The 72,089-nt window shown below is 36.6% G+C and overlaps 2 protein-coding genes across 5 annotated transcripts; both read right to left on the reverse strand.

Moving 5' to 3' along the window:
• Positions 1-23,047: 23,047 nt before the first annotated feature.
• On the reverse strand, positions 23,048-38,606 carry LOC126709988 (uncharacterized). Of its 2 annotated transcripts, XM_050410369.1 has the most exons (3): positions 38,177-38,606; positions 26,868-27,017; positions 23,048-23,346 (listed from the first exon to the last, which is right to left on the reverse strand). In XM_050410369.1, exons 1-3 carry the CDS (start codon positions 38,366-38,368, stop codon positions 23,290-23,292), a joined length of 399 nt encoding a protein of 132 aa, XP_050266326.1. In that variant the 5' UTR covers positions 38,369-38,606; the 3' UTR covers positions 23,048-23,289. The 2 variants fall into 2 exon arrangements, with proteins under 2 accessions (XP_050266326.1, XP_050266325.1); XM_050410368.1 differs by lacking the exon at positions 23,048-23,346 and having other exon boundaries at positions 26,535-27,017; positions 38,177-38,600.
• Positions 38,607-55,361: 16,755 nt separating this feature from the next.
• On the reverse strand, positions 55,362-67,919 carry LOC126709475 (uncharacterized). Of its 3 annotated transcripts, XM_050409727.1 has the most exons (8): positions 67,752-67,916; positions 65,887-66,008; positions 63,931-64,019; positions 63,533-63,646; positions 63,132-63,410; positions 62,890-63,003; positions 55,822-55,894; positions 55,362-55,700 (listed from the first exon to the last, which is right to left on the reverse strand). In XM_050409727.1, exons 3-8 carry the CDS (start codon positions 63,991-63,993, stop codon positions 55,663-55,665), a joined length of 681 nt encoding a protein of 226 aa, XP_050265684.1. In that variant the 5' UTR covers positions 63,994-64,019; positions 65,887-66,008; positions 67,752-67,916; the 3' UTR covers positions 55,362-55,662. The 3 variants fall into 3 exon arrangements, with proteins under 3 accessions (XP_050265684.1, XP_050265683.1, XP_050265685.1); XM_050409726.1 differs by lacking the exon at positions 65,887-66,008 and having other exon boundaries at positions 67,752-67,919; XM_050409728.1 differs by lacking the exon at positions 65,887-66,008 and having other exon boundaries at positions 63,931-64,031; positions 67,752-67,910.
• Positions 67,920-72,089: the final 4,170 nt, after the last annotated feature.

Here is a 72,089-nt window from a genome sequence, read left to right on the forward strand (position 1 = left end):
TTTGCATTGCATAACATTCATGCATTTCATTCTAGGTGTTTTTTTTTTTAATAAAAAAAAAAGGGGGAAGAAAAAGGAAGCAAATTTTGTTTTGTACTATTCTTCTTGGTTTTTGAGAACAAGATTGGTCAATTTATTTTCACACAACATGTCATTTGTACCTTGTTTAGCTTTGATGAGCTTACTTATTGCACTTTACTAGTTGAAGCTTTGTAGTGCATGTTGTGCGGGAAAGATGTTTATGGTTTTTGATTACTCTGTCTTAATCTTGAAGTCACATGTTTTTTAATGTTGGACTTGAACTTTTAGAGAAAGGCATAAATAACCATCTCACCACTGTTCACTAGCCAATCATGAACACCTTAATATATATCGTAAGATTTTATGCTTGAGAAAGTGTAGCACATGCACAAAAAGAACATAAGGTGTAGCCTCGGTTTAATTGCTTAATACTTAAAATTGGTGTGTACTATTAGGCTTGATGCCAAATCACATAATTAAAATTGGTGTGTATATTATGAGGCATAAACTCAAGAAACTTACATGATTGCAAGCTTATGATCTAGGAGATGTGGGAGTTATATGATGTAACTCTTTAGGTGATAATCTCTTTCGAATTCTAAGTGATGAATTTTGTAGACTTTGTGATTGATTTCTATTTATATATCACCTCACATGTATCTCAAGTTTTTGCTAGTTGCACACACTACACAAGTTACTCTTTGCTAAACTTGGTACATTATATTGTGTGTGATCTTGTTGTGGCCATCCAAGATTACATGTTCCTGGATTTTTATGCAAAATGTGCTTAATATTTGAGTTTTTGAGGACAATTGGTTGAAAAACTTGTTTTTGGAAGATTTGGGTTGAATTCAAGTGTTTTTGAAAAACTTTTAATCTCATACTCATGCATTTCATTCATGAAATATTGAGCTTTGAGGAGTTTCTGCATTAAATTGCTCTGTTTTTCAAAATTTTGATTTTTTTTCATGCATCATTTGTGTTTAGGATTCACATGCATTGCATTGTTTTTGTATCTATCTTGCAGTTTTGCAAGTCATATCTCTCATTGTTTTCACACATAACATGCATACACTTTGTTGAATTGGGTACTCAACTTGATTTAAAAATTGATTGATTAATTTTTGAGTTATGTACTTTCTAGTATATGCTATTTTTATGTGTGAATTGTAGTAAATTATTCTCTTAAGAGTTATGATGGATAATCAATGTGCAAATATTTTCTCTACTCATGCAACTGTTTATGGGTCACATAGTGCCATGTTTGCATTTTATTGAAATAGAGAATATTTTTTCTTCATGTGTATCCTCAACTTAGTTTTTTTTTTTTAAAACTTGGTTTGTGTCTTTTTATTTATCCCCAAAACTGTTTTTCCCAAAACTTGTTTTGTTTTTCCTATTTTTATTGGGGGAGAAATTTTTTCACCTTTGTGGTTCTTAGAGGGAGTTGTTGCTCTTCATAGGGGGAGTTGTCTCTATTTTCTCTTACTCTGTTGCGTATGTTTTCTGTCTACCTTCTGATTAGGTAGACTTTGTCAATACATGACAAAAAGGGGGAGATGAAATGTGAGAATCTGTGGGAATCCTGTTTGTTTTGTTTAGGCGGAGTTGAAATTGTTTTTTGAAAGGGGGAGAATATAAAAACTTTTTGATGTATCTAACTTAGGGAGAGAGTTATTTTACTTTTGTTTTTTTTATATTCTGTTTCATATTATTGTTCAGGAAAGACAGATGCATTCTGATCAAGACCTTTTACCTCTTCTTGCAACTTCTAGGTTAGGAGTCTTAGATTGGGATTTGTGATGTAATTGAGCTTTATATTGTATTGGGTTGTTCTTGTATTTGAGCATTTCACTTTGTATGAAAGTTTTGTCTCGAATTGCTAAAGGGGGAATTTGTTAGGTTCTAAATGTTTAGAACAATTGGCAAATCGTGAACGCAAACTTGTCTAGATATAGATCTTAAAGTCTATAGGTATTATTAGACAATGCTCAAGGTGATTCAAGTCAAGATTCAAGAACACACAAGCTGCAGGAAGAAGACTTCATAATCTGTCTAGTTCGATCGATCGAAAGACAGGCTCGATTGATCGAAAGTCGTATCTGCAGAATTTTTAATTAAACCCAAACAGCAGTTTAAGCCCATTAAGGATTAGGGTTTCTAATCTACTTCTCCCAGTATATAAAGGAAACCCTAAGCACGTTTTTATGTGGCTTTTCAAAGAGAAAAGAGTGTGCCTCTTTTGTATTTAGGGTTTTGTTCCTAAAAAGCTCTCTTATGTCTTCTACCGATGCTATTCCTTGAAGAATCTCAAGATCCGGTATTGTAGAAGTTGCTGCCTTCTCTTGTCATCAAAGGTGTTGATGATCTAAATCTTCAAGGGTGGTCTTGGAGTCACAAACAGGAGAGTTTGTGTTGCTAAACCTTTGAGTGGGATCTCAAAGTCACAAACGGGGGTGTTTGTGTTTTGCAAAAGCCAAAGAAAGAAGGAGTTCATGGATTAGGAGTTCGTGGATTCGGAGCTTGCACGTGGTCGTATCAGTAAGTTCTACTGGTGGGTAGCAATAAGAAGTCGAGCGTGGGGGCTTGTAAGTCTTATTGTATGAACTTCGATTCTTTCTAGTGGATTTGCTTTTTACCTTGAGGATAGTTAGGTTAAATCCTCCCCAGGTTTTTTACCGGTTTGGTTTTCCTAGGTTATCATATCGTTGTGTTTTTATTTTCCGCTGCAATACATTGATATGATATATTTGTGTTAACCTAGATTTGTTAATTTGACTAGGTAATCACTTGGCTAATTACCTAGGTTAATCTGATTGTGGTTTTAAGGGGTCTAAAAACTATCACCACGGACTACTTCTTTCCTTGGCCTTTGCAACAACACAAGCTCACCTGCTTGTGACTTTGAGACTCCACTCAAAAGTTTTGGATCTCCTTAAATGTTGATCTTGTATGCAGCAACTTCTACAATACCGGATCTTAAGATTCTTTAAGGAATAACACCGGTAGAAGACATAAGAGAGCTTTTGGGTACAAAACCCTAGATTTACAAAAGAGGCACAAGATGCACTCTATTCTCTCTAAAAAACTTTGAAAACCCCACCTAGGTTTAGCTCATAATGTCCTTTAAATACTGGAAAAAACGGCTCCCGATTTGGGCTTCAAACGGATAAGTTATGACATTTTTACGTTTGCTGATTTTGCTGATATGCGATTTTCGATCTATCGAAAATCACTAGTACCAATCAAACGAAACAACTTGTAACTCATTTTTTCATCCCAAACTTGAGTTTTTTGTCTTGGGCTTCAATGTAGACCATTCAAAACTAATGAGACTTAGTTTTTGTCATGTTTTGTCATGGTTTGCCAACATTACAAACTCAAAACCTAACAATCTGCCCCTTTGGCAATCCATGACAAAACACACATACAACACAATACCCATATACAATAAAATGCTCAAATACATCACAAATCCCAATCTAAGACTCCTAACCTAGAAGTTGCAAGAAGATGTAGAAGGTCTTGATCAGAATGTACTTGTCTGTCCTAAAAACACTCAAAAGAACACATCAATGCATGTGTGGAAAGAAAGACATATAAACAATAATATGAAGCAGAATATAAAAACAAAAATAAATTCTAACTCTCCCCCTAAGTTAGATACATCAAAAGGTTTTTATATTCTCCCCATTTGAAAAACAATTTTATCTCCCCCTAAACAAAACAAATAGGATTCCCACATATTCTCACATTTCATCAAAATCTCCCCCTTTTTGTCACGTATTGACAAAGACAACTCAAAAGAGTAAACATACGCAATAAAGGATAAGAGAAAATAGAGAATCAAGGGAACACAAAACAACTCAACTCTATAGAAAATAGAGACATCTCCCCCTATGAAGCGCAACAACTCCCCCTATGAACAACAAAGGTAAAAAAACTTTTCTCCTCCTATAAAAATAGGGGAAAAAAACAAAACAAGTTTTGGGGAAAATATAGGAGGTGTGGAAAAATAAAAAGACATAAACCAAACTCAAAAACTAAGTTGAGGATACACATGAAAAAAAAAATTCTCTTTTTCAATAAATGCAAACTTGACACTATGTGACCCATAAACAGTTGCATGAGTAGAGAAAATATTTGCACATTGATTATCCATCGTATCTCTTAAGAAAAATATTTTCTGTAGTTCACAAATAAAAATAGCAAATACTAAATAGTACAAAACTCAAAAATTAATCAATCAATTTTTAAATCAAGTTGAGTACCCAATGTAGCAAAGTGTATGCATGTTATGTGTGAAAACAATGACAGATATGACTGCAAAAACTACAAGATGGATACGAAAAACAATGCAATGCATGTGAATCCTAAACACAAAAGATGCATGAAAAAATAGATTGGTCAAATACTTAAAAACTGAAAATTTTCAGTTTCGATTGATCGAGCATCGATCGAATACCAATCGAGCCAAGCAGATTCAAACCAAAATTTTTATCACAATTTCGATCGGTCAAGCAATAGGTTTGATAAATCAAAAATCTGGAAAAATCAATTTTTTGAAAAACAGAGCATTTTAATGCAGAAACTCCTCAAAGCATAATGTTTTATGAATAAAATGCATGAGTATGAGATGAAAAGTTTTTCAAAAACCCTTGAATTTAACCCAGATCTTCCAAAAACAAGATTTTCAATCAATTCTCCTAAAATTCTCAAGTTTTAAACACATTTTGCATCAAAATCAAGGAACATATAATCTTGGATGGCCACAACAAGATCACACACATTAACATGTACAAAGTTTAGCAAAGAGTAACTTGTGTAGTGTGTGCAACTAGCAAAAGTTTGAGATACATGTGAGGTGATATGTGAATAGCAATTAATTACAATTTCTACAAAATTCATCACATAGAATTTGAAAGAGACTATCACCTAAAGAGTTACATCATATAACTCCCACATCTCCTAGAAAACAAGCTTGCAATCATGTAAGTTTCTTGATTTGCCTCATAATATACACACCAATTTTATTTGATTGTGAAGTTATTAAAGCCCAATAATGTACATACCAATTTTAGCATTTAAACCAAGGCTACACCTTATGTTCTTTTTGTGCATGTGCTACACTTTCTCGAGCACAAAATCTTATGATATGCATTAAGGTGTTCATGATTGGCTAGTAAACAATGGTGAGATGGTTATTTATGCCTTTCTCAATAAGTTCAAGTCCAACAATCAAAGGCATGTGACTTTAAGATCAAGATCAAGTGATCAAAAACTATAAATATCTTCCCACACAACATGCACTATAAAGCTCAAACTAGTAAAATGCAATAAAATAAACTCATCCAAGCTAAACAAGGTACATAAACATGTTATGTATAGATAATATGGCCAATCCTTGATTATAAATCCAAGATGTGAAATACAAAATGTTGGTTTTTAGACCCCTTAAAACCACAAACAAATTAACCTACATAATTAGCCAAGTGATTACTTAGTCAAATTAACAGATCTAGGATAACACAAATATATCATATCAATGTATAGCAACGGAAAAATAAATAACACAACGATATGATAACCCAGGAAAACCAAATCGGTAAAAAACCTGGGAGGATTTAACCTAGCTATCCTCAAGGTAAAAAGCAAATCCATTAGAAAGAATCGAAGTTCATACAATAAGACTTACAAGCCCCCACGCTTGACTTCTTATTGCTACCCATTAGTAGAACTTACTGACACAACCACGTGCAAGCTCCGAATCCACGAACTCCTAATCCATGAACTCCTTCTTTCTTTGGCTTTTGCAAAACATAAACACCCCTGTTTGTGACTTTGAGATCCCACTCAAAGGTTTAGCAACACAAACTCTCCTGTTTATGACTCCAAGACCACCCTTGAAGGTTTAGATCATCAGCACCTTTGATGACTAGAGAAGGCAGCAACTTCTACAATACCGGATCTTGAGATTCTTCAAGGAATAGCACCGGTAGAAGACATAAGAGAGCTTTTTAGGAACAAAATCCTAAATACAAAAGAGGCACCCTCTTTTCTCTCTGAAAAGCCACACAAAAACGTGCTTAGGGTTTCCTTTATATACTGGGAGAAGTAGAATAGAAACCCTAATCCTTAATGGGCTTGAACTGCTGTTTGGGCTTAATTAAAATTCTACAGATACGACTTTCGATCGATCGAGCTTGTCTTTCGATCGATCGAATCAAACAGATTATGAAATCTTCTTCCTGCAACTTGTATGTTATTGAATCTTAACTTGAATCACCTTGAGCATTGTCTAATAAAACCTATAGACTCTAAGATCTATATCTAGACAAGTTTTATGTTCACGATTTGCCAATTGTTCTAAACATTTAGAATCTAACACAAAACACAAAAATCTTTTTGGTAAAAAAAATTATGACCAAAAACAAAAAGCACACATTATGCTAAATGAAAAATACATGACAGTACTTAACTAAGCTATAGAGGGTACACAAATAAGAAATATCAATTTCTTAATTAACCCTTCAGTACATGTACAAATTAGTACATACTCACATGAAATCAAAAATAGCTTAGCACTTATATAACACATACTATTTAAGTTTCTCCACAATGTCAAGCATGTTCTAAATCAAGAGAGAGATATCATGATTCGTGTAATCCTAAAAAAAAAAATAAAACTAGACACAAAATAAAATATTTTTGTCTTTTTGAAATTTTCAATGTTTTTGGATTTTTTTTTTTAAAAAAAAAAAAAAACCTAAAAAACAAAACAACCAAAAACAAAAAACAAAACATGTCCACAAACAATTGAAAGAATTAAATCAAGGACAAGTCAGCAACACTCACATTGGAGAATCTTTTCTCACCCATATAGCACGAGTCTTCGGCTTTGTAGGTGAAAATCCATGAGAAGCAGAGTGTATTTGAGAGATTACACCAATCTTCTGAAAAAGACTAAAATCCTGCAAATTCCTTTCACAAGCCAACAAGCTCAAATTTTTCAAAAAAATATGAAACAATTTATATGGACTTATGGCAAGAGAATATCATCACAAATCCTAGACTGAAACAAAGAATGCTTAAATTTCAGTTTATGACAATTAGGAAGAATGTGACCGGAGACATCACAAAAGTGACAAACAGGAACAAATTTAGGAACATCAGTATTCCTAACAGCAAATCTAGTCTCAGATTTTGGGATTTGCCTCAACAAAGAACAATTTGGTCTAATATGACCACAACACCACAAAGGTGACAAGTAGGCACAAAAACAGATTTATTATGCTCTCTAATAGTAGGTTTAGACATAGGTTTAGAAACTTCAACGTCTATATCAGAACTTTTACCTTTGTCTAACCTAGAAAAATAAGCCTTTTTCTTTATTATTCCTCTTGAAAGGAGGAATATAAACTTTCTCAGTTTTAGGATTACGAGAAACAGAAACACTTCTGTTATCAACAGCAGGCTTGGTACTAGTCAAATTTTCAATTTTAGCTTTAGATTCAACTAACTATTGTTCCAAGCTTTTCATCTTCTCATCTTGAGAGGAAATTTGATTTCTCAAAAATTCATTCTTTTTATTAGATTCATCTAATCTAACAATCAATTCCTCTTTTTCAAGATTAGCCAATTTTAACTCTTCCTTGAATTTCTTAGCAACTTTTATAGATTTCAATAATTCCTTACGGAGAGTTTCACAGGCATCAATAAGATCAACAGAAACATGAGCAGAAACATGATCAGAAAGACACTTCAAATTATCCATGACAACAGGGGTCAAGGATCAGCTCTTAGATCAAAAGATCTAACACAAAAGAGCTACCCGCTCTGATGCCACTTGTTTGTTTTTAGACCCCTTAAAACATAACCAAATTAATCTAGTTAATTAATCAAGTGATTACTTAGTCAAATTAATCAGATCTAGGTTAACACAAATATATCATATCATTGTAAAGTGCGGAAAATAAAGAACACAACGATATGATAACCTAGGAAAACCAAACCAGTAAAAAACCTGGGGAGGATTTAACCTAGCTATCCTCAAGGTAAAAGGCAAATCCACTATGAAAGAATTGAAGTTTGTATAATAGAACTTAGACCACTAACATTCTATTGCTACCCACCAATAGAAAACTTACTACCACAACCCATGATAGCTCCGAGTCCATGGACTACTTCTTTCCTTGGCCTTTGCAACAACACAAGCTCACCTGCTTGTGACTTTGAGACTCTACTCAAAGGTTTTGAATCTCCTTAAATGTCGATCTTGTATGCAGCAACTTCTACAACACCGGATCTTGAGATTCTTCAAGGAATAACACCGGTAGAAAACATAAGAGAGCTTTTGGGTACAAAACTCTAGATTTACAAAAGAGACACAAGATGCACTCTAATCTCTCTAAAAAACTCTAAAAACCCCACCTAGGGTTAGCTCATAATTTCCTTTAAATACTAGAAAAAACGACTCGCAATTTGGGCTTCAAACGGATAAGTTATGGCCTTTTTACGTTTGCTGATTTTGCTGATTTTGCTAATTTGCAATTCTCGATCGATTGAAAATCACAAGTAGCAATCGAGTACCAATCGAACAAAACAGCTTGTAACTCATTTTTTTTCATCCCGAACTTGAGTTTTTTGTCTTGGGCTTCAATGTAGACCATTCTAAACTAATGAGACTTAGTTTTGTCATGGTTTGTCATAGTTTGCCAACATTACAAACTCAAAACCTAACAAATTTGTTTAGGGTTGCAACTTTCCTTGTCAAGCTCTGTACCTCCTTCATTGTTTTTGGTGATTTGACCTCGATTATTGCTTTTACTTTGTCTGGATTTGCCTCTATTCCCCGTTGGGACACCATGAATCCCAAGAATTTTCCGGAAGCAACAGCAAAATCACACTTTGCAGGGTTTAATTTCATATTGTACTTACGTAGTGTGTTGAGGGTTTCTTTGAGATCGTCCAAGTGGTTAGCTTCATCTTTGTTTTTCCCCAACATATCATCCACGTATTCCTCCACGTTCCTTCCAATCTGGTGAGAGAACATACGGTTCACCTATCTTTGGTAGGTGGCTCCTGCGTTCTTCAGTCCAAAGGGCATAACCTTGTAGCAGTATAACCCTTGGCTAGTGACGAATGAGGTCTTCCCTTGATTGTATTCATCCATAAGAATCTGTTTGTAACCAAAGAATGCATCCATGAAACTTAATAGCTTGTGTCCAGCAATTAAGTCTACCAGCTGGTTAATCCTTAGCAAAGGGAAGCTGTCTTTTGGGCAGGCCTTACTCAGGTCTGTGAAATCAACGCACATTCTCCACTTACCATTGCTCTTTTTTTACCATGACCACGTTTGCTAGCCAATCTGGATAGAAGACTTCCCTGATGAAATTAGCATCCAATAGCTTCTCTACCTCTACAGTTATAGCTTTGTTACGTTCTGGTGCAAATATTCTTTATTTCTGCAGTACAGGTTTGCATTCTAGGTTGATGTTGAGACGATGTTGTATAACCTTCCTATCAATCTCGAGCATATCCTCGTATTTCCAAGCAAAGACATCTTGGTTTGCTCTTAAGAAGGAGATCATTTTCTCTTTCTCTAAGGCTGGGAGTACTGTTTCGATCTTCAATACCTTCGACGAAACTCCTAGGACGATCTCAACTTCTTGTGGCATTTTTGACGGTTCGAATGGGTTCTGGTTCATTGATCACCCATGTGTGGTTCTCTCCTGATGCTAGGGCAGCTTGATAGCACTCTCTCACTAGGACTTGCTCTCCTCTGATTTCTCCTACTCCATGGGCTGTTGGAAACTTCACCTTCAAGTGATATGTTTACATCACTGCTTTTAGTTTGTTGAGTGCAGGTCTTCCCAAGATGATGTTGTATGTTGAAGGGCAATCAACTATGAGGAAATCAATTTCCTTGGTGACTTATGCCGGGTAAGTTCTGCTGATAGGCCAAAAACATATTAACCCATTGTGATGAATTAATTGATTAATTAGCTAAGTATATTAATTAATCAAATTAACATGTAAACGCATGGTAGCACAAACAAATCACCAATAAACTAAGTATGTAGCGGAAAATAAATTGACACGATGATTTGTTTACAAATGGGGAAAACCAACACGACAAAGACCCCACCGAGTGATTTTAAAGTCACCATTTCCGAAATTCCACTATTATCACAACAAGTGGTTACAAATAAAGGAATCTCAGTACCTTATACCAACCTATAGTTGAACCCTTACCCCAATACTCAATTGGACTTGTTCCGTAGTGACAATTTCTCCTTTCAATGCATGACTCTCAGTATGTGACTAACCAATTGCGCGAATCCTAGTATGCAACTTCAATCACCAACTAGAGAAGGTTGTTGGCTGCAAAGTTCTTCAGTTCATCCCAACGATGAAGATCAAGAAGATGCTTGGTCGCAAAACCCTACGATGCATAAACACAACAACTTCTTCGTAAGAATGATGAACTAGGGCAAAACTAAGTCTCCGATCACAATTTGCTTGAACAAAGTTTGCTCAACACTTGTGCAACTTGTGAACACTTTGACTGCCCTTAAAATAATCCTTTTATATGTTTAGGGTTGTGAGAAAAGAAAGCCCAAACACATAATCAGGGATTAGAGTCAAAACAAAATTAAAACTCTGTTTTTCGTAAACCTCGACAGATGCCTATCTTTCGAGATGCTGTCGAGTAGCTGTCGAGCCATGGGGTTGGAACAACTTCTTAAGCTTGATAGATGGCTAGCTATCGAGTTTTAATGACAAGCACTTCTTCAACTTGTTTCTTGGAATGACTTGCATGTCTTCAACACTTGATCTTGAAACACAGTTTCTTGAAGTATTAATCACATCCTAAATCTACCCAAATACAAGTAAAGTGCGTTTTGTCAAAGGATTAGCCAATTACATAAAATAGTGACATATGTTCCCAACAAGTGAATCACATATGTCTTAACAATCCCCCCCTTTGGTAATTCGTGACAAAACCACAACAAACAAATGAGATATGAGAGAAGTCATAAATAAATCAACTCATACTCACTTGTTGAATACAATAAAATCTATCCTAACACAAACTCTTGAAAAACTTTGCAAGAAGAGGGATTAGAGTCAAAACAGAACTAAAACTCTGTTTTTCGTAAACCTCGACAGATGCCTATCTTTTGAGATGCTGTCGAGTAGTTGTCGAGCCACGGGGTTGGAACAACTTCTTAAGCTTGATAGATGGCTAGCTATCGAGCTTTAATGACAAGCACTTCTTCAACTTGTTTCTTGGAATGACTTGCACGTCTTCAACACTTGATCTTGAAACACAGTTTCTTGAAGTATTAATCACATCCTAGATCTACCCAAATACAAGTAAAGTGCGTATTGTCAAAGGATTAGCCAATTACATAAAAATAGTGACATATGTTCCCAACAAGTGAATCAAATATGTCCTAACAATCCCCCCCTTTGGTAATTCGTGATAAAACCACAACAAACAAATGAGATATGAGAGAAGTCATAAATAAATCAACTCATACTCACTTGTTGAATACAATAAAATCTATCCTAACACAAACTCTTGAAAAACTTTGCAAGAAGAGAGTTTATGGTAAGTAGACTTTGACAACCTGTATTTCTGAAACACTTTAAACAAAACTCATCAAGACATCTTTGTGTGAAACAGAAACAATAGATTGCATACAAGTATAAGAAACATGTACATAAAGAGAGAAAAGAAACAACACATGTAAGAGTAGGTGAAAGAAACATACATCAACATATATAAAAAAGATAAGTACAATGTATGTCAATAATGGTCACAAGACCCATGTACAAGAATAAATGTATCTAAAGTAGAGAAAAGAAAAAGATACAAATAATCCTCACTACATCCCTCAAATATCAACACTCCCACTAACAAAAATGTCCTATACTAACTCTCCCCCTAAGAATGACTACTCTCATATCCAAAACTACTCCCCTTTTTTGTCACGAGTGACAAAAAGTAAAAGTGTCAAGTAGACATCTCATTGGTAGAGCTAGCATCTCCATCATCACCATCATTAGAAGCATCATCGTCATCACCATCATCATCATCCTCATCCTCAGAATTAGAAGCCACTAGAAGAGGTGGAGGAGAAGCCTCAAGAGCAAAGCCAGCCATAACCGCTTGCCATTGAGCAACATGGCCAACACGAATGTTCACCTAATACAACTCAGTGGAAAGTGTATCAAGGCGAGCATCCATGCGCTATAGCTGCGCCATGATGTCCTCGAGTGACACATCGCTCGTAGAAGAGGAGGGAGTGGATGTGGATGGAGCAGATCGAGATGCAGCCGAACAGGAGGGAGAAGCTGCTGAATCCAACTGTCGTGACCTAAACTGCGCCTTGCTACGTTTAACGGTAGTTGCGTCTATGGCACACATGACAGAGAAGTGATCAGAAGAGGGAAAAGGAACAGAAAAATGGCATAAAATCCGCGTGATAGCTGAAGGGAAAATGAGCTTATCACGGGTAGCCATATCCCTATGCACATCTATAATAGAAAGAATAAAATGTGAAGGAAAATCTATAGTGAGGTGCTCTAACAAAGAAAGCAAAAATCGAGCACGAGCCTCTGTAATAGAGTTATAGTGAGAGAGTGGGTGCAAAACAAAAGTCATCACCATGTTCATGAATCTAGGACCTTTAGCAAAGGCCTTACATGGTGTTAATTGACAATCACCCCAATTAGAAGGGCGCTCGCAAAAAGCAGAAATCATCTCATCTTTGGACACAGTCCTCAATCGCTTACATTCGAGGTAGTCAGGATGTTCTACCCTCGAAACACGGAGCACATCAGATACCAACTCCGGTGTGACAATAATGCGCGTACCTCAAACGTGAGTATGAAAGAGAGGTACTGAAGAATCGAGTCCATGCATGTTGGAGTAAAACTTCTAAATCAGCATGGATGGACATGTGATCGGGACATCACACAGTGACTCCCAACCCCGACTGTGAATGACATTGGGTAGGTCAGTGTCGGCGAAGTTTGCCAAAATGACTCGGCGTTTCGAATGAACACCTTGTCTAGAAAAGTTCTCCAAGAAGTCCTTTCGAGCATCCTCATCACAGAATCAAATAGAAGAGGCAGTAGGATCAGACGAAGACGATGCCCTAGAATGAAGAGGGTTTCGAGACGGAGCTGACTTACGTTTAGGTGTCATAGACATGACTAATGTAAACAAAAAAGAGAGGGAGAGAGAGAGAGACAATCAGAAAAGTCCCAACACATTTCAAATAGCAAGTATATTGAAAATAGAGAACATATGCATGGGGAATGCATGAACATGTGACATGCAAAAGAAATTGCATCATGGGCTCAACCTAATCCAATCACCAGCACACAATCAATTTGCACACATCTAAATGCATGATAATGTTGTTATAATGCTTATATGATGCAATGCATGAGATTTTAAACTCATTTAAGCAAAAATCCATCCCAAAATTTAAACAATAACTCATCAATTTTGAAAAACCCCAAAATTTTTTAAAAACCCCAAAACCTAGGTTTCAAAACATGAAAAGCATGTAAAAGAGAGATTAGAAACATACCAAGTGAAGAAAAAAACTTGAGAAAGCTTGAAGAACACTTGGAATAGAGGTTTGAAGTGAGAAAAAGTGTTTAGGGAGGAGAGAAGACAAAGCTATCGAGAGAGAGATTGAGAGAAATGAAGGCTAGATCGCACAGAACCTACATATAGAGGTTCAGTAAATCTCGACAAATAGAGGCATCGAGAGGTGTCGAGATAAGTGTCGAGACAAGTGTTGAGAAAACAAAATGTCGACAAATGTAGCTGTCAAGAGGTGTCGAGGAAGAATTCATCAAACACGATTAAAGAATCTCGATCAATCCACCAACTGTCGAGAAGCTATCGAGGATCCAAGAACTTTCTCGATCGATCAACCAGCTGTTGAGAATGTGTCAAAATTGCAATAAGAAACAGCTTAGGAGCTCGACAGATAACCAGGTGTTGAGAAGGTGTCGAGGAAGTGTCAAGATTGCTTAAAAACAGTTTTTCAAGAAGGCAAAAACACAGATATGAATGCAATCAAGCATGTAACTCAACCAAGGATCCAAATAGCATTTTAAGTTCTTAAAATCATCTCTCAAAAACAATTTTAAGCACATAGATCCCAAAAACACACACACACACACTAAACAAGTCTAACCAATTTTATATTTCAAAAACAAGTCAAGACAGTTTAGTGAGCATACATTAACACATGTAAAACCTTGTGATGGCCAAATCACATTATACCTACACATGTATGAAGAGTAGCAAAGAATATTGCTTGTTGTGTGTGAAAAACATCGCAAGATTGCATAAGTGTATTCATGTTATGACGATTCGAGAAATAAGAAAATCACTTTAACTCACACACAATCATAACTGTTTGATGGGGACTATCACCTTCGAGGTACACCCTATAACTCTCACATCTCCTAGAATACACGCTTGCAATCATATTTAAAGCATTTTGATCTTTTTGTTTTTTATTTTTCTTTGCATATTTTTCTTTTTAAGCAAATCAAGCATGGGCATGTAAGAGAGAGAAAAGAAATACCCAATGATGTTAAGCATTTTACATTCCAATTTTGCTATGCCGAAGCACACAAATGTCATTGACATTGCACTTTTGCTACGCCAAAGCATACAGATGTCATTCAATGATTGGCGGGCAACAATGGTAAGATGGTTATTTATGCATTTCTCTTAGGATTTTCTAGTCCTTCTAGTCAAAAAGAGTGATACGAGTGTCAAATACAAAAGATCACTTAACCTTACTCATCACAAACACAAGCTACAAAGCTCACTTGCTTAGTTTTGCATAGAGATGCTCATCTAAGCTACAAAAGATACAAAGTTTAGAAAACTTTGTTTCAATGGCCATCCAAGGTACACAAGTACCAATGTACACAAAACACATATTGTTTTTGTATTTTTCAATTTTTTTTTATTTTTAAATGAAAAAAAAAAGATAAAACAAAACTGAAAATAAGCAAACAAAAACATATTATGCAAAGCAAAGCATAAAAACTAGACTAACTTAAAATGAAAGCAAAAACACACAAGTTATGCAAACACAAACAAGAAGGGAGAGAGAGAAAAAGTGATAGAATCACTTGGAGCCCTTTTCCGTCCACACCTTGGAGGAACCTTTCCTTTGATTAAACCTTTAAACCAACATTAATGGGGAAGAATTAAAACCATTCAAGTTCGAAAGGAACATGAGGGCTTTGAGAAGATCTCCAAGGGCAGTAAAAGAGGATTGAAGCTAATTCTGGCTTTCAAATGCTATCATGCCATTGCTCTGTTGAGTGGCTAACCACTTATAGCAATTTGGTTGAGTATGACCGGTAACTCCATAATGATGACATAGATGTTGCTTCTTTTGTTTAGGCTTTTGAGAGTTATCCTTCTTAGCCCTAGGGTTTTTAGCTTCCTTCTTATCTTGCTTAGAGGGTGCTCCTAAGATAGATTTACCTTTGTCTATGTTCTCACTAGCTATATCAGTTTTAACATCATTGTTCTCAATAACATTATTACTAGGAGGAACAAAAACAGTAGTACTAATAGAAGCAATATTAGAAGAAGAGAAACCATACCCTAAACCTGTTCGATCAAAAGCAAATTTCTGAAGACTGAACATCTCATCAAACTTTGTACTTGAAGTCCTCTCCAATTGAGCTCTGACTTGAAACAGCTCTACTTCAAGGTTCATGGTCTTTTCAGCCAAAAAATTATTTTCAAACCTCAATACTCTAATAGTCTGATTAGCTTTATCAAACTTTGTGGAAAGCTCTTCACGATCAAGTTCCACATCACTGAGCTTCTTGGTGGCCAGCTTATAAAGTTTCTTATATTTCTCAGAAAGCTTGTATAGTTTCTCATAGGCTGTATGGATATCATCTTGATCATCCATCTTCTCAAACTTGGACTCCACCAATTCCTCTTCTTCATCCACATCTTCAAAAATTCCCTCAGTAGGATTGACAGTGGCAGTGAAGGCATTTAGGATTCCGTCATCCTCATTGTCGAAATCATCCTCAAGCTCGGTGTCGCTCAAAGTAGCAGTAAGTGCCTTGCTCTTCTCGATGCTCTTGATATATGTAGAACACTCCTGTTTCATGTGACCGAAGCCTTGACACCCAAAGCACTTAGGTCATGCAGGAACAGTGTACTGACCGCCATCCCTAGCATCCTTCTTCCCTTTATCTTGGCTCTTGAACTGAGAAGAACCAGATTGTCTATGGTCCTTGTCGAAGCCCTTCCCATTGGCATTCTTCATGAACTTTTTGAATTTCCTAGTGATGTAGGACTTCATCTTAGAATTTCATCGTCTAAAGACTCATCCGTGTCACTGCTCTTGGCCTTCAGTGCCATGCTCTTGCCTTTACCCGATTTGTCAATTTTAGTTAACCCTAGCTCATAGGTCTAAATTGCCAACCAACTCTGTCAAATGAATCTTGTCAATATCCTTTGATTCCTCGAATGTTGTGATCTTTGCATGAAATCTCTCGGGTAGAGATCTGAGCACTTTCCTCACAATCTTGGGTTCAGAAATGGTTTCCCCAAGATTGAAAGCTGAGTTCACTATGTCCTTAAGCTTGGCATAGAACTCATCGAACAACTCATCCTCCTCCATCTTGATTTCTTCAAAGCTTGTAATGAGCCTTTGAAGCTTTGAAGCTTTGACAGCCTTGGTTCCCTCATAGGTTGTCTAGATAATGGTCCATGCCTCCTTAGCAGTTTCAGTAGAGGATATCTTCTTGAACTCCTCATTAGTGACTGCACTGAATAAAGCATTCAATGCCCTGCTGTTGAAGTTTGCCGCCTTGATCTTGGCATCATCCCAATTAGTCAATGCTTCCTTTGGCTTAGTCGAGCCAATCTCTACAGCTTGCCATACCTTCTCATCTAGAGACTGCAAGAAAGCTCTCATGCGTACTTTCTAGTATGCATAGTTAGTGCCATCAAATAAAGGAGGTATAATTAATGACTATCCTCTATCCATGACAAACAGGGCTCAATAAATCAACACAGCAAAGATTAACCCTAATCAGAGTGAACCTAGCTCTGATACCACTTGATAGGCCAAAAATGTATTAACCCCTTGTGATGAATTAATTGATCAATTAGTCAAGTTTATTAATTAATCAACATAACATGCAAATGCGTGGTAGTACAAACAAATCACCAATAAACTACGTATGCAACAGAAAATAAATTGACATGGTGATTTGTTTACAAATGGGGAAAACCAATACGGCAAAAACCCCACCAGGTGATTTTAAGGTCACCACTCCCGAAATTCTGCTATTATCACAACAAGCAGTTACAAGTAAAGGAATCCCAATACCTTATACCAACCTACAGTTGAACCCTTACCCCAATACGCAATTGCACTTGTTCTATAGTGACAATTTCTCCTTTTAATGCACAGCTCCCAGTACATGACTAACCAATTGCACGGATCTCAGTACACGACTTCAATCACCTACTAGAGAAAGTTGTTGGCTGCAAAGTTTTTCAGTTCATCCCAACGATGAAGATCAAGAAGATGCTTGGTCACAAAACCCTACGGTGTACAAACACAACAACTTCTTCACAAGAAAGATGAACTAGGGCAAAACTGTGTCTCCGATCACAATTTGCTTGACCAAACTTTGCTCAACACTTGTGCAACTTGTGAACACTTTGACGGCCCTTAAAATAATCCGTTTATATGTTTAGGGTTGTGAGAAAAGAAAGCTCAAACACATAATCATGGATTGGAGTCAAAACAGAACTAAAACTCTGTTTTTCATAAACCTTGACAGATGCCTATCTGTCAAGATGCTGTCAAGTAGTAGCTGTCGAGCCATGGGGTTGGAACAGCTTCTTAAGCTCGATAGATGGCTAGCTGTCAAGCTTTAATGACAAACACTTCTTCAGCTTGTTTCTTGGACAAACTTGCATGTCTTCAACACTTGATCTTGAAACACAGTTTCTTGAAGTATTAAACACATCCTAGATCTACCCAAATACAAGTAAAAGTGCGTTTTGTCAAAAGATTAACCAATTACATAAAACAGTGACATATGCTCCTAACAAGTGAATCACGTATGTCCTAACACCTGCGATCACAATTAGAGTGACAATGCCTCTAGGGACAATTCTATCCCTTGTGAAGCTTACCAGAGGCGAGGTGAAAGGCCTGATCCTTTTCTTATCCAACTTCATCTGCTGAAACGCAGGCAATTAGATGATATCTGCTAAGCTTCCGTTGTTAATGAGCACTCAATGGATGTTGAATTATTCTACTCTGAGCATGATTACTAGTGAATCATCATGAGGTTGCCTGATGCCGTGACTATCTCTCTTAGAGAAGACAATATTAGGCTTGTCATTCTTTGGCATCTTCATTGAAGGGGCCCGCTTATGGACATTGCTTATTTCTCTCCCCTGTGCTTTTTTCAGGGACTTCAGCATTCCACCTGCCATCAATCCTACCAAGATCGTCTTTATTTCTCCTGTAGGGGGTTTGTTATCCTTTACCTCTAGAGTTCTGTCTTGGTCGTCCTTCCGTTGGTATCTGTATGACTCCATCTTTCTGACGTATTTCTACAACTTCCCTTGTCAGATTAAAGTTTCCACCTAGTCTTTCAAATGCCTACACTTATCAATACGATGCCCATGGTCCTGGTGAAATCTACAGTACTTGCTCTTGTCCCTCCTTTCTATTGGAGTGTTAATTAGCTTCGGCCATTGCAAGGAAGGATCGTCTCTTATCTGCATAAGGACCTACTCAATTGGCATTAGTAGAGGAGTGAACTTGGTGAACTTGGGTTTCCTATCTGGAAGCTCCTTCTTTTTCCCAATTATCTGTCCACCACTTCGTGTCTCCTTCTTCTTATCCCAATTGCTGTTTATTCCTTCGCCTCTCTTCCTTTTCCCTTTCATCTCCTTTGCGAGAACTGCATCTTCCGCTACTGTTTTTAGTGGACTTTTAGTGATTGAGAAAAAGAAATCTCCTAGTAGTAATCCAACTTGGAAGGTTGTTAGGATGACTTGATCTTCAGCTTCATCTACCTGCAGCAACTCCTTATTGAACCGAGTGACGTACTGCCTCAGTGATTCTCCTTCGGCTTATTGAATGTTGAGAAGATGGTTAGTTGCCTTTTTGTTCCTTTGCCCCCCAATGAAATGAGGAACAAAACCCTTGCTGAGTTGTTCAATATCTGCAATGGTTCCTGGTGGTATCTTGTTGAACCATACTCTAGCTGCTCCCTTCAACGTTGTTGGGAGTGCCCTAAACACCACTTTGTCTATGGTCATTTGCAATAGCATCAACGTCTTGAATGATTCAATGTGATCCAAGGGATCTTTGGAACCGTCATATGACTCCAACTGCGGGAGATGGAATTTTGGCCGGAGGGGACAGTTCAGTACTTCAGTGGTGAAAGGTGAGTCCGTCCTTCAAATCATCCCATCCAAATTCCCTCCGCCTTTGTCCCTCATAGCACTTTTTAGTTCTTCCACCTCCTTCCTCATGTTGCGGAGCTCATTCTCCATTCAAGTGGAATCTTCTCCTAAAGTTCTGTCTTGCCTATTGGCTTAAGAATTCGATTCTTCTTCATTTTGGTTTTCACCTATTCACCGTCGTTCTGCATTTTAAGACTCCACCGTCTTTTGTAGCTCTTCATTCTGGCAAGTCAGATCTTCCACATTAGCTAAGAGGGCTTGGATTTGTTGTTGTTACACAGCATCTGGCTAAGGTCCAGTTTCTACTTCCATCTCGTACTTCGAGGAACTCTTTTGTCATTGGGAAAGATGGCTTGAATGATTAGTGTTCCCCACAGACAGTCCCAAACTAATGATGCAAAAAATCAACAGTTGAGCTCCTCGAAGTAGCAGATGGACGATGGTGTGAATGGGGTCGTCTCTTGAGACAAGAATCCTGCAAAATGAACTGAGGGGAAGAGTAACATGCCGGTGTAGCATCAGCCAAACCACCTCTGATGGTTAAGTCAGTAAGGGAGAATGATTCTGGAGAGAAAATGGGTTGAGAGTGATTTCGTAGAGTATTTGTGTGTATCTTTAACTTCTATTGTCTTCTCTTTTATAGTCATGTGCCTCATTAATGGGCAATGATATGCTGCATTTATGCTCAATGGCTAGTGCGTTACAGAATCTTTGTCTAGAGATCACAACTCATTCTGTGACTGTTACTCCATCTGTTACGTTTCATCATTAATGTGCGTAATAAATGCATAACATGTTCTCTGGGTGAAAGAAGATCTTCGTGTAATGACGACCATAAATTTCTAGTTCATCAATAGGTACGCAGGAAATCCCTAACTCTCTCACTATAGAGTTCTTAGATATTTCTCATTCACTAACTTGACCTTCGGAGGGTTCTTAGCCAACACCACACCGGTGCTTTCTGTTTGGTCCATTTGTTGTTCTTCCATAGTTACCAAAACGAGTAATTTGGAGCCTACAACTCACTGATGATTTCAGCACATCATCACTCTCTAAGTTATATTAAAATATTAAGAGAAAGTTTATGACAATATTAAATTAGGATTTGATAACCACTATTAGAAATTATATTTTCTATTGTGCTATCAATCCATAGGTAGTTTTAGATATTAACAAAGTCTTTAATTTTAGCTTTAGCTTTATTTTGGCATTGGATGTTAGTTTGTTCCTTGATTTTAGTTTTTGAGCATTGCTGTCATCTCTATTTATAAATGATCAAGTTAAAATAATTAGAGTCATTTATGTGAATTTAATGGTGTTTACTGACCTCCTATAAAAAATAATAATAATAAAATTGGTGTTTACTGACATGTAAATTAATGGTTTTTAACATTTCCCACATTTAAAGAGTCCACAAATTCTCAAACTTCACAATTTGCATAACTGCCACACACCAAGCCACATGAGGATAGGATAGCTGTTGTATGATTAAGATATTGGGTAGTGCGCGATTTTGGGAAAGTCAGCTTTATGACTATGAGCCAGCAACAAGGCTAGCAGAAGAGGCCAAAATTATTTTGTGTTAGGGACATATTTTATGTAAATTGACTAATCCTTTGACAAAACGCACTTTACTTGTAATTGGGTAAATCTAGGATGGGTTTAGTACTTCAAGAAACAAGTGTTCAAGTTAAGTATTAAGTCATGCAAATTTGACCAAGAAACAAGTGAAGAAGAGTTGTTCATTAAATCTCGACAGAAACAATATCTATCGATATTTAAGGACGAAGCTCAACAGAAGCTCGACAGAAGTTGAATCTGTAGAGATCTACGAAATCAGAATTTCCAAATCTGATTTTTGGCCCTAGCTGACATGTATGTGTAGGGTTTCTTTTCTCACAACCCTAGACATATATAAGGCTTATTTTTAAAGGCCGCCATACAAGGAGAACTTATGCAAAAAGTGACCTAGTTCATCATTCTCTCTAAAGAAGCAACTGCGTCTTTACGCCAAGGGTTTTGTGACCAAGGAGCTTCCTGTTCTTCATTGTTGATGAAGTGAACTTTGCAGCCAACATCTTCCTCAAGTTGCTGGTGTTAGTCACATACTTGGATCTGTGCATCATTGGTTAGTCACGTACTGAGATTCGTGCATTGATCTGGAAGATTGCCACTACAATACAAGTCCAATTGGGTATTGGAGTAAGGATTCAACTGTAGGTTAGTATTTCGAGATAGGCCAAAGGGTTTTGGTAAGATTCCTTATACTTATAACCGCTTGTGATTGATAATAGTAGATTCTTGTAAATGGTGACCTGAAATTCACCCAATATGGTCTTGTCTCGGTGGTTTTCTCCATTCGTAAACAAATCACCTATGTCAAATTTATTTTCCACTGCATTTAGAATAATTGGTGATTTGTTTGTGCTACCACGATATTGCATGTAATTTGATCTAATTAGTTAACTTAGGTAATTAATTAATTTGCAAGGGGTCAATTCATTTTAACCCAACATTTTGGATGCAATCTATTAGGTAAAGGATTCAACAATATTTAGGGTCCGTTTGGGATCCGCTTATTTTACTGAAACTAAAAACTTTTTGCCGAAAATACTATAGATAAAGGTAAAAGTTAGCTGAAATAATACAGTGGGGGTCATGAATAGTACCAAAAAGTACAGTAAGACTCATGAATAATAGTAAAAATAAGATAAATAGTAAAATAAGTTGGCAAAAATAATTTTTACCAAATGGACACTTAAGAAGAAGAAGCATATAGTTTTGACTTACATTCTCCGCAATATGATATAATATATTTGGTAGGAGGGATTTGAGGTAAGGAAGGACTTGTAAGAGCCTTGACAATGACATAGATACATAGTAGGCTAGCTCCAAAGGATGAGCAATTGATTCTATTTTATAATTTAATGGCTCAAATAATAGAAACATAAGTACATCACACTAAAAAGTAAAAACATTCAAAACAATGAAAGGCCGTAAAAAAATTTCTTAGTAGAATCAGGATCAAATCAAAACAATGAAAGACAGTAAAAAAAATTCCTTGGTAGAATCTGAATTAATTCATACTTAGTGTGTATTTGGATAGCAAACACGTCTGCCGTTTGTGTCCAAACTTGGGTCCCATGCACTATTCACGAGACCCACAAACCTCTTTTTTCAGCAAAATTTTCTTTAAAAATGAGTCCCACGGCACTATTTACACATTTAAAAATTATTTTATTACAGTGTTTTCAGTTTTCAGCAATAAGTGGTATCTAAATAGACAAGGTCTGTTTGGGATTCACTTATTTTGCTGAAACTGAAAACTTTTTGCTTAAAATACTGTAAATAAAGATAAAAGTTAGTTGAAATAGTACAATGGGACCTATGAATAGTACCAAAAAGTGCAATGAGACCTATGAATAGTAGCAAAAATAAGTTTAATAATAAAATAAGCTAGCTTTTTAATTTGGAGCCAAACACACACTTGTTCTTCTATTTGAAGAATGAATTATACTATCAAGACTTCATCCTCTCCATGTAATTAGTGTTTTTTTTAAAGAAAACTAGCATTAAAATTTCCATTTCAAAAGTGTCCACCTAAAATGAAGCTTCTCAAACTCATAAGAGCTTTCACTTCCGTGTACACACCTAGTGCTTCTACCATTGCTTTGGACTTTTCCAATAGCGTAGCATTATAATTGTCACCCATCTTCTTGAATACTTCATGTGCTACTCGATGGTCATATCCAGCAGATGCCGTTTACATTAACCCAATTTGATTTGCTTCCCATTCTCTCCTATGATTGAAACAAAATGTAACATTATTGTGATTTGACATGAAAAACATGCAACTAAACTTTCAAGTACCCGTTAGTGTGAAGGAAAAATCAAGAAAGTAGAATTTGGATTTTCAAAACAATTATGGACACCATGAAAGGAAATTCAACCACTTTTGAATTTTTTGGACCAATAATAAAATAGGAAAACAAATAACTATACAATTTACAAGTCTGCAAACAAAGAAGTTTCTAATTAATCGGTGAAAATTCAATTCGATAATTAGCTATTACCCATAAGGACAGGCATATAGTACCTTAGAAAAGAGAACCAAGAAAGAGTAGTTATAGAAAATGTAGCAAATTAAAACCATTTCAAGTATCTGTTCTTTCCCACAAGAATTTCCTATATAATGGCAATCAAACCTCATCAAGTCATGTTTGATGTTCCATGTTGGAACATGAAGTGCTACCATGGAAGAACCATGACAGACTAACTTGGAAGCCATCATTGACTTTGTCAAGTTCCTTAATAGAAAACAAAGACTCATTTTTATAAAATAAAAATAATAATATATAATTACTCTTCGGTCCAGTTAGGTCCGGTCCGATCAGTCTAGACCGAACAGTAAGTTCTAAATAAATGTATATGATTTTAAAATATAGATAATTACTATTTGGTTCATTTAAGACTTTTCAGTCCATTTTGGTCCAGTCCAATCCAATGTGGACCGATTTGGACAGAATAGTAAGTTCAAAATAATTTACATATATATATATATATGATTACTCTTTGGTCCAATTTCGGCCCAGTCCAGTCCAGTCTGGACCGAGTAGTAAGTTCTAAATAATTATTTTGTTTTCTCTCTAGAACTTTTTTTTTTTTTTTTGAGAAACTAGTTTCGTCACTTCCGTGCATGCTGTTTTTTTTTTTTTTTTTGAGAAACAAACACACACACACACAAGGGAGAGGGAAATGGGTTCTAACACAAAGGCACACCACAACTACACTCAAAAGCCATGATAACTTTTAGGGGAGGGTGGAGCAAGTTATACTACACACAACACACTCTCTTAAACAATGTGGGACAATTACCCATTCTTTTTTTTTTCTTTTTTTTCAAAACAAACACACACACACACACACACAAGGGAGAGGGAAATGGGTTCTAACACAAAAGCACACCCCAACTCCACTCAAATGACCAGTGTGTGCCGTTTAATTTAGTTATGGATAATCAAATGAATTTTAGGACTTAATTACTACACTTGACAACTAACCTTATTAATTACTACAATACTAAATGACTTATTTACCCCCCCCCCCCCCCCAAAAAAACCCTAAGGTCTCTTTATAAAATGAAATAGGGTGTCTAAATCCCTAGATATTAATCTCTAATTTTTGTTGTCATCTTCATCATTTCATTTCCTTTTTATATGAGATGGCATTAGTAGCATTTCGCCAGAGCTCTCGTCTCTCTATGAGACACTTCTCTTATTTCATTCTCACTAACACCACTTCTCATATGCCATTCTCACCAACACCAACACCAAGAGCAAGCCATTCCCAAACCCTCTAACCTTGACCCCAGCTCTGACCCCAAACCGACCACAGCCCCATCACTCACCCCAAACCCATTTACTACTACTCTACCGGAGCCACCCCAGCCCCACCCCCTCCAAATGACAACAATGAATTTGTTTAGTTTTGGATGATTTTTTTTTTTTTTTTTTTTTTGCATTGTGTTCGCGTGTCAGGTTCGTGTTGTGTCGACTCATGAGTATTCTACTATATAGATCAACCCTAATCTGACATGTTTATTAAAGGGATCAGGATTCTTCAACTCTAACACAACCCATCTATTAAACAGGTCAGTTGTGTTGACCTGTTTATTAGATTTTATCAAAACGGAAAAAATAAAAAAACTAATTTTAGTATTAATCAAATTGATATGAATTATGAAAAATCAAGCGAATAAATATTTTTAATATAAAATTCAAAGCTAACGAGTAACTGCATCACAAATAATAATTCAAAACTAAAGTATATCTCAAAATCACAAATAATCAATCATAACATGTCAAAGAAAATAAACCATAACAACTAATAAGTTTATATACCTAAGGTTTGAAGAGTATATTGATAAAATGTCATTTAATTAAACGAGTCAGACATGTCAACCCAAATTTGATACGAACCCATTAAGCCTCAACCTATACCCTACTAATTTCGTGTCAGGTTCGCGAGTAGTGTCTAATTTTGCCACCCCTACCTAAGGTGTGAAAGTGTTTCTGATCACATACTGGTCAACATGTACACATAAAAGTTAGGCTGATAGACAACGTACACAGTACACTAGCTTCACATAAGCCCCCCTGTTGTTGTTATTGTTGTTATATATTTTTTTTAAATGGTGTGGTCTACCCAACCCTGTGTTGGTTATGGGGTTTTATGTGGTGTCTGATGGGATAAGCATTCAATGTATTTGATGATTCTTCTTCTATGTAAGCATATAAGAGATTTTGACTCCATTATAGCTCATTGATGACTGTTTTATTTTGGTTTTGAAAAGCAGTTAATCAGTTCATGCCATTATGCATTTGTGTTCTTTCTTGTACTCTGAGTTGTGCAATATTTATATTTTCTTATTATCTTTTGGAACATGGTATCTTCTCTTTACATTTTTCCTTTGTTAAATAGCTAGATCTTATTATTATAATATTTGCTAGCAAAGGAATGTGCTTAGGTAACTTACCCTGCCCCCCCTTGGTGCACGTGTTCATGTGGTATAGGCTTGGGTATTTCTTAATTTGTACATTCCGAAAACAACATATCTCGATGTAAGTTTTTCCTATATAATTACTAAGTTGATTAGTGTTATTCTATTTCATCAGCTGGTTTTATATCTCAAACAAGAATCACTTAGATTATGTTTGGATGACAACATTTGGATTTGGATTTGAATTTGAAATCCATTAATTTAAAAATTCCTTGTTTGGGTCATTTTAAACAATAAAGGATTTGAAATTCATCATTTGAAATTCCATTGTTTGGATACCTAAATTTGGATTTGAATTTGGATTTGGATTTAAGATCAATAAAATACATTTTTTAATTATTAATTTTCTCAATCCTTCTACATTTTAATTTTAGTAACAATTTTAATAAATACATAAAGTAATGAAGAAGCCATTGATGATCCAATTAATAAATACATGAGGTAATGAAAAACCCATTGATAATCCAATTGTCAAGATGAAACGTCTTGCCAACTATTGACAACAAAAATGTTCTATATCAACATAGAGAGAACCCAAATGCATGTGTTTTTTCACAACATTCAAAATATCCAATTAAAAAATTATTCTAAAGTTCTTAACAATTAAAAGTGAGGAACAATATTCTTTAAGAGTGGAACTAATATCTGCAACAACTTCAACTAATGGATCTTTCCTACTCCTTTTTTTCTTTGATAAGGCTTAGCTGCAGAACTTGTTGATAACAAATATTGACATAAATGATGTGCAATGGGAGAATTCACCTCATTTTCTCCTTTCTCGGTTGTAACTTCAACTGCATCCTCCCTATGTTCTACACCAATGCTAGTAGCTCTATCCCTCCCACACAAGATCTCAATGTCTTCCCAATTGTCAATAATTATGTTTTTATAAGCACCCACTTTTGCATTTTTCTAAAATTAAAAAAAAAAAATTTTAAAATACACAAGCAGTGAGTTAACATAATTAAACAAGTAGTGAGTTAACTATTGAAATCTACTAATTCGTAATAGAAAATCCCAAAAACCAGAAAATTAATCACAAACAGTCAGTGAAACCCAGCCAAGAGCTCACTTAAAACCCCACTGCAAAGCTAGCTCTAAACACCACCAAAAACCAGTAAAACATCCCTGCAAATTACACAAAACTCTACTGAAAAACCTCACAAAGACCCTCAAATTACCCTCTATAAATCATACTAGAAAAATACCTAGAAACAGCCTCAAAAATCCACTAAAAAGGCCACACAAAAAAAAAAAGAGCTCAGAAGAATCTCCAACTTGTGAATAGAAAGTAATTCTCTTATCCCAACAGTTTAATATTTCCAATAGAATTCTCAGCCATGTTCCATATACTCCAACAACCAAAATTCAGAACCTTCAACCTCTTAAAAATTGAACCCCATTCTTTCGGAGAAGGAACTCAAAAATGATAGTATACATCAGCAACTTTCAATAATACTTTTTGCTGTTGTTGTTGTTGAACATTTCCAAAAAATAAAGAGAGAAAAAAAAAATTCTTTAGCACAGCTGAGAGGAAGTACTTGTTTCATTTCCAAATAATGGAAAAATAAAATGGGCATAGCCGCATAGGTGCGCAGAATTAAACTTCAACTTGAAAATTCTAATGATTCGCCATCCAAAATTTGAAGTTATTCGATCAAAGTTCTATTATAGACCCTATATATAGTTGATTTTACTGTACAAACTAAAAGCTTCCAGTTTGCATAACAATCAGAAAACAAAGATGAGCAAGAGAATAAGAGGTAGAGTGTTAGGACATATGTGATTCACTTGTTAGAAACATATGTCATTATTTTATATAATTGGCTAATCCTTTGACAAAACGCACTTTACTTGTAATTGAGTAGATTTAGGATGTGTTTAAATACTTCAAGAAACTATGTTTCAAGATCAAGTGCTGAAGCCTTCAAGTCTATCCAAGAAAACAAGCTAAAAGTACAGAATTACTAAAGCTCAACAGCTAGCATGTGTCGAGGTTTAAGGAAGTTGTTCAGCTCGTGTGCTCGACACCTGCTCGACAGCTGCTCGACAGCTGCTCGACACCTCCTATCTATCGAGGTTTAAGAATTTCAAAATTTTGATCTGATTTTCTTGGGATCCATGAATGTGTCTTTGGGCTTTCTTTTCTCCTAACCCTAGACACATAAAATGATTGTTTTAAGGGCCGTCAAACAATTCACAAGTTGCACAAGCATTGAGCAAACTCTGTTCAAGTAAATTATGAACGGAGAAGAAGTTCTTGCCTTAGTTCATCTCTTTCTTTTGAAGAAGTTGTTGTGTATGTGCACCGTAGGGTTTTGTGATCAAGCTTCTTCTTGATCTTCATCGTGTGGATGAACTGGAGAACTTTGTAGCCATCAACCTTCTTAGTTGGTGATTGAAGTCACATACTGGGATCCGTGCAATTGGTTAGTCACGTACTTAGGAGCCGTGCATCGAAATGGAAACTGCCACTACAGAACAAGTCCAATTGGGTATTAGGGTAAGGATTCAACTGTAAGTTGGTAAGGTACTTGGGATTCATTTACTTGTAACCGCTTGTTGTGATAATAGTGGAGTTTCGGGAGTGGTGACTTGAAAATCACCCGATGGGGTTTTTGCCGTTAGGTTTTCCCCATTCGTAAACAAATCACCGTGTTATTTATTTTCCGCTGCATAATTAGTTTATTGGTGATTTGTTTGTGCTACCACGCGTTTGCGTGATAAATTGATTAATTAATAACTTGGCTAATTAATTTCAATCACAAGGGGTCAATCCGTTTTTGGCCTATCAATTGGTATCAGAGCAGGCACACTCTGATTAGGTTTAATCTTTGCTGTGTTGATCTATTGACCCGTGTTTATCATGGATAGAGGACAGTCATTAATTATACCTCCTTTATTTGATGGCACTAACTATACATACTGGAAAGTATGCATGAGAGCTTTCTTGTAGTATTTAGATGAAAAGGTGTGGCAAGCTGTCAAGATTGGCTGGACTAAGCCAAAGGAAGCGCCGGCCGATTAGGATGAAGCCAAGATCAAGGCGGCAAACTTCAACAACAGGGCATTGAATGCTTTATTCAATGCGGTCACCAATGACGAGTTCAAGAAGATATCCTCTACTGAAACTGCTAAGGAAGCATGGACCATCCTCCAGACAACCTATGAGGGTACAAAGGCTGTCAAGGATTCAAAACTTCAGAGGCTCACTACAAGCTTTGAAGAGACAAAGATGGAGGAGGATGAGTCATTCGATGAGTTCTATGCCAAGCTAAAGGACATAGTGAACTTAGCCTTCAATCTTAGGGAAACCATTCTTGAACCCAAGATTGTAAAGAAGGTGCTCAAATCTCTACCCGAGGGATTCCATGCCAAGATCACGGCGATAGAGGAATCAAAGGATATGGACAAGATTCCTTTGATTGAGCTAGTTGGAAACTTGCAAACCTACAAGCTAGGGTTAACAAGAATAGGCAAGTCGGGTAAAGGCAAGAGCATGGCTTTGAAGGCCAAGAGCAGTGACACAGATGAGTCTTCCGACGATGAAGATTCCAAGATGAAGTCCTACATCACTAGGCAATTCAAGAAGTTTATGAAGAATGCCAATGGAAAGGGCTTTGATAAGGACCGCAAGCAATCTAGTTCCTCTCAGTTCAAGAGTCAAGATAAAGGGAAGAAGGATGCTAGAGATGGTGGTCAGTACACTGTTCCAGTAGTACCTAAGTGCTTTGGGTGTCAAGGCTTCGGTCACATGAAACATGAGTGTCCTACATATCTCAATAGCATTGGGAAGAGCAAGGCACTTGCTACTACCTTGAGTGACACCGAGCCTGAGGATGATTCCGACAATGAGGATGACGGAATCTTGAATGCCTTCACCGCCACTGTTAATCCTACTAATGGGATTGTTGAAGATGTGGTTGAAGAAGAGGAATTGGTGGAATCCAAGTTTGAGAAGTTGGATGATCAAGATGACATCCATACAGCCTATGAAAAATTGTTCAAGCTTTCTGAGAAGCATGAGAAACTGTATAGGCTAACCACCAAGAAGCTCAGTGATGTGGAACTTGATCGTGGGGAGCTTTCCATAAAGTTTGATGAGGCTAATTAGACTATTGGAGCACTGAGGTTCGAGAACAATTTCTTGGCTGAGAAGACCAAGAAGTTTGAAGCGAAACTATTTCAAGTTAGAGCTCAATTGGAGAGGACTTCAAGTGCAAAGCTTGATGAGATGCTCAGCATTTAGAAATCTGCTTCAGATCGAACAAGTTTAGGGTATGGTCTCTCTTCCTCTAATATTGCTTCTACTAGTACTACTGTTTTTGTTCCTCCTACTAATAATGTTAAAATTGAGAAAAATGAGATTAAAACTGAATTAGCTAGTGAGAACTTAGACAATGGTAAATCTATCTTAGGAGTACCCCCTAAGCTTAAGAAGAAATATGTAAAAAATCCTAGGGCTAAAAAGGCTAACTCTCAAAAGCCTAAACAGAAGAAGCAGCATCTCTGTCATCATTGTGGAGCAGCCGGTCATACTCGACCAAATTGCTATAAGTGGCTAGCCACTCAACAGAGCAACGGCATGATAGCATCTGCAAGCCAGAATCAACTTCAATCCTCTCTTGCTCCTCTTGGAGATCTTCTCAAAGCCCTCATATTCCTTTCTAACTTGAACGGTTTTAATTCTTCCCCCTCACCGCCGATTCAAGGGTTTGCTAGACGGAAAGGTTCTTCCAAGATGTGGAAGGAAAAGGGCTCCAAGTGATTCTATCACTTTTCTCTTTCTCTCTTCTTGTTTTTGTGTGTGAATTACTTGTATGTTTTGCTTTCTAGTTTTGAGTCAATCTAGTTTTTATGCTTTGATTTGTTTAACATGTTTTTGTTTGGTTATTTTTCTGTTTTGTTTTGTTTTGTTTTTCATATAAAAAAAATGAAAAATCAGAAAAATACAAAAACAGTGTGTGTTTTGTGTACATTGGTACTTGTGTGCCTTGGATGGCCATTGAAACAAAATTTTCTAAACTTTGTATCTCTTGTAACTTAGATGAGCATCTCTATGCATAACTAAACAAGTGAGCTTTGTGGCTCTTGTTTGTGATAAGTAAGATTAAGTTATCTCTTGTACTTAACACTCGTATCACTCTTTTTGACGATAAAGACTAAAAAATCCTAAGAGAATGGCATAAATAACCATCTCACCACTGTTGTCTGCCAATCATAATATGACACCTATATGCTTCAGCATAGCAAAAGTGCAGTGTCAATGACATTTGCGTACTTCGGCATAGCAAAATTGGAATGTCAAATGCTTATCATCATTGGGTATTTTCTTTTCTATCTCTTATATGCCCATGCATGATTTACTTAAAAGAAAAATATGCAAAGAAAAATAAAAAGCAAAAAGATCAAAAATGCTTTAAATATGATTGCAAGCGTGTATTCTAGGAGATGTGGGAATTATAGGATGTACCTCGAAGGTGATAGTCCCCATCAAGTAGTTATGATTGTGTGTGAGTTAAAGTGATTTTCTCATATCTCAAATCATCATAACATGTATACACTTATGCAATCTTACGATGTTTTTCACACACAACACGCAATATTCTTTGCTACTCTTGATACATGTGCAGGTATGTGATTTGGCCATCACTAGGTTTTACATGTGTTAATGTATACTCACTAAACTGTCTAGACTTGTTTTTGAAAAATAAAATCGGTTAGACTTGTTTAGTGTGTGTGTGTGTTTTTGAAGATCCATGTGCTTAAAAATCTTATTAAGAGATGATTTTGAGAGCTTAATATGTTGATTGGATCATTGGTTGAGTTGCATGTTGGATTGCATTCATGTCTGTGTTTTTCTCTTCTCGAAAAACTGCTTTTTAAAGCTAGCTCGACACCTCCTTGATACCTTGCTGTCTGTCGAGCTTCTTCAGCTTTTTCTTATCGCAATCTCGACAGCTTCTCGACACCTGGTGGATCGATCGAGAAAGTTCCTGCCTCTTCGATAGCTTCTTGACACCTAGTAGATCGATCGAGCTTCTATTCTTGTATCTGATGATTTGTTCCTTGACACCTCCTCGATACCTGTATCTGTCAAAGACCATTTTTCTCGATACCTTCCTCGACAGATGGCTCGACACCTCATCTGTCGAGATTTACTGAGGCACTATTTATTCTTCCTCGTGCGATCCGACCCTCATTTCGTTCGATCTCTCTCTCGATAGCTCTCTCTTTTCTCTCCCAAAACAATCTCATCTCACTCCAATCTTGATCCTCAAGGTTTCTTCAAGCTTTTTCAAGATTTTTTTCACTTGGTAAGCTTCTTATCTCTCATTCTTCATGCATTTCATGTTTTGAAACCTAGGTATTGGGGTTTTTGAAAAATTTTGGGGTTTTTCAAAATTGATGAGTTATTGTTGAAATTTTGGGATGGGTTTTCACTTAAATGAGTTAAAATCTCATACATTGCATCACATTAGCATTATAATAATGTTGTCATGCATTTAGATGTATGCAAACTGTTTGTGTGCTGATAGGTTTGGATTGGGCTGAGCCCATGATGAAATTTCTTTTGCATGTCACATGTTCATGCATTTCCCATGCATACGTACTCTCTTTTCAATATAATTGTTTTATTGGACTTGCTTGGTACTTTTCTAATTGTCTTTCTTCTCTCCCTCTCTTTCTATTTACATTAGTTGTGTCTATGGCACCTAAGCGTAAATCTACTCCAGCTCGGAACCCTCTTCGTTCCGAAGCTTCTTCATCTTCTGATTTTGCTCCTCTCTCTCTCTTCGGTTCCGTGATGATGATGCCCACAAGGCATTCTCGGAGAACTTTTCTAGACGAGGTGTTCATTTGGAACGCCAAGTCATTTTGGCAAACTTCACCGACACTGACCTTCCCACTATCATTCACAGTCGAGAATGGGAGTCACTATGTGACGTCCTGGTCACTTGTCCTCTCGTGGTTATCTAGGAGTTTTACTCCAACATGCACGGGATAGATTGTTCAGTACCTCTTTTCTTCACTCGCGTTTGAGGTACGCCATTCTTGTCACACCGCAGCATGTTGAAGATGTGCTTCGTGTTCCTAGGATAGAGTTTCCTGACTATCCTAGTTGTGAGCGTCTGCGAACTGTGTCCAAAGACGAGCTCATGGCTGCTTTCTGCGAGCACCCTTCTAATTGGGGTGATCGTCAGTTTACACCATGTAAGCCTTTTGCTAAAGGTCCTAGATTCATTAACATGGTGATAACTTTTGTACTCCATCCACTCTCTCACTACAACTCCATCATAGAGCCTCATGATCGGTTTTTATTGTCTCTTCTTGAGCATCTTACTATAGACTTTCCTTTTCATTTTATTCTTTCTATTATAGATGTTCATCTAGATTCGACGTCCTGTGATAAGCTCATCTTTCCTTCCGCTATCACGAGGATAGTACGCCATTTTTCTGTTCCTTTTCCCTCTTCCGACCATTTTTCTGTCATGTGTGCCATAGACTACACTATCATTAAACGTAGTGAAAGCTCGAAAATGTGTTAAAAACACAAGAGCTATTTAGACCCCCAAATAAAAGTTACGGCTCGATAGATTTTACACTAACTTAATTCTAAGTGCGGAATAGTGTAAATGCGAGCGGATAAACAAACAAGCTACTCTAACACATATTCATATAATCACAGCAATAAAATGAAATGCAAAATAGTAGGGAAGAAGAAAGCAAACACAGATAACACACCGATATGTTATCGAAGAGGAAACCAAAAAATCTCGGCGAAAAACCTCTCTACCACCCTCCAAGTGGTAATCAATCCACTAGACAATCAGTTGGGATACATGGGTTATCAAGAGACCCTCCAAGCCTAATCTACCCGCTATACCTAAGCCCTCTAAGCTCCTACTCCAAGAAGGCTTCTCGGAACCGTGTCTTGTCTAGCTCTCCGGATCCCGCAACAAGCTCCATGTTGCATCTGCCATCCTTGGCTTCTTCCAATGCTTCCCAGCAACTCCAAAAACACTCACTACACTCTAAAAAGGTGTGGATTGTATTTGGGTACAAATCTCCTCTCAAGGTATGATAATGGGAGAGGGAAGGAGAAGAGACTACAATGAATTCTCACTAAGGATGAGTAGCTCTCTCTCTAAAAGATGGGTGTATGTGTTGTAGAAAACCTATCTAGGATTTTTCTCTCTGAATGACCTCATTTACATTTGTGGGTAATTAGGATATATATAGTATGGGTGAAGGGTAGGGAAGTCACACTTAAAAATCCTCCAGGCAAAATGTTTCGTGACTGTCTCGCGAGAAGGCTTTACTCATGAGACAATCGCGAAAACGACAGCCTGGCACGACTCTTCAGCTTCCAGTCATGTGCTCCTCACGTGCTCTTTCACGGCTTAGCTTCTCGCGAGCTTCTCGCGAAATCCACTGATTCTTCATTTAAGCTTGAGTCTTCACCAACTTAATACTAAACCCAATACAATAGAATCCCACAAAATACAAGGAACAAAATTAGAGCAATTACAACACTTTTTGTCATGGAACAAAGCCAACATAAAACATAGTTGTAAATCACAACTTTACATGTAGCGAGGTGCAATTTCGGTCGAGGCAGTCGGATTCAGCAACTCCTCCCTCCTGTTCAACTCCATCCCGTTCTACTCCATCCACATCCGCTCCCTCATCTTCTTCAGGCGATATGTCACTAGGAGACATCATGGCGCAGCTTTAGCGCATGGATGCTCATCTAGATACACTCTCCATAGAGATGTATCAGATGAACGTCCGTGTTGGCCGTATTGCACGACAACAGGCAACCATGGGTGGATTTGCTCCCGAGGCTACTCCTTCACCACCTTCTTTTGATTCTGATTCTGATGATGATGATGGTGATGACGATGATGCTTCTGAGGATGATGATGATGGAGATGCTAGCTCTACCGATGAGATGTCTACTTGACACTCTTACCCTTTGTCACTCGTGATAAAAAGGGTGAGTAATTTTGGATATGAGAGTACTCATTCTTAGGAGGAAAGTTAGTATAGGACCATTTTGTTAGGGGAAGTGTTGATATGTTTTGAGGGATGTAGTGAGGATATTATGTATCTTTTCTTTTCTTTCTTTTATAGATACATTGTACTTGTACATTAGGTCTTGTGACCACTTTTGACATACATTGTACTTATCTTCTTTATATATGTTGATGTATGTTTCTTTCACCTACCCCTTACATGTGTTGTTTCTTTTTTCTCTTTATACACATGTTTCTTATGCTTGTATGCAATCTATTATTTCTGTTTCACACAAAGATGCATTGATGAGTTTTGTTTAAAGTGTTTCAGAAATATAGGTTGTCAAAGTCTACTTACCATAAACTCTCTTCTTGCAAAGTTTTTCAAGAGTTTTTGTTAGGATAGATTTTATTGTATTCAACAAGTGAGTATGAGTTGAATGATTTATGACTTCTCTCATGTGCTCATTTGTTTGTTGTGGTTTTGTCACGGATAGCCAAAGGGGGAGATTGTTAAGACATATGTGATTCACTTGTTAGGAACATATGTCATTATTTTATGTAATTGGCTAATCCTTTGACAAAACGCAATTTACTTGTAATTTGGTAGATATAGGATGTGTTTAAATACTTCAAGAAATCATGTTTCAAGATCAAGTGTTGAAGCCTTCAAGTCTGTCCAAGAAAACAAGCTGAAAGTGCAAAATTACTAAAGCTCAACAGCTAGCATGTGTCGAGGTTTAAGGAAGTTGTTCAACCCGTGTGCTCGACACCTGCTTGACACCTTCTATTTGTCGAGGTTTAAGAATTTCAGAATTCTGATCTAATTTTCTTAGGGTCCATGAATGTGTCTTTGGGCTTTCTTTTCTCCTAACCCTAGACATACAAAAGGATTGTTTTAAGGGCCGTCAAACAGTTCACAAGTTGCACAAGCATTGAGCAAACTCTATTCAAGTAAATTGTGACCGGAGACGAAGTTCTTGCCCTAGTTCATCTCTTTCTCTTGAAGAAGTTGCTGTCTATGTGCACCGTAGGGTTTTGTAACCAAGCATTTTCTTGATCTTCATCGTGTAGATGAACTAAAAAACTTTGCAACCATCAACCTTCTTAGTTGGTGATTAAAGTCGCGTACTGGGATCCACGCAATTGGTTAGTCACGTACTTGGGAGCTGTGCATCGAAAGGGAAATTGTCACTACAGAACAAGTCCAATTGGATATTAGGGTAAGGGTTCAACTGTAGGTTGGTAAGGTACTTGGGATTCCTGTACTTGTAACTGCTTGTTGTGATAATAGTGGAATGTCAGGAGTGGTGACCTGAAAATCACCCAGTGGGGTTTTTGCCATTAGGTTTTCCTCATTCGTAAACAAGTCACCGTGTTATTTATTTTCCGCTGCATAATTAGTTTATTGGTGATTTATTTGTGCTACCATGCATTTGCATGATCAATTAATTAATTAATAACTTGGCTAATTGATTAATTAATTTCAATCACAAGAGGTCAATCCATTTTTGGCCTATCATAGAGTAAGGAAGTGTATCTAGTTGACATAGGAGAGTAATGTAACCAATATACACAAACACACACACATATATACACAAACTAAAAAGAAAGCAAGAAAGCAATTTGACTTCACAGTTCACAAACACACACATATGCACAAACTAAAAAGAAGAAATTGAATAACTAATATAGTATAGAAAATAAGCAACAACGTGACTGATTCGCTAGACTTAGACATTCATATTTATCCAATGTGCACAATCATTCAGACTTTCAAAGCAATATGCTATCAACCTAACAATTTTTCCTATTGTAATCTTTGTGTGAGATGAGATAATTTTGCAAGAAATTTTATTCTATCTTGCTATTAGTCTTGGGATATGTGCTTGATACAAATTCCTAGCTTCCTAGGACCTAGTCCTAGGTTTCAGTTCAGGGAGTATATGTCTTATAGTAAGTTAATTAGGCCATTTTTCTGTCCAAACTTCTTTTTTCTGTCCAAACTTTTCACATTTCCTGAATAACTCAAGGTCCATTGTCACAATTTCAAACAGTAGCATAAGCCAGCCCAAACTCTATCAAAAAGAAGAAATTGAAGAAAGTGTTCATTTGTTACCATATATGATTGTGTGTGTGGTAGGTCTTATGATTGTGCTTTTTTCCTATTCATTAATCTGTAAAAAGTTGATGTGCAAGGTGTGTAAATAACAGGTTTTACAAAAACTCCTTATTGAATCTAAAAACTCTTGATCCAAACTCACTCTCTGTCATCCCCAATTGTCTATATAAAGCTTACTCCCACATAAAAAATTCAGCATGAGCAAAAAAAACTCAGAGATAGATAAATAAACACATCCCATTTCATTGATCTCTCTCTCTCTCTCTATGCAATTAATTAATGGCTAGTTCAACTTCTATTCAACCAAATAAATCTATACCACTAGCTGAACCAAAAAGATCAAGCCTCCTCCATAGTCAAATCATCTTTGGTACAGCCAAACACACCCTCACCACACTACCCCCCATCAAACTGGGGCTCAACCCAGTTCATGATAACTAAACTAGTACATCTGCCATAACAAAACCTTTCAACACCACCACAAAACCATGAGTCATTCCTTATCCCCATGGCTGAACCAAATGTGGATAACCCCAAAACCATGTCCATGATCAAATACAGATGTTATGGTAAGTTCTCATTTTTTTCAAATGAATATTCTCTCACTTATTACTTCACAACTCGTAGACTGTTCATAAAAGCATTTCATCACACACATAATTTGCATTCCAAACCCACAAACGAAAATACATATAGAAAGTAAAGACAAACCCAAAACAAATAATTGAAAATACAATGAAACAAGATAAACTAACAAATCAAACAAAACCCACAAACAAATCAAATGAAACCCCAACAAACCCACAAAAAAAAAAAATCAAATCAAATAAAACCCACTGGAAAAACCTACAACCTTTGTCGATTTAGATTTAGTTGAAAGAGAGAATTAGAGATGTTAAAAAGGAAGATAAGAGTTGAGAGGAACAAACCTGAAGTTGCTGAGAGAGAATTGGAAGAAGAGCTTGTGAGTTGCAGCTAGGAAGAGAGACACGGAGAGCCCAGAGTGAAACAGAGTGAGTGAGGCGATGGATTTCTAAATTCTTGGGTTTGTGAGGTGATTTCAAATCCATGGATTTGGACCCCTGAAATCCAAGATGGATTTGGGCCAAATCCAAATCCATTTCTTTTAACTTACCCAAACAAAGGATTTGGATTTGGGCTCCTTCAAATCCAAATCCAAATCCAAATCTAAATCCAAATCTATGCCATCCAAACAAACCATTAATAGTTTTTAAATTCTTGTAGGACCTTATGCAGTCATGGTTGGTGATGACCTGTAAATAATACTGATTTCAACTCAGCAAGAAAAGATTAACAAAGCTTTTTGATGGTGTTTTGTCTCTCAATATTGTCATTAGAGTTTATGGTGAGATGGATTGTAGTTGTTATATCGATACAAAGTTCTATTATGTATCTGTGGCTACACTATTTTTATGTATTGTTTGCAATTTGGTTTTAGTGTGTTTATAGAAATTGTTAATCACTTAATTGTGTTTGTCATGCTTGCACTGTGCATTCGCTCTATACTCCATATCAGTAGGCTTTCCCAAAGGCATGGGCTTTGGATTCCGAAACCAATTTGTTGTTGTAGCTCACATGTTTTAAGTTTTAACTCTATATTCTTTAAGAAACCAATTAAAAATTATATGATTTTAGTCTTTGGGCTGAAAAATATCCTATCTAATCTCATGAATGTGCATAGGACCTAATGAGTCAGAAATTTACGATAACCAAGAGAAGACGTTACGCATTTATTACACTCATTAATGACAAAATATAATGGACAGAGCAACGGTCACAAAGTGAGCTGTGAACTTTAGACAAAGATTTTGTAACGCACTAGCCGTTGAACATAAATATAGCGATTCATTACCCATTAATTAGGCACACAACTATAAAAGAGAAGGCAACAGAAGTTAAAGATACACACAACATACTTTACAAAAATCACTCTCCAAACAATTCTCTCAAAAATATTTCTCCCTTACTGACTTAAGCATCGAAAGTGGTTTGGCTAACGCCACACCAACGTGTTACTCTTCCACCCAGTTCATTTTGTAGGTTTTTCTCCAATAGAGATGACCTCAATCACAGCTTCCTCCATCCACTCCAACAAGGAACTCAACTACTGATTTTTTGCATCATCAGTTCGGCGCCATCTGTAGGAAACGCTAATCATTCGAGCCATCTTTCCCAGTGACAAAAGAGTTCCTCGAAGTACGAGATGGAACCAGAAATTGCACAACAGCCAGATGCTGTGCAACAACAGCAAATCCAGGCCCTCCTAACTAATGTGGAAGAGCTGACTCACCAGAATGAAGAGCTGTGAAAGACAATGGAATCTCAAAACGCAGAACGTCGGCGAACAGCAGAAAATCAAAATGAAGAAAAATCAAATTCCCAAGCCAACAAGCGAGACAGGACCTTGAGAGAAGATTCCTCCAGGATGGAGAATGAGCTTCGCAACATGAGGAAAGAGATGGATGAGTTAAAAAGTGCCATGAAGGATAAAGACGGGGAGAATTTGGATGGGATGATTCAAAGGACGAACTCACCATTCACCACTAAATCGTCCCCTCCCACCAAAATTTCGTCTCCCACAATTGGAATCATATGACAGTTCCAAGGATCCCTTGGATCACATTGAATCATTCAAGACACTGATGCTGTTGCAGAGGACCTCAGATGAGGTGATGTACAGGGCATTCCCAATGATACTAAAAGGAGAGAGTATGGTTCAACAAGATAGCCCCAGGAACTATTGCAGATTTTGAACAACTCAGCAAGGGTTTTGTTCGTCATTTCATTGGGGGGCAAAGACACAAGAAGCCAACCAGTCATCTTTTCAACATTCAACAAGCAGAGGGAAAATCACTAAGACAGTATGTGACCCGATTCAATAAGGAGCTACTACAAGTAGACAAAGCTAAAAATCAAGTCATCCTAACAATTTTCCAAGCAGGATTGCTACCTAGAGATTTTTTCTTCTCAATCACCAAAAGCCCAACTCAGCAAGGGTTTTGTTCGTCATTTCATTGGGGGACAAAGACACAAGAAGCCAACCGGTCATCTTCTCAACATTCACCAAGCAGAGGGAGAATCACTAAAATAATGTGTGACCCGATTCAATAAGAAGCTACTGCAAGTAGACAAAGCTGAAGATCAAGTCATCCTAACAACTTTCCAAGCAGGATTGCTACCCGGAGATTTTTTCTTCTCAATCACCAAAAGCCCACCAAAAATAGTCGCGAAATTGCTCCGAAAAGCTCAGAAGTACATGAATGTAGAAGACGTGGTGCTTGCAAAAGAAATGAAAGGAAAAAGGAAGAGAGACAAAGGAACAAGCAGCAATCACGATAAGAAGAAAGAGACACGAAGTATGCATTTGGATTGCAGCTAGTGGTTGTGCGTTTACGTTTTCCTCTTTTTTTTTTTTTTTGAGAAGCGCATTTCACATGGGACACGGTAGTATCAGTAGGTCCCGTGCATTGTTCACAGGACCCACAAACCTCTTTTTTCAACAAAACTTTCATTAAAAATGGGTCCCACGATACTATTCATACATTTAAAAATTATTTTTCTACAGTGTTTTTAGTTTTTAGTTTTCAGTTTTTAGTAAAATAAGCAATATCCAAACGGACCCGAAGTGTTGGGCATACCACAGGAAAAAAGAAGGAACGTCCAGATAGGAAGCCAAAGCTCACTAACTTTACTCCTTTAATAATACCAATTAAGCAAGTGTTGATGCAGATAAGGGACGATCCCTCCCTGCAATGGCCGAAGCCAATCAGTATTCCAACAGAAAGAAGAGATAAGAACAAGTACTGTAGGTTCCACTAGGACCACGGGCGTTGCACCGACGAGTGTAGACATTTGAAAGACCAGGTGGAGATTTTAATCTGACAAAGGAAGTTACTGAAGTAAGTCAGGAATATGGAGCCCTACAGATACCAATGGAAGGACGATAAAGACAAAGATTGAGAAGCAAGAGATAGAAAACCTCCCACAAGAGAGATAAAGATGATCTCAGGAGGATTGATGGCAAGCAGAACGCTGAAGTCCCTGAAAAAAGCCCATGAGAGAGAAATAAATAGTGTCCATTCGCGGCTCTTTCCAGTGAAGATGCTAACGAATGCGAACCTGATATTGTTTTCTCAGAGAGAGACAATGGCAGCATTAGGCAACCCCATGACGATCCACTGGTAATCATACTCAGAGTAGAAGAATTAAACATCCACCAGGTACTTATCGACAACGGAAGCTCAGCAAATATCATCTATTTACTTGTGTTTCAATAGATGAAACTGGATAAGAGAAGGATCAGGCCTTTCACCTCTCCTCTAGTAAGCTTCATTGGGGATAGAATTTTCCCTAGGGGCATTATCACTCTAATCGTAATTGCAAGCACTTACCCAGCACAGGTCACCAAGGAAATTGATTTCTTAATAGTTGACTATCCTTCAACATACAACATCATCTTAGGAAGACCTGCACTCAACAGGCTAAGAGCAGCAACGTCAACATGATACTTAAGGGTGAAATTTCCAACAGCCTATAGAGTAGGAGAAATCAGAGGAGATCAAGTTTTGGCAATAGAGTGCTACCAAGCTGCCTTAACATCTAGAGAGAACCACACATGGATGATCAATGAACCAGAGCCCATCCCCGAACCATAAAAAACACCATAGGAAGTTGAGATCGTCCCAGGAGATTCGACAAAGGTATTGAAGATAGGATCAGCACTCCCAACTCTAGAGAAAAAGAAGATGGTTTCCTTCTTGAAGGCAAACCAAGATGTTTTCACCTGGAAACATGAGGATATGCCCGGAATTGATAGGAAGATCATCTAGCATCATCTCAACGTCAACCTAGAATGCAGACCTACACAGCAGAAGTGAAGAATATTTGCACCAGAGCATAACAAAGCAGTAATGGAAGAAGTTGAGAAGCTACTAGAAGCTAGTTTCATCAAGGAAGTCTTTTACTCAGATTGTCTAGTAAACATGGTAATGGTAAAAAAGAGCAATGGCAAATGGAGGATGTGTGTTGATTTCACAGACCTAAACAAAGCCTGCCCAAAGGATAGCTTCCCTTTGCCAAGGATTGATCAACTGGTAGACTCAACTGCTGGACATAAGCTCTTAAGTTTCATGGACACATTTTTTGGATACAACCAGATCCTCATGGACAAAGAAGATCAAGAGAAGACATCATTCGTCACCTGCCAAGGGTTGTACTACTACAAAGTTATGCCCTTTGGATTGAAGAACGCAAAAACCACATACCAAAGATTGGTGAACCGCATGTTCTCTCACCAAATTGGAAAGAATGTGGAAGTATACGTAGACAATATGCTGGTGAAAAGTAAGGACGAAGCCAACCACTTAGGCGATATGAAAGAAACCTTTAGCACACTACGTAAGTACAATATGAAACTCAACCCTGAAAAGTGTGTTTTTGCTGTTGCTTCAAGGAAATTCTTGGGATTCATGGTGTCCCAACGAGGTATAGAGGCAAACCCTGACAAAGTAAAGGCAATAATCAAGGTCAAATCACTAAAAATAGTGAAGGAAGTTCAGAGCTTGACAGGAAAGGCTGCAGCTCTAAACAAATTCATCTCCAAGGCAACGGACAAGTGCATGCCATTCTTTAAGGTCTTGAAAAAGGCTTTTCAATGGACTGACGAGTGTGAAGAAGCCCTTGCAAAATTAAAAGAGTACTTGACGAAGCTACCATTGCTAAGTTCCTCAGTGATGGGGTACAAGCTGTACCTCAACTTAGCAATGCCTAACACCGCGGTAAGTTTGGCACTGATCAAAGAAGAAGAAAATATCCAGAAGCCAGTCTACTATACCAACCAGGCATTCCAAGGAGCAGAGGCAAATTACCCGATGATGGAAAAGATAGCTTTCGCATTGTTAGTTGCTTCCAAGAAACTCCGTCCTTACTTCCAAGCACACTCCATCATCGTAATGACAAACCAACCAATAAGAAAGACGATGAACAATATAGATGCAACAAGACAACTCATTCAATGGGCAATTGAACTGGGCCAATTAGACATCGAATATTGGCCTCGAGCAGCAATCAAAGACCAAGTACTAGCGGACTTCATCGCAGAATTCACTTACCCTTACAAGGAAAAAAAACTCCCTATGGAAACATGGATGGTTCAAATAGATGGGTCTGCCACGAAGAAAGTAGGAGGGGCAAGAATAGTGCTCATATCTCTAATTCGACATCGAATATTGGCCTCGAGCAGCAATCAAAGACCAAGTACTAGCGGACTTCATCGCAGAATTCACTTACCCTTACAAGGAAGAAAAACTCCCTATGGAAACATGGATGGTTCAAATAAATGGGTCTGCCACGAAGAAAGTAGGAGGGGCAAGAATAGTGCTCATATCTCTAGAAAGAGAGATATTGAAGTATGCAGTTAGATTGCAATTCTCAACAACGAATAACGAGGCAGAGTATAAAACATTACTGACAGGATTAAATCTAGCAAAAGCTCTCAAAGCAAAAAATCTTATCGTCCAAGCTAATTCTTAGCTAATAATTGGACAAGTGAAGGGAGATTACGAAGCCAAAGAAGAGAGGATGCAGAAGTACCTGAAGATCGTCCAACAACTCTCACAACACTTTGACAAACTAGACTTTGTGCAAATCCCTCGGGTACAAAAATGCAGAAGCTGACTTCCTAACAAGGTTTGCCTCGTCAGATGACTATAATGCGACCTCCGAACTATGTGTAGAGATAAGGGGGCAACCAAGTACAAAAGGTGAGCAGGTTCTAAAGATAAAAGAACAAGACGAGTGGATTACTCTCATCTTCTGTTATTTGAAAGAAAGATGGCTCCTAGAAGATGAAATGGAAGCAAGGAAGATACAAATCAAAGTAGCCCACTTCATCATCATAGACAATATACTGTACAGACAAGGTTATTCGCTCCTATACTTAAGATGTGCCAACACAGAAGAAGCAGATTATGTGCTCCGCGAGATACACGAGGGAATTTGTGGAAATCATGCTGGGGAAAGGTCTTTAGCAGGAAAGGAACTCAGAGTAGGATATTATTGGTTGACTTTTCAGAAGGATGCACATAACCTCGTCAGAGCATGCAATAAGTGTCAACGCTTCGCAAATGTCCAAACGAGACTGGGAGAGACGATGACACCCATATCCTCACCATGGCCCTTTGCCCAATGGGGTATTTACATTATGGGCCCATTCCTTTTAGGGAAGAAGCAACTCAGATTTCTGATCGTCGTAATTGATTACTTCACAAAATCGGTAGAAGTAGACCTAGTAACAACAATAACAGAGACTAAAGTCACCAGCTTTGTATGGAAGAACATCATTTATAGGTTTGGAGTCCCACGAGTCATAATATCGGACAATGGAAAGTAGTTTGACAATCCCAAGTTTCAAAAATTTTGCCAAGACTTAGAAGTCTAGAACCACTACTCTTCTTCAAGACACCTTCAAGCCAACGATCAGACAAAAGTGACAAACAAAAGCTTACTCAAAATTATCAAAACTCGGCTTAAGGGGGCAAATGGGGCATGGCTTGAAGAACTACAAAATGTCCTTTGGGCATATAGGACGAGCATAAGAGTTCCAATAGGAGAAATGCCATTCAAACTGACATTTGGCACCGAGGCCGTCATACCAGTGGAAGTGGGACTGACGAGCCTCCAAGTCAAAACTTACAAAGGTCAGAAGAACCAGCAGGAGCTTAATAGCAACTTAGATCTAATTGATGAAGTCAGAAAGGAAGCCATGAAGCGAATGGCCAAGGCACAAGGATGCAATGGACAGATACTACAATAGAAAAGTCAAGGTAAAAAGGTTCAACACAGGAGACCTCATCCTCAGGAAGATATCACAAGCAACAGAGGACCCATCCCAAGGAAAACTAGGACCAACTTGGGAAGGCCCCTATGAAGTAATCCGTCACTCCAAAGAAGGCTCTTACTTCTTTAGACGGCTGGGAACTGCCTCGACCATGGAATATAAAACATTTGAAGAAGTACTACCAGTAAGGAATCTTTTACATTTCAAGTTGTCCAATCTTCATATCAGTATGTACGACAGTTATTAGTTTCGTCATTCATAGATCAATAATATATTAAAGCATTATCCATGCGTATTTATCAATGATTATCCATGAGTTATTTATCAACAAAAACATGTGCAACGCTCAGGAGTTATTCTTGGGAGACGTCCCAAGGATCTCCATCGTTAAACTTTCAAATCAAAAGCTATTAATACACAGCCGACATTGTTATAGCCATCAAAGTTGTTAATGCACAACTATCAAAGTCGACTAAATCAAAAGTTGTTTAAACACAAATATTATGATTGTCATTCAAACATGAACAAACAAAAAAATGGTTAACCTAAAGACGCTCCAATAGCATGACTTTAAGTCACGCGTACAGCGCAACATCATTATTTAAATATGACTCAATAAAAAAGCTGTTCAAACACAGCTAAACATAAAAAGTTGTTCAAACACAACTAACAACGTCATTTAAACATGACTCAATAAAAAAGCTATTCAAACACAGCTAGACATAAAAAAATGTTGTTCAAACACAACTAATATCGTCATTCAAACATGACTCAATAAAAAAATAAAAAAATAAAGTTGTTCAAACACAGATAAACATAAAAAAATAAAAATAAAAAAGTTGTTCAAACACAACTAACATCGTCATGGCTTAACAAAAAAGCTATTCAAACATAGCTAAACCTAAAAAAGTGGTTTAAACACAACTAATATCGTCATAACTCAGCTGTTCAAACATAGCTCATTACCATCGTCATTTAAACAAAACTCAATGAAAGGATGTCTAATCACAACAAAGCATGAAGAAGTTGTTTAACACAACTAAAGCATGAAGGTATCCAAAAGTCCTTCATCATCTAAATACAGCAAAGATTTACTCATAAAAAATTACATGTTAGCCATTCATAGAAGGGGTTGTCATTGTCAAAAAGAAAATATATGCCCAAAACATGCGGGCCCAAAGAGATTGTTTAGAAGATTTGCTCAAAACAACGAGCCCATAAAAGACATTGTTTTCGTCTTACAAAAAAGAAATATAGAAAGAAGAAAATAGGTCACTATTCATTAGGAGCTGGATCTGCAAGAGTTATGGTCATGGCCTCTTCCGTCACCTCAGCTATGGTTGTAGCCTCTTCCATCACATTCTCAATTGTGGCCTCGGAAGGACGATCGACCAATAGTTCCTTCTCAACCTCACCCATAACAAGGCTAGAAAGGTCCAAATTCGGGTGATGCTTCGCCATTCATTTTCTAAAGAGCTCAAAACCCTCCACGTAATACTCACACAGCTTGTCTGAATAAGAGTCGGAGTCCTTGAACTCCTGCACCGCCGCAGCCCTAGTTTTTTGCAACTTCAACTGCAGATCACCTATCTATTTGTCCTTTAGATTGCAAAAGTCCTTCTCCACTTGAAGACTCTTCTCCAAAGCTACCACACATTCTTTGTCATTCTCAACTTCAACAGTAAGGATGACAACCTTGTTCTTGAGCGTCTCATTCTTAGCAAAAAGGGATTTGATCATAGGCTCAGACGTGGTCACACTCTTCTCCAAATCCAGAAGCTTCCCAGAGATGAACAAGGACTCCCCCAAATCCTACATATAAAAAAAATTTAAAAAAAAAAAAAAGAAGAAAAAACTCTCTTAGCAAAAAGCAAAGTAAAAAAGAAAAAGCAACCTACATTATCAAAATATACCTACACAAGCTTCTAAATATGAGACAACATCACTTCATTGGATGACTTTGCCATCAAAGGACTTAGGTCATCCACAAAGAGCGCCTTGTGAGCCTTCAGGGCAACAACATCGGCATCGTCCCAGAAATTAGGGAGAAAAGACTTGCCAGCAACCTTCTTCTTCTTCTTGGCTTCCTCCCCAGTGGAAGCAATCATCTCCAGAGACGAGGTAGTGGAGGTGGGACACTTAGCAGGTGAATGGGCAGAAGGAGAAGTCACTACAGGATCATCTTTGGAAACATCACCTGCCTTCAAATGTTTCCTCGATAGGAGGCCACTAACAAGGCCACCTTTTGTTTTCTTCTCTTAAGCTTCAGCCAGCTTTTGTTTGTTGACTCTGGTCGTCATTCTTGAAAGGAAGGAGAAACTATAAATTAAAATTATAAATAAAAAAAATAAAAAAAAAGGAGAGAGAAAAGAAGATGGAGCACTCACTCTTTTTCACAACTTCAAGGTTTTTCCAAACCTTACTAGACAATTCTGGACCCAAAAAATGAAGGAATAGCGATTGGGGAAAGACAAGCTCGTCAAAATATTTGACGATCTCCAAGTACTTATGACCGTGATATCTCTTCTTCAAACGAGGGCGTTGAGGAACTACAAAAAGCAAGTATATTACATATCATCGTCACCCACGAAGAGCAAATAAATAACAAAAAGAACAGACGAGAAAGACCCACCAAACATAGGGGTTCCCTAACTACAAAAAAAACTTAGGCGCTTCGTCCAGGTCCTCACCAAGGACGAACTCCCAACCATTGCCCAAGACAAAGAAGAAGTTTGGTTTCCAATTTCGGAGGGATGACAGATAGTCAAGTATTAACCTAGACACCCTATCCCATGGCTTAAATTCATAGTAGCTAGGGTCTTTGGACTTTCTCAGACGATAAAAGTGGAGAAACTCATCTTTCTTGATGACATCCCCATCATCGGCAGACATCCACACCACCATACAAGAAATGACAATCCGCCAAGAATTAGGCACTAATTGTGTCAGGGCAAGATGCAAATACGCAAAAAGTTCCCTAACAAAAGGGTGAATGAGAAGACGAAGACCGCTAGTGAAATCTACCTCATAGAAGCAAACTTCATCAGCATAAGAGTGACAAGCCCTATCCTCATCACTCGGAATCCTAATTCTAACCGAATCAGGAAATTGAAACATATCCCTAATTCGCCTCTCATCTTTCTCTAAGAGGGCACATTGGATATTCCAGGCCTTATAGGGAGTAGAAGGGGAAGTAACTTCAGGAACCTCGCGTTCATCAGACAAAGACAACCCCATTTCCAACTCACTAGACCTAACTTCCCCAGACATTTTTAGAAACCTAGCCACTCTAGCAGAACAAGAAACCAGAGGAAATAAAGAGGAAAGGAAAAACCTATACGAACAGTCCTCCCCCACAAAGAAACCAACCCACTTAAGACACTCTCTCTCCACAACCTCAAGCAAACAACCTAAGCAAGCAAAAAAAAAGGCTACTGAGGGACAATCGACCCTAACAAAAGAGTAATCTACCATGGAAGAACAAAAAAAGATAGAGGAGCACGAAGAACTTAACAGGAAACGCAGAACTGAAAAAGAAAGCTTGAAGAAGAGACAAACCCTAAAATGCCAACTGAACAAGGAAAGATTATTAAGAAAAGGAAACATGAGGGAAAATTGCGAGATAAATGGCCAAAACGTGCGCGGGAAAACCGAGAAAAGTCTGCACATCAAACACATCTTGACCGTACACGTGGCACTCAACAAATCAAACATCAACTTGACATAAATGTGTCGTACATGAAATATGAAGGGTCAAACAGCTATGTTTTCATCTCGTCTAAACAAACGAGAATTCAAACAAGGGGGCAACTAATGAGTCAACAATTTACAATCGTCATTAAGCAGAGATCGTCACTAACCAAGAGAAGACGTTACGCATTTATTACGCTCATTGATGACAAAACGTAACGGATGGAGCAATGGTCACAAAGTGAGCTGTGAACTTTAGACAAAAATTTTGTAACGCACTAGCCATTGAGCATAAATACAGCGATTCATTGCCCATTAATTAGGCACACAGCTATAAAAGAGAAAGCAACAGAAGTTAAAGGTACACACAAAACACTCTACAAAAATCACTCTTCAAACAATTCTCTCAAAAATCTTTCTCCCTTACTGACTAAAGTATCGGAGGTGGTTTGGCTAACACCACACTAGCATGTGTTTTGCAGGTTTTCCTCCAACAAAGACAACCCTAATCACAGTTTCGTCCATCCGCTACGACAAGGAGCTCAACTGTTGATTTTGTGCATCATCAAGATCAAAGTAATTGAATAAATTTATGTACTTATGAATCAAACATTAAGCACAATTCATTGATATAACGATACAATATAATTCATACGTCACACATATATGTATTGTTTGGTATATGAGGATTCCTAGTATATTCATACCATGGTATCACTTGTTCAATAAATGAGCTCACCTACGTATGCAAATCAATTAGGTTAGCAAATGAAGTCAAGACCATTCGAGTTTTCTGATCAAGGACTCTCGGTAAATTATGGTAGCTAAAGCGTGAATTTCTCTCCAATAAAGAGGGGGATTAATCTAAGGGTTCTTTATATATCATTTGTTTTCTATACCCATTCTAGCCTTTCTGCGTATTACATAACCAAATAACGAAATATCCTTTGGCTCAAACTTGTTAAATGGTTAGTGAATCCCCACTTTGTGTCCTAGCCTTAGGTACTGCCTATATTGATTAACAAAATCTTAAAAAGCAATCAAACTGAGAATATCCACAACCAATATCATGCAACTACAAATATTTTTTTGATCAATTGATACTTATTACTAAACATTAATAAAAAGTGCTTATCAAAAAAAAAATAAAAAATAAAAAGTGATGGATAAAAAGTGAGGGAGGCTTAAATGGTTGTGCAGCTAAAAAAAAAAAAAAAAAAAAAGAAGAGTTTCTCACGCTGAAAAACAAATCTTTAGTGATACATGTCCCATGTTTTCCTTCAGTGTTTGTATTAGGACTCGATGTCGATGGGCTTTTCGATTTGCTCCTTTGTAGTGTAGTGGGTATATATGTTTATCTTGCTGCGTGTCTAGTTTAAATCAATGTCTCTGTGTCTTTTGCAAGGTTTTCAGACCTGGACCGTTCATTGAACCGTAAAAGGGAGAGGTTCAAGGTTTTTGAGGTCGAACCGGGGTCGAACCGGAGTCGAACCGGAGTCGAACCGTGATGACGTCATAATTAATTTAATAATTAATTAAAGCCTAAATATAGATATTAAATTTATAAAACTAGCAAAATTGACAATATATCTATATATGTGAGGGAAATTTAATGATTTTCAAGCATATATTTAATAATTAAATAAGAAAGTTAATAAAATAAAATAATAACCATGAAAACATTAAAATTTATGATTAATTTTTGAAGTGAATTTGAATATCTTTGAAGGATTTTAATTATAATTTTTTTTATTTCTTGTAAGAGATGGATAATTTAATTAAGTAGAATAAAATTGCTAAGGGGTTAGACCGCACGGTTCTCACCGGTTCGTGCGGTCCAACCCCGGTTTTAGCGGTTCACGGAATTAACAAAAAATCCGGTTGTTTAGGCTTAAAAAATTGGTTTTCATCCCGATTTCCGGTTTTCACGGTCCGACCTCCCGGTTCGATCCGGTTCTGAAAACTATGGTCTTTTGTGGGGCCTGTACGTGTTGCCTAGCCTATCTCTCTTTACTAGCTTCTACAAACTTCTCTCTTTAAATAATAACATCTCCGGTTAATGCCCAAAATAAATAAAGATTTGCAGCTCCTAATTTTTTATTATGTTTAAGTACCTTTTTATTGTTGCTAGGATGCACGCACAAGCTTCAACACTGGCGGTGCTCTCAAGTGTGTCAGGAGAACGGAGAGAGAGAGAGAGAGAGAGTACTGCCAGTATTAAATTAGGATTTGATAACCAAACCACTATTAGAAATTATATTTTCTATTTGTATTAAATAGCATGTGCTATAATATAGTAGTTTTAGATATGAAGAGCTTATTTGGTAATGTTATTTTAGCAATATTGTTTAAGTGTTGAAGAAATATATGTGGGTGAAAAATGTTATGGAAATATATGTATTGTTTAAACAACAAAAACTATTATTTAAACAACACAATCAGCATCCCCTAAAAAGGTCCTAGGAGTACCAAGTCCTTAATTTTAGCTTTAGTTTTATTTTGGCATTGGATGTTAGTTTGTTCCTTGATTTTAGATTTTTTTTTTTTTTTTTTAAGTTTTTGAACATTGCTGTTATCTCTATGTATAAATGATCAAGTAAAAATAATTTGTGTCGTTTATTTGAATTTAATGGTGTTAATTGACCTGTGAATTATTGGCAGCTAGATGAGTGATGCAATTTACAACAGAAAAAGGCTTCCAGCAATCTTCTTCTGAAGGTGATTCAGAGGCGGTAATAAACTTTTTTAGGTAGAGGTGGTTTGAAAAAATCTTAGGTTGGCCACATTATTAAAAACACTATGTCTTTTGCAAGATATGTGTCATATTCAGATTAACACAATTAACCCGTTTAATAAATATGTTGTGTTTATGGTCAACTCACGCAAAGGCGGAGCTACATTGTATTTGTGTGGGGGTGGGGGGGCGGGGGGGGGGGGGGGGGGGGGGGGGGGCATGGCTCCCAAAATAGTTATTGTATGGATTTTCTTTTTGTCTTACGTTTATTATTGTCAAAGAAAGCCAATTTAGAGCATCTTCAGCAAAATCAACAAATTTTTGTACTGTTTGGAGAATGAACAGTAACTTTTACCTTTATCTACCCACTTTTTCAAATACACTTTCCAACAGACTCTCTATCTCGTTCTCTATCTCATTTAAATATTATTTTTTTATTCATTATTTTTTTTTTTAACAACTACACATCTTCCAACATTTTTTTATTAAACACCTAATTATTATAATAGAAAAAAAGATTTGAAGAATGAACAGTAGCTCATCAAACCTAATGAGCTACTATTCATTAGCAAAAAAAATTTTGAGTTTTAGAGAGGCTGTTGGAGCCCTCTTTCCTTGTTTTTTCCGATTTCACTCTCCAAATTTTGGCTATCCATAGCCTGTTGGAGATGCTCTTATGGTTGTAATTTATTTTCGTGGTGTCCATAATTGTTTTGAAATTCAAAATTCCACTATCTTAGTTTTTTCTTCATACTAAAGTTTAGTTACATATTTTTCATGTCAAATTACAATAATGTTACATTTTGTTTCAATCATAGTGGTTTTTCCTTGGTACTAAAGTTTAGTTACATATTTTTCATGTCAAATTACAATAATATTACATTTTGTCTCAATCATAGTGGGGAGCTCGAAGCAGATTCTATTGGGTTAAAGTTAGTGGCATCTGCTGGAAGTGACCCTCGAGTGGCACTTGCGATATACAAGAAGATGGATTTTGAGGAGTCTGCCATAGAACTAGAAAATTCAAAAGTAATGGAAGAAGCACTAGATTTGTACGAGAAAGTGAAAGTGAAAGTACAAACAGATGTTGTTCAGTGCTTCAGTTAGAGAGACGACACTATTTTGTGTCTTCTTTAGAGTGAGATTTAGAGTTTTAGTGTTAATTTTTTAATATTTTTTTTTTTGTAATTATAAAAATGGGATTGAGATCCAATGCAATTGCTATATGCAATTGCACCATGCAATTAACCTCCATCCCTCTCACAATATTTGTTTACTAATCTTACTTTTTTTACTTTTTCTTATTTCTTGCATCATGTGCAATATCTAATCTCAACCCATAAAAATGAGCCCACATAAGTCTAAGTGGACTTTAGACTCATATTTTATAATCTGCATGGGCTTTTTTTTTTTTTTTTTTTTTTTTAATTAATGGAACTGTATGAGCATTGAACTTATATTTTATATTAGGATAAATTGCAAATTACACCCCTAAAATTTAGAAGTGTTTGGATTTTATACCATGAAATTTCAGAATTTGGATTTACCCCTTTGAAGTTTGGAGGTGTTTGAATTTTACACCCTAACGTTTCAGAATTTAGATTTTATAATCTGTGTGGGCTTTAAACTCACATTTTATAATCTGTGTGGGGTTTTTTTTTTTTTTTTTTAATTAATGGAACTGTATGAGCTTTTAACTTATATTTTATATTATGGTAAATTGTAAATTACACCCCTAAAGTTTCTAAGTGTTTGAATTTTATACTATGAAATTTCAGAATTTGGATTTACCCCTTTGAAGTTTAGAGATGTTTGAATTTTCCACTATAATGTTTCAAAATTTAGATTTTACCCCCTAAATTTTAGGGGTGTTTGAATTTTACTCCCTAAAGTTTGGAGATGTTTGGATTTTACATCCTAAAGTTTCAAAATTTAAAGATGTAAAATCCAAATACACCAAAACTTTGGGCGTTAAAATCCAAATTCTAAAACTTCTGGATATAAAATCTAAACACCCCCAAACTTTAGGGGGTAAATTCTAACTTCTGAAATTTCAGGGTGTAAAATCAAAATACTCCCAAATTTTACGAGTGCAATTTACCCTTTATATTATTTCTTAACTTATAACAATTGATATGTGAGTATCAAGAATATTGTTTAAGGATTGGTTAGGCATCATTTATTTGAATTTTACTGATTGTTTGCTTTAAAATAAAAACAAATTATAAAATATACCTAAAGTTAAATATTAATTCATTCATTGTCATACCCCAACGTCTTGTATCTTAGGTTTCAACCGTAGTTAAAACTTAAAAACATAAAAGGAAAAATTATATTTTACCACCCTAAACTATACTCCGTAATGCACTTTACATCATAAATTTTTTTGAATGCACGTTTTGTTCCTTAAACTATAAACATTGTTACACTTTACACCTCAACATTAAGTATGCCGTTAACTTGGATGGAAATTTAAAACTTAGGGTGCAAAGTGTAATTAAAAACATAGTTTATGGTGATAAAATGTAATTTCTCATTTGTTTGTAAGGGATTAAGAAGATGAACAATTAAGAAGATGAAAATAGAGAAATAAACCTACTGCCTTGGAAGGGCTTTGCAGAGGAGGTACAAGAGAGTGGGCTTGGTGATTGCTAACTTGGAGGGCTCGAATACTAGGGTAGCTTTAAAAACAAATATTCATCTATCGAAATTCTATCTATCTTCTTGCCAAAGAATTACATATTAAAGAGTTCTAAACTCGTTAAAACTTACAAGTACTCAAAAACGAAGTTGTTAGGTCCTTCCTCAGTTACAATTATCAGCATGACTAGTCCTAACCACTGCCTCAAATCAAATCACCATGTTTTGTTGTAGCCCAGAATGAATCTTGCGTTTTTGGCGTGTTTGTACTGAGATTAATTTAAGAATTTTAGTTCTTTATTGGTTCCATTTGTGTTTATCCCAATACTCGCGGAGGAGTTGCTTAGCAAAATAGCATATAGACTAAACGGCAATAAAATTTTATTGTAAAACCCAATAACACCCAACAACTTACCCTAAAACCCAAACTATCTAAAACCCAAAACAGAAAATGAATGGACAACTTTGCTTGTGAGAGCAAAAACCAAAACCCAACACACACAAACACAAAAATGGGTACGAAAGCCCACAGATCTTGAGAATGATATTGCCATCATCAAAAGGCACTCATGTATTACTAAGCAAAATACACCGCTAACGTTATTGGCAGCCTCTTCGTCAATGGCTGTGCTGATGTGTACGTTAAGTGACATGTAAGCTTGCCACATGTATTAGACTGTCCAATCAAATTATGCCACATCACTTAAATGAACTATAAAGACCTTAAAATAATTACAATAATCTGATAAATATACATAAAAAATTTACACAAATAAATTAAAATAATTTCCAGCCTTTCTCCCAAGCACTTTCTTGGCATCCAAATGGAATTTATATAGTGAAGAATCAAAGAACTCATATTATTATACTAAATAATCTTACGAACAACACTACTACAAATCCCATAACACTATGAATCATCGCTTTCTCACCTCACTAAAAATCCCAAATTTAGATTGAAATTTTAGCTATAAAATTAATGCAGCACTCATCCTAACGAGTTTCGATTATATCCAAAAAATCATATATAATCAGAAGATAAATAAATTTTTCCTGGTTTTGCATTTACTGCAGCATGATTCCTTCCACCAACAACCAAAAAAAAAGAGGTGATAACAGGGCAAACCAACTAGAGCTTTCATCCTATCAAAAAAAAAAAAAAAACTAGAGCTTTCAAAAAAGCTCGAATCAATTTCAGAACAAGTAGCTAAATTTCTAATCAACCATGGAAAGTCCACTTATACAAAATGTCATACTCCTGGCAGTCAGAGTCAAGAAATGAAATGTTTGTGCAAGTGCATGGCAACCCTTTTAATTCCAGAAGGTAATGTGTGTAGGAAATTCAAAGCATTTTCATTTCATTTAAATAACAGTGAAAATGTGCAATATTATGATAAATATAACACGTGGCTAATTTATATCATAAAATTCATCCCCCCATCAGAACTTCCTTCTCTTTTTTACCTTAGTGGGGATAGAAATTTGAAGAAGGTTCATCCAACCATGGTCCGCTTTCGTCCTCTTTGTCGCACTGCAATAAATAGCAGAAGAAGTTCACAACTATCAAATGCAATAAGAATAACACAGAATATAGTACTTATTCCTAGTTCCTAATTAGCCAGAAAACAAACAAATGGGAGGAGAGGCCACACCTTGAGCAAGCTTGTTCAGTGTAGATGACCACTGCTTTGAGGACTTCCGATATGCAGCAAGTATCCGATCCATCTATCCAAGTTATAACAATGAAGAAGTCAATCTCCATTCAGAAAGCATGCATATAATAAAATTAAGCCGCCGCCTCCTGGGGGGATGGGGGTTGGGGAAGAAACCAAAAGAATTTACACAGAACTGGGGGATTCTTTGTTTTGTAGTCAACAATAATTTTTCAAAAAAGAAAATGATGCATTAAACACTAATAATAGTAACTTCCTAGAATCTTTTTTTGAGAACAACTTCCTAGAAACTCAACTTGTTTCTCCCAAAAAAATCCATTTCCTGGTAATAAGAAATAATATGTAATTTCCACTGCTTTCAATCTAAATCTTGTCCCTAAGAAATGATAGTATGCAAAATAAGCAAAAATATAGCAAGAAAAAAGATTAGAGTGCAGAAAATCTAATGGTCGTAGAAGTTCACTGTTTTCATTCTCAAGAATATTGCAACTTCTCATCATCTTTAAAAACAGCATCCTCAAAATTAGGGATGGCAATTTAAATCCGACCTGCAGATACCCGGTCCGGCCCGACCCTAATGGGCCGGATTTTACCCGGCCCGATAAAGAATAGGGTCAGGTATGGGTTTAAAAAAAAAAAAAAAAAACCCCAAAGTGGGTCTAGGTCAAGTTCGGGTTTTAAAAAAAAACAAAAAAAAAACCCGAAACCCGACCCGGATATGACCCGATTACCCTGAAATTACAAAAAAAAAACCCTTATATATATAGTGGTAATGTAAACCCTATGTCCCTAACCCAGCTGCCTCTCATAATCTGATCTTATTTCAATTCACAACCTCAGCCCCTCACGTGCTCAGCCTCACATCTCTAGCTCACAATCTCACTCACTCTGTCTCAGCTCTCTCACTCACTGTCTCACACGGCCACAAGCCCACAAGCAGTCAAGCACAGGCAGTCGCCGTCGCCGATCTCACACTATCGCCACACGGTCACAAGCCTACAGCTCTCTACTCTCTCAACTCCGTTTCGTCCTCATTGTAGCCGATCTCACACTGTCGCACAGCCCTCTGCCCCTCTCATCTTCCTTGCCCATGGCCTCACAGCCTCGCTCCACCTCGATCTCCATTTTTTTCTTTTTTCTTTTTTCTTTTTTTTTTTGGGTTCAGTTCGTCTCAATGTGAGTTTGTGTTTGTGATTTTGAAAGAGAAAACCATAGATCTAAAATTTGTGTTTGGTTTGTTATTTTGAAAGGGAAAATCATAGATCTGACATTTGTGTTTAGGATTTCTGTGTTTATGTTTGTGATCGCGTTTGGATTTGTGTTTGTGTTTGTGATTTTGGGCTGGAAAATCATAAATCGAAGTCTGTGTTTCTAATTTTGAGCTTGGCTGGGCATGAGGGGATGGGGCCATTGGAGGCCTAACGGGGCGGGTTTGGGATTAAGAAAAAAACCCATTTAATAAATGGGTTAGGTCTGGGTTTCTGGGGCAAACCCGCAAGTCGGGTCCAGGTATGGAAAAACCCGGACCGAACCCGACCCGTTGCCATTCCTACTCAAAATGTAATTAAACATGCAATTTTGTTTGAACCGCTCCAAAAATGACAAAACAAGGTATTTAAAATATACGTGTGTGTATGTGTCAAAAAGGAAAAGTAATATTAAACAATGTTACCATATAAAGATACAAAAAATAGAGAAGCTTAAGACTTCCGAGATCATAACGGGGTATAATTGGAATTCGGACCATTATGATATCAAATAAAATTTAATAATTAATTAAAAAATAATAAGTTTGTAAAAATTTATGGCAGTACCTAAAAACATATTTAAAGAATTTTAAGGATTTAAATAGTTTTTCAAGCATATTTTCAGTTAAAAAGTTTTGAAGTATACCTTGATTAAAGACAAGATGTTATTTTTCACAATTTATTATGGAGATTAAATAGATACTGTCTTGGCCAAGCATGAATATGAGCAAATTTGTACTATAGTGTTTGTTTGGATCACGTCCACGTTTTGGACATTTGCGTTTCAGGCATTTTTTTTTTTTTTTTTTTTTTAAACCAGCGTCCCATGAACAGTGTATATAGACCAATGAACAGTGCTGAACAGTAGTGAACAGTAATAAACATTAACCAGAAATTTTTTTTTTATTGTTTTCAATTTTCAGCAAAATAAGCAGTATCCAAACGCACACTATATTTCATTAAGTACAACGAATATAGTAAAAAACAATTGCAGTGATATGGAACATATAATCCCATATAGGGAATCCTTTGTCATGTGTGCAGATTGTGACATTGCCTGTGAGTCATGAAAAAAATTTAAACAAAAACAAACAAATAAAAACACCCATATCTGCCAGCTGCATTTTAACTGCTAGACAGACAGAACACCCACTCCCTCTCTTCTTCCCTCAATGAACCACTGAACTCCCAATCAACAGCCTACATTCCATCCTTGAAATCCATCTCCTTGCTACCCTATTATTGCCCCCAACCACCTGCAAAAACAGCCACCCCTCCCCTAATTAACTCAGCTCATTCAGTCACTCAATCAACAATTCAATCCTCACCCCCTTTTAGATCCAACAACCCACATTCCATCCACGAATCCACCTCCTCCCAACGTAATTATTGATTCCAATTACCCCCAGATAAAGCTCAAATAAGTCATCCCTTGCCTAATTAGCTTAACCATTGTTGTTAGCATCATATGATACATATCAATCCATAAATAAAGAGATAACATGGTATGTGTGACACAGGACAACCAAAAGCAAAACTAAACAACAGGAAAAATAAATGGATATGACCTAGGAGTCAGCACCTAGGCCTGACTTGGAATCAGCACCAAGCGGAGAAACCAGTAGGAGTCAACACCTAGGGTAGACCTAGAGTCAACACCAAACCAAGAGAAACCAAACGGCCATTTTTTCATTCATCAAAATATCAACTATCCCCTCAAGGAGTACAATAGATTGCTTATAAAGGATTGCTAAACCCTAGTTTTAATTGGCTAAGAAACCCTAATTGCCTTATTACAAAAATAACCTTACTTCCAAATTAAAATACTAATAGCCTAATAAACTACTAAGACCTAAAACATGAAAAATACATTTGACTTACAAACATAAATAATACTAAATAAAAATCTTCTTATGTCTCCCGCATCATTCTCCTCTGGTTGGAGAAAAACTCAACCTCAAGTTTTAAAACATTGAAGGATTAGGATGCTGACAAGTAACACTTGCTTCAAGTCTGGAATCACCTTAGGGAGCACAGGGAAAGGAAAAACCTTGAATTCCACCACATCAAACTCATTTGGAATAACAAAATAAATGTGTGAAATCAGTATATTCTCGTCTTGAACCTTACAAACCATAGGAAATAGTGTGGTTTTAACCTCTTCGACTTCACCAAGATGTAGATCTTCAAGCACCACGAAGGGTTGATAAGAAGCACATTCAACAACTTCAACTTTCACATCATCTACACCCTCAAGCTTGCTGCATTGTTTTTTAGTGGGTGCCATTATCTTTTCTAGCTGGGCATTAATCTTAGTGATTATTTGCTCCCCAAATTTCCACGACATAGGTGAAACATTCTAATTTTCCTTTCTTACACTAGCAAAAAGTGAACTAAGAAGATCCAAGGAAATGTCTTCACTTTCATCTATGACCAGATTCATAATTGTTTCCATGGCTGAAAGTACAGCAGGTGGATAGTTGGACCTAATTATCTTTAAGAAACTTTGAAACATCTCAACAACCAATGCATCACACTCAAGATCCAGCATCACCAAGCATGACTTGACCTTTGCAATGGTATCAATAATTGAAACCACCCTCTTATAAAAGCGAGTAGACACGAGGCATATTTTCAAATGCTGCCACAATCAACTGAAAAATTTCTTTCATTTGCTCATCTTTATATGGGGCATCGGGTGCTGTTATCCTTGTAATCTCAATAATGCAAGATATAACTGAAACCTTCACATCATCCATTTCAGCATGTCTTAAAAGTTTATTAGTGCTCAATGCCTTCACTGAGGGTAAAAGTGCATCTCGCATTGATTTGGATGGTTCTTGCTCCACATATGCTAAAAAGTTTTCGACTTTATCAAGAAGAGTGAGAAGATCATCAATGGAGCAAGGTTGGTTAAGGAGTCTATTCCCAGCCTCCTTAATTTGCTTCTCAAATTCTCTATCTTTAAGCTGCTTCTCAAGCTTTCTATCAAAGGAAGTCATTTTTAGCTATAAGGCACAAAATAGTGAAACACAAAGATTGAAACTTAATTCACAGGTTGGCTTCTGGGTTTAATGGGTTTTTTTTTTTTTTTTAATTGGCAAGTTGGGTTGGTATGTCTTTTATGGGTTGAAACAAGTGTGTATTGAGAGTGAAACAGGACGCTAGTGCCGCTAGGAAGAAAGAACTCAAATGGGACTATCGGGTTACCTCTAATATGGGCTTGATGGACTGGCTATTTGTTGCAACAGGGGTGGTCTTGTGATGGCTGTGGGCAGCGGCTTTGGGACGACAGGGTGAGATCGACATTAACGAATTCTTGTGGTACTGTTCTGGTGGAGTGGGTTGGCGACGCGGTACTCTAAGACGGCAAGGTGGAGCAGTGTTGCACTAAGACAAAGGAGGAACTCAAAGTGGCCGGGGAATTGGTTGGCGCTTCAATCATTTATTGGGATGGCAGTGTTGGCTTTCCAATGGGTGGTGGCGTGTGAAGAACCTTTTGAAAGAACTTGACCAGGTTTGGCTGTGGGGTTTGTTGGTTGTTGGGTCAAAGGGCTTGGGTTGATGGGTAACCTTTTGGTGGCTTGATATGTGTGGCCCCATGGGTATTGACAGATGGTTTTCTGATGTTGGTTTGGCAGAGATGTGGCAAAGGGATTTTGAAGGTGGTATGGTGGCTGGGTGGAAAAATACAGTGAATGTCTTTTTTTTTTTTTTTTGTCTAGTTCTGGATTGACTTGCGATGATGCTTCAAACAAATCGGTGTTTGCTGTAATACCAAAACTAACGCAGGACAACCAGAACAAAACTAAACAACAGGAAAAATAAATGGCTATGACCTAAGAGTCAGCACCTAGGCCTAACTTGGAGCCAGCACCAAGCGGGGAAACCACTAAGAGTCAGCACTTAAGGTAGACCAGCACCAGACCAAAAGAGACCAAACAACCATTTTTTCATTTATCAAAATATCAACTATCCCCTCAAGGAGTACGATAGATTACTTATAAAGGATTGCTAAACCCTATTTTTAATTGGCTAGGAAACCCTAATTGCCTTATTACAAGAATAACCTTGCTTCCAAATTAAAATACTAATAGCCTAATAAACTATTAGGACCTAAAATATAAAAAAAAAACACTTGACTTACAAACATAAATAATACTAAATAAAATCTTCTTGCGTCTCCCGCATCAATGCATATACTAGGGATCCTTATGTACCAAACTATACATGTACGTGTAACGCATGAATCATATCGTATTATTGATCCATGAATAGTGCATAATGTCTAATTCATAAATTACATAAATTTATTTTGGACCCATGCATATTCATGAGACTAGACAAGATAATTTTCAACCCCAAAACTAAAAACATATAATTTTTATTTTTTTTGATAGGTAATAAGAGTATTATTAAACAAATTGTAAAATAGAAGAAAGCAAATACAAGGTGTTCATGATGGTGAACACAAGTAAATGCAACAAACAAACAAACAACATCAAACAACAAGAAAAAACTTAAAGTGCAATACTAAGAGAAGAAATAAGCTCCAAGATAGTGGAACAATCCGAGAAGCCCCAACATCTAGACCAATCAAATAAAGTCTTTTGGCATAGAGCTTGTAATTGAACCAAGGATTTCTCGGTATCCTCAAAAGACCGACGATTTCTTTCTGTCCAAACAATCCACATCACATGTTCAGCTTTTTAAAAATGGTCTTTTCTCTTTTGTCTTCTTTTTTTCCATCCTTTTGACAGATTGTATTCCTCTCCACCTTTTTTTTTTTAAGAAGATTACTGATTAGGAATAATAAGTAAATGTTGATGATGATGAAGAAGATGCATAAGAACATTTGAACTAATGAATATGTTTGACTCAAATTGAAGCTGAAGAGGAGGCATGATGATGAAAATGAATAAAAAGGATTTATTTTACATTATAATCATGTATTATCACTTTCTGAGTGTGACCAATTTGAATGTAGATGTAATAATTATATTTTTAATTTACTGTAAAAAAAATACCTTTTTATATATATTTATATACTCTTGAAAAGATAATAATAAAAAAATAATAGAGAGTTCATATACCATATGATACACAACATTATACACAAATAAAAAAATCAATGCAAAATATGATTTGCTTTCGAAAAATATGAGCTTTACTCATTCAGTAATGAAATGAAATGCCCTCACCCCCCCCCAAAAAACAAAAATAAAAAATCCATTCCAGATGTAGGTATCTAATCTCTCTCTCTCTTGCTATTGAATCAACAATGCAAATGACACACCTTCAGCTTGCAAAGAGAAATTGTTCAAGGCAAGGCTGTAGAAGGATGGTGGAATTCATGGAGAAGGCCTCAACGACAATGGAGGAGTGGAAATTGGTCTCAGTGGCCTACAAGGAAGTGATCAAGGCACACTTGATCACACTGAGCCTCCCTTAAACACCCACACCCCCGTACAAAAAAAAAAAAAAAAAAACCCTCCAATCCTAAAGTTCCTCAACCTGCAGATGGTTTTGCGGGTCAGATGGTCCAACTGGCCTGAATGGCTATCACCAAGTTTATGGATAGTCTGGTTATTTACCCAACTAACTTGCATTTGGCTCACAGTCAAACTAATCAAACCACCTAGTCCAATTTGGCTTTCTAAATAGTAAAATTAAATCTTGCACCAAGCTTCCCACCCAAACCACTTATAAGAATCTGAGTTTCAATTCTTTTCTCATTTTCTCTCTATAATTAAAAGCCCAATAAAAACTAAAATAAGAGAAGGAAAACCACTTTGCTTACCACATTCCCACATGAAGAATGCATGGAGAGCAGTGCTCGTTCAAGCACATATAAATCAACAGCTTTATCTTCTGAAAGAGTTGAAGTAAAGCTCAAACCAAAGTCAATAAGGACCTACAAAGATATATTAATGGATTGTAATGCAGATTTAGAAAAGCTTTTACTCATGGAAATTAAGATAAAGACAATGGGAAATCTCCACCCCCACGCATCAAAAGAAAAAATAAAAAAAGAAAACCTACCAGCTGGTTAGTACCACTCTTGAGTAGCATGTTTGAAGTGGTCAAGTCACCATGGATGAGACCACCATCATGCAATTTTCCAATTGCATCACCAATTTGTAAAGCAATATCATCCAGTCGTTCTTCAATTATACCATATGACCCAAATTCAAGGAGTATGTCTTTGACCGAAGGGCCATCTACGTATTCAAATGTTAATGTGTGCAGCACAGGGTCCACATAGTACAACACTGGAGTAGAAACTCCAAGTCTTCTTGCTTTCGTCATGCACCTGGCTTCCTGTTTCAACAATTAATTTACACAAGACATCAGACAAGAAGCAACAAATCAATTCATCAATTAATAAAATTAAGGGTGGAAGGCATTCTTGCAGCAAAAAAAAAAAAAAAAAAAAAACTTACTGCATTTAAGCGCTTAAGAGTTATTTTAGAATCCAAAGTAGGATGCCTATACTTCTTGGAGAAACGTTCCTTAATTACAGACCTCTTTCCCACAAAATTTGACTCAAAAACTCTCTGAAAAGGAATATCAAGATCAGCACAAAAATTATAAACTGTGCAGCTCAAAGTTCACTTCTAGTGGCTCATATAAAAATGGATAAAACCAAGCAAGATAATTATGACTTGTGAGTGAGCTTTATTCTTTATTGAGCATGGGAGAATGCATGGAACTTCTCCGGGGGGGGGGGGGGGGGGGGACCCATAGTCTTCCAGCCAAAATAAAACAAAACATTTGTCTCCTGCTGCACAGGATGTATGTATGTAAAACCAACCGAAATTCAAATTGTAACAGCACTCACAGCTTCAGCTCCTTGCTTCAGCAGAATGGGAGAGCTTTCTTTTACATCTGTCTTAATCTCCATAATGGAAAGTCCACAGCACCAAGATTCTGCACCAACAACTATCAATTAGAAGAGATGGGGCTAAAACCCATACCCAAAAGAAAAAAAGTTTATTTTTTGGTCTTTTTTAACATTATAAAATAAAAACATAGCAAATCATGGGAACCACTCAAAACCCAATGAGACGATAAAATCCACTTGGGCCTCAGTTGAGCTACCAAAGTAGCTCTAGTCGTGTACAGAAACTGACAAAAATAAAACACTAGTAATTTAAAGAAGACATGGTTGAAAGTCAGTAAGTCTCAGTCTGGGATTTCAGCATGTGGAGTTTTGGTATTCAGCACGTGGAAGATCTTAAATTTGTTATAGTCTGTTGTAGAATCTGTTAGAGGATGTTAGTCTGTTATAGTCAGATTTGTTATGCAGTTAGAATTGTATATAGCACACATAGTCTGTTATAGTCTAGTGTGTGTGTGTAGAGAGAGAGAGTCTCAGGTTTATATTGCAATTGTTTCATTAGCTTGAAGATTCAATAGATTTTCTCTTGCTTCTTTTTTGCTCAGTATATTCTCTCTCCCTCAATAACCTAAACCTCTTCAATGAGTAGTGTCTATACAGATGACATGGTATGAAGATTGGCAAAAATACATAAAGAATGGAAGAAATTTGATATCTAAATTCCAGTCAAAATGAGATGAATTTGAAGACACTAAGTTTCTAAATAAATGAGACTAAGGTAAACACATTGTACCTAAAACACCATAAGGTTTTAAACACCAACTAAAAATGGTTAAGGAGAATATAATGAACAGTTTAAGTGCCCAGATACAAACCAAATACAATTTCTTGCATTCCATACAAGATGCACACAAGTCAAAGCCAATATAGAAAACACAAAAAGAAACTGAATATTTAGCATTCAAATGCGGAAAGTCAGAGACTTGATATAAATGAGAGCCAGACCTTCCTTTGCTACCTTGGTGGTTTTTCTTTTTGTGAGGAAACCATTTTTTTTTTTATATATAATTCGTAATGAATTTCATTAAGGCACAAAAATTGGAGCAACCCAACACATGGGATGTATACTAAAAGTAGAGCACACAAGATTAACACACACAAGATTAACATCTAAAACACAAAGAATCTAAAAATTCCAAATAGACCAGGAACAAAAAGGCTTTGATTTTTTTTTTTTTTTTTTTTAATTATAAATAACTCTCTTCCCTTAGAAGTACAACCATTCCTTTATCTCCTGTTGCACCACATTAAACATAAAGAATTCATCTTCCACACTTTGATACCATCTTGTTTTACCAAATTATCCCTTCCAACGCGCCAATAAGTCAACCATGCTGCTCTTGGCATCACCCATTTAACCTTAAACAAGCAAAACCACAAGATTCCAATTCCACACTACCAATAACACATCATAATAAATAATCCAACCAACTCCCCCGTCTGAGTATGCACATACACCTCCAATCCTTTATCACTAAACCCCTTTAACAACAACAAAGTCTTAGTACCAAAATTATCGGGTCGACAACTATGGATCCTCAACAGGATAATGAGAAGTGGAAAAATCTTCTTCCAATTCTATCCTACCCAAAATCATTATCACTGTCACCCTTTTAATTAACTTATCATTGATCACTATTTGCACTTTTGGTATAACTTATCATTGATTCATTTGGCTAAAAAAATATAGTAAAGCTTTTAAAACTTGTATATATAAGCTGAATAAGCTGGAAAAAAAAATATAAACCTCAGCTTCTCCTAGAAACAATTATTTGCAATAGTTCTCTCACTGGGAACAGTTAAAGCTCTCAACTCTTTTTTTTTCAAACACTGTCATATATTTCATAATCACAAAATGGGAAAAAGAAACAAAACAAGAAAACAAAATTTTCAAACCTCTTGGTCACGGCCACCACGAAAACGGCGGCTCCGGCTTGGTTTTCCAGACTCCAGTGGCTTCTCTGCTTGGCGACTTGGAGCAGACACAGTTCAGTTGGGTTTTTGATTTTAGGGATTCTCTGAAATAGTAGGGTTCTATTATATTATAGTTATACTGAGGAATTTGTCAAATGCTGACGTGGAAAAAAATTACAATTCTTGTCTTAAAATTTAGTGTTGGTTTCATCTTGGAGACTGCCAAGTAATGTCTTTTACTTAAACTAAAGCACTGATATCAGGAAGCAAATTTGTTATACAAAGAAAAGGCTCACCCACTACTCATGCCTATGCTAACCCCCCTCAAAAATGAAATTTCTGTTTTATAAACCTTATTCAGATTTAGTGCTCTTCTAGTAGGGGAGAGAATCTAAACCCTTAAATGAGTCCCCATATAGACTAAAAACAAAGTAATGTGTTCATCTTGACTGTGAGTCCCAAAAATTGTTCAGTTTTGTCTTTTGTGTCCCAATTTGACCCCTTACTATTCTGTATTTGATTGTAAACTTGCATCATACTGCACAAATTTGTTTCCAAACCTATTTCAACTGCAGCAACTGCTAAAGAACTATATAAAGTTGCAAAACCTTCTGGCCTTGGTGAGTAAAGACTTCTCAGCGATTATTGAAGCATCGAGCTGCTAAATTGCAGCTTGCAGCAAAATAGAGAAATCCAGTGGGCTGAGAATTCATTTGAGTATGGTCTTTGAGGTTTTTGTCTATTTTATTTTTGTACAGGCTATAAGAATTAAGAAATAAATCAAATAATACTTAGTCATTAAGATGAAACAAGATCTGCGTATGATAGTCAATACCCATGTTAAATATAGATAATAAAGCCTTTATGTTTTACTCTTTAGATGCTTTCTATTGTAACCTTCAGCAACCAGATAAAAGATTTAAGAAAGGCTTACTACAACCATGATAGACATGGTGGGCTAATTTCTAAGGATTAAATTCAAATTTCTGGGAGTGTAGCTTAGCTTAAATCAGATGATAGAATGTGAATGACAAATGATGATCTAACACTTGTGTCAAAGTTTGATTTCTGTCTTCAACTCCTAAATTTCATGCTGCCTCCAAATAAGCCTTCAATTGCCAAACTCACCTACTTTTAGATCCTGTCAATCAGACTCACAATGGTTCTACATACCAATGCAGTAAATTCAGTTCCCTGCCTCCAAATAAAGCACCAAGATCTCTTCCCTCAGGAAAACTCAAATCTTATCTCGCATTAAACTGAAAATCCACCTCCAAGAAACATCAAATCTATGACTATGACACTAAATATTATAACAAACAGATTCCACTCCTTATCCCAATATGTGGTTGCTACATAAGATAGTTCAACAAAAGTTACATATACGTTCATCTCATTCAAAATTACAATAACTAGGAAAACAAAAAAGGCCCCTGTAAGGCTATAATATTCATCTCATTCAAAATTACAATAACTAGTTATTCATCTCATTCAAAATTACATAACTAGTTTTACATTCAACAATTGACAAGACTAAGGAAGCCTAGTATCATCATAAAATCGGAATGTGCGAACAATTCCCATACAATCAAAAAAAAAAAATCCAAATTGAACCCAGTTCAATTCACCAACCCAGTATTACCTGATTATCAAAACCCAAAATTCAGAATCACATAACAATCAACAAGCAATTCAGCCGAAAGAACAGATGCGTATAAGAAAACAAATAACTGATACAGACAAACCAAACACACACCCACATCCAGGGACACAAACAAACTCACAAGTCGAAGAACATCTCCTCCTTGCTAAAATCAATAAAATTAGGGAAGAGAGAGGCATCATACCTAAGTATATGGGTTAATTTATGCCGTGGTTGATGCTCTTCTCTCGACCACTCCTCTTGCTAAAATTGGCGCGAACTCGAGACTACAGTGAGCCGAGAGAGAGGCGTCGAGTGAGTGAAGAGAGAAAGAAAGTAGAGAAAAACAGAAAGCCAAAATTGGAATTTACCCATGATTTCCCAACTATTTAGTTAATAGGCCCGGTTTCAAAAGTATATAATTTACTAATATCTCGAGCCTAAGAGACTCGATTTGGACCTATAAACTCAGTCTCAAAAACTTGACTTTCATGTTCGGATTAGATCTGATGTGGCATTTTTGCCACTTGTCATCCACTTAGAAATCAAGTCTTAGAGGCTCAATTTCCACTTGGAAGCCACCTAGAAACCGAGTCTCTAAGACTCGATTTCTAATAGGGCTTTTTCAAAATTTAACGCACTCTGTCTCTAACTAATGCCTCTCCACTCTCACTCACCCTCTCACTCTCACCCAGACCAAAGCAAACTCTCACTCACCCTCTCACTCTCTCAGCCTCACGACCCCAACCCTCTCTCACTCACCGACCCATTCTCACGCCTCTCTCAATCACCTCACACGGACACCCTGTCACCCTCTCTACTCTCTCACTCACCCTCTCCACTCTCACTCAGTCTCCACTATTACACATTCATCAACTTCGCCAAAAGAACAGAGATTGTATCAAATGGTCATCACAGAGCTTTGAGGTCCTTCAGTCTACGCAATCTCTGAAAAAAAAAAAAAAAAGTGAGTCTCTTTATGCAAAATGCAAAGTGTGTTTCATCGTTTGGTTGCTGAAAAACAATGAGAAAAATAAAAATAAAAAACTTTGGTTTCAGTTCGTTTTTTTTTTTTTTTTTCTATTTTGGTTTCTGTATTGAATTTCTAATAGAATTGTTAAAAAAGATAGAAGCTTTATTGTTTTTTGAGATTGAATTGGTATGTGGAATCGTCTGCATGTTTCTGGGTTTGTTTATATTTGCTAAGAATTTAATTTTAGTGCTTTGTTGATCAAAATTTACTTTGATTTAAGTTTGATTTGGTCAATTATGGTAAATATGTCACTAAGAATGGAGAAATTGGAGATATATATATATATATATATATACTTGTTGGGTTGCTGAGGATTTAATTTTTAGTTGTTTTATGGAAAAAATTTACTCTGATTTAGTGCTTTTTTTTAACAATTACAGTAATATTGGCCTACTAGGTTACTAAGGATTTAATTTTAGTCATTTGTTGGAGAAAATATACTTTGATTTAGTGATTTTAGAGATGTATACTTTTTCTCTAAAATTAGTATTGTCTAACATGAATGTAAATCATGTCATGTTCAGCTCAAAAAAAAAAAAAAAAAAAAGGTGAACTTAATTTGTAACAATAAACCAAACAATCAGTATTGTCTAACATTATTGTGTTAAATTTTATTTAAGAGCCATTTTGTTGACATTAGCTGGTTTGATGTGGATCAATCAAAAATTATGATATTAGATGGCATTCATTCATAGGTAATGTAAAGGTTATTAGGCAGAAATCAAATTGGTGGAATTTTATTTTATTTATTTAAAAAATTGGTTTAAACACTATAGACTCAATCATTCATAATATAAATGATGACATGAAGTTGAATTAAATAAAACTAAGAAAATAAAGTAATTGCTTGTTATTCGTTGGCTTTGGCCTTGGGAAGATTATGTTCAAGATATAGGAAATAGAAATGATTTCATTGTGTGCAACAATGTTAAACTGTCTAGTTGGGGAGACACTTGAATTTACTTTTCTTATTCTTTTTTTCTTCCTTTTTCTTAATTGGGATCTAGGTTTTCAGGTGAGGAACCCTCCCTCATCCTCATGGGCCATGATAACTTGATAAGTAAAATTGAGTTCTCCATTAATTAAACATGCTTTATCATTGGCATAAGTTGGTTCTATTCCTTTTCACTGATCATATTCTTTCTATTGATTGGCTTAAAAAAATCATTTTGTGTATGACAATTTGGACATGAAATTTCTGTATAATCTTCTTGGGAACTTATATTTTATGTTGATCATAAAAATTATTTGGCTTTGAAGGCGTTTTTGATTATTTTGATGGATGCTATGTAGTACCAGTGGCTTATATATATAGTTAGTGCCTTCAACTTCTTTTAGTTTTCCTTGTTTGACCATGGTACTTACCTATTAATTCATATGAGAGATAAAATCTGTTGTCAGTTGGTAGGGTTCTTTCTGAAGTATCTGCCACAGGGCTATAGAATTAATTGTTGTCTAGCATGTATGGATCAGTCAATATTCAATTTGTTAAGGGTCATGGGAGTTAGAATATGAAATCCTTGGAAGGGAGGGAGTTGGTGACTAATGCAAGGGAGTTGAAAAACTTGTTTTTACTATAATGTTATCCTTGACGTTGATGATCATAGTTGCTCATTTTTGTATTTATTAGATATTGGATTTGCATTAACCCATAGTATTTTTTCCATATCTAGGTACTTTCCAAAACAACAACCTGAATTATTATGCTTTTACACATGTTGACAAATTTTCAAACAAAAGTCAGCAACTCACATGTGTTACTACTTGTGTACAGAAAAAAGGACCCTAGAATTAGGAGTCTTCTTATTAGATGGGACATTAGTAACTTAGATGGCTTTGGTTTAGCTTCCAACTTTGTTAAGTGCTTAATTTGTTTTGTACTATGCACTCAAGGTTGTACCATATGCATTCACCTAGCAATGTCATCTAATTTTCCTACATCACATCTATTGCAAGATTTCAAATAAATGGAATCTTTTGACAATTTTGTTCTCTTAACAATTCACTCACTTACTCTAAAGCAGATAGAGCTAAAAGCCTAAAAGTAGTATTCTCGAATTGGGAACTCATGGATCTGGCTTCTATTTTTCCTTTATAATTAAAATGCAACTTTAGTTTATGTGACCCAAAACTCTGTTGTCATAATTTACTATTTTTGGTAAATCTTTAAGCATGTTGATTTGCATTATCAATGATTATGGCTGTGAATTGTGTGGATGTTCAGTATTTTAAGTTTTTTTAGTGTGATCACAGACTCATCTGTCGTAGGTATGCTTCATTACCATTGTCTAGTCTTGAATCACTGAATTTGCATGTATTGTCCTTTGAGTTTTGTATAATTTTTTGTTTAGCATGCTTTGGTGCTGACTTGTCAAGTGTTGTCAGTTAGACTTAGAGGCAAATCAAATTTTTCTTACCTTAATAGTTTCAGAAATGCACTAACAGTCTTTAAGTTGAATATATTTTTTATGATGGTTGAAAACACTTACATGCTACATATGCTACCCTCGCAGCTCCAACCCATGCCCTCCCCTTGCTGCCTCAAGCACTTAGTACTTGGGGAGGTACCAACTCACCCAAATGGTGTGATGGTTCTTAAGTTGAATATTTTAATGTCATGTAGGCACTGGGCAATGAGATTAGATTTTAAGACAAGTTCCATTTGCATTGGGGAAGCAACTTTTGGTTTACTACTAGAGAGTGGTAATGTGTTTTTGTGGATTATGTTCGAAAGAAAAGCTATAGGGTTGTTGAATCTAAAGTAATTTCTTTATGTCGATCGTGGAAATATACAACAAGTTTGCACCAAGTGAACTCAACCATTGTAGCAATGAGCAAACCACGGGCACCTTTAAGTACCCCATTAAAGCACTCATAGATATTGGTTGTCATTGCCCCGTAACGTCTTCCACCATCATGTGACTGGGTCCATTTGTCCAAATCCTCACTCATTAGATATGTGTATGGCACATAGTGTGCAATATGGGGATCACTAGGTTTTACACCTCTCAGTGCATTAATCTCGACATCTTTAATGATTTGCATTATAAACTCAAATTTAGCTTCATGAGCCATATATCCAGCTTTCAAGGCCAATGCCTTTAGAGTCGGGTCATCAAAGTATGTGTTGAAGTTGCTAGCAACATGTCAAAGGCAATATTGGCGAAATACCTATAAGCTTCCGCTATCACCTCTAGGCCACTCTGCAATGGCACATTTGATACCTTTATGTCGGTTAGAAATAATGCAAATGCCCTCATCAGGTATCACATGTCCTATCGAAATCCTGAAACACTCTAAAAACCACCCCCAACTAGGCTCTGACTCCTTGTCCACAATAGCAATGGCGAGAGGCAAAACCTTTTGGTTAGCATCGGTTGTCATTGCAATCATCAAAACCCCTCGATATTTACCATACAAATGAGTCTCATCAATACAGATCACTGGCCTGCAATATCTTAATGCAGCAATGCATGGAACGAATGCCCAAAATACATAGCGCAGTAACGT

The sequence above is a fragment of the Quercus robur genome, chromosome 12 (genome assembly GCF_932294415.1).
Source record: "Quercus robur chromosome 12, dhQueRobu3.1, whole genome shotgun sequence".
Taxonomy (NCBI): domain Eukaryota; kingdom Viridiplantae; phylum Streptophyta; class Magnoliopsida; order Fagales; family Fagaceae; genus Quercus; species Quercus robur.

Excerpts from the sequence above, each read along its gene's own strand:
- LOC126709988 (XM_050410368.1), bottom strand. The coding sequence starts at position 38,368 with ATGGATTTGGATTTGGCCCAAATCCATCTTGGATTTCAGGGGTCCAAA. Across the intron at positions 27,018-38,176 it reads TTCTCTCTCAGCAACTTCAG|AAAAATGCAAAAGTGGGTGC; the intron begins GTTTGTTCCTCT and ends TTTTAATTTTAG.
- LOC126709475 (XM_050409726.1), bottom strand. The coding sequence starts at position 63,993 with ATGGAGATTAAGACAGATGTAAAAGAAAGCTCTCCCATTCTGCTGAAG. Across the intron at positions 63,411-63,532 it reads CTCTTAAGCGCTTAAATGCA|GAAGCCAGGTGCATGACGAA; the intron begins GTAAGTTTTTTT and ends TTGTTGAAACAG. Across the intron at positions 63,004-63,131 it reads AGAGTGGTACTAACCAGCTG|GTCCTTATTGACTTTGGTTT; the intron begins GTAGGTTTTCTT and ends ATATCTTTGTAG.